Raw genomic sequence first — 72,089 nt, 5'->3', positions numbered from 1 at the left:
TCAATATGTGTTCCTGTGTCTGCAGCATTGTTTTCTCTAATAATCTTATAATTTTTCATCCATGCCTAAATCAATTCTTTTTTTTGATATCTTGCTATACAGACTTACCTAAATTTGGGGCAAGTCAAGTAATTGTTAATCTGACTGAATAAAATTAAAAAAGAAAAAAAATTGAAAACAGAGAAGGTGGTATCTTCAGAATTGTATTCTACTGTGAATTAATTCCTTCTCTGAATTCTCTGACATTTCAGTATTAACCACTTCCACTTATATGACCAAAGTATCAGAAATCACATTTCCAATTCTGGAGTTCCAATGAGTGGCAACCTTAGAGTAACAATATTAGGAGTATTTTACATACCTTAAAAGGTTTTATGCTTGACATACAATATATCGATAATTCTAAAAATAAATTTATAAAACTGTATACTCCCATTTTATACATAAGGAAACTGAAGGTTACATAAATAACCTACTTCCTCATAGTAAAAAAAAAACTGGTAAAGATAGAAGTTGGATTAAAATACTATTGTCTCTGACTTGAACTATATGCTCTAGGAAGAATTTACTGCAAAGTTTGCCTCTTGGCTATCCAAATATTAAAGACTAAATCCCTTATTTCGGGGCTGGGGATGTGGCTCAAGCGGTAGCGCGCTTGCCTGGCATGCGTGCGGCCCGGGTTCGATCCTCAGCACCACATACCAACAAAGATGTTGTGTCCGCCGAGAACTAAAAAATAAATATTAAAAAATTCTCTCTCTCTCTCTCTCTCTCTCTCTCTCTCTCTCTCTCTCTCTCTCCCCCCTCTCTCTCTCTCCCCTCTCTCACTCTCTCTTTAAAAAAAATAAATCCCTTATTTCAAGGAAGTACTGGGAGGATGAGTTTTAATGATGTCTTCTTGTAGTAAGAATACAAACTTATACAGCTTAAAGGTATGCTTTCTCATAGAAGTGACATCTAGGCCACATCATTTAAAATTTTCTAGTAGCCACATTAAAATAATTAAAATGGATAAAATTAATTTACCCAATGTAACAATAATATTATTTGAACATGCAATCAATATGAAATTTGAGATTTCACCTGCATCTAAATTCAGAATAGCCACAAATGCCTAGTGGATATTGTAAGGGACAGTGCAGAAAAGAAACAGTTACCTATACATGAAAAACTTTTGTTTTGGTACTTTGGGTTGAACCCAGGAATACTTATCCACTGAGCCATATCACCAGCAATTGTAAATTTTAATTTTGAGACAGGGCCTCACTAAATTCCTGAGGATGGTCTTAAAGTTGTGAACCTCCTGCCTCAGCCTTCATTCTCTACCACCTTTCCCAGTACTCACTTAGTCATTGTATATAGCAGCACATAATAATCACTAATTTTTGGAGCAAATTTTCTTTTTTATTTCTTTTCTTTAGAGAGAGAGAGAGAGAGAGAGAGAGAGAGAGAGAGAGAGAGAGAGAGAAGAGAGAATTTTAATATTTATTTTTCAGTTTTTGGCAGACACAACATCGTTGTTTGTATGTGGTGCTGAGGATCCAACCCGGGCCGCAGGCATGCCAGGTGATTGCGCTACCGCTTTATCCACATCCCCAGCCCTGGAGCAAATTTTCAAATATAATTTTCTAGCCTACTTTAAATCAAAAGGTTTAGATAAAGAAAACTAAAGTCGTATACAATAGTGAATAAAAGTCACTGGAGAAATGAAATGAAATTAGTATTTAACTGTTAAATAATCTACAAGTACAGAAAACACAAGGTTTTCATTTTAATAAAATTATTAACAAGCAATTATCTATAATACACCAATATCACTATTAACATATTGCACAATCCTAATTTAACTCTTTTTGGAAGAATGTTCTGAAAGTTACAAAATGAACACATTTTCTTTAGAACAGGGTCATCTATTCCACAAAACCATGTTTGTTTTTATGTTGTTTATGTGCTTGAAGTACCATGGGAAAATACCATATGTAATTTATAAGAAATAGTTAGGAAATATATCAAAGATGCCAATTATAGCCTATGTTGAAGAGATCACTAACAAGTCAATGTGAAATATTAGTAAGTAGGTTCACTATTCTTCTCCATTCTGTACTATGTACTTCATTATAAATAATGGCAAGTAAGAATATATGCAATGTGTAAGGACAGGCAGAAGAAAAAAATGAGGGCAGAATAAATTTCTAGGAAAATAAGAATAAAAAACTTGATTTAAAAAATAGCATCGTATCTCTGATTGTATATAAGGTATGCTGACACCAAATTCATGTCTTCATACATGTATTTTGTATAATGATTAGGGAAGAGTTATGAAAAATGGTGTTGTGAATGGATAATTGTAATAGTAATGCATTCAACTATTGTCATGTATGTAAGAAATAAAAACAAAATTAAAAATAAAAATAGCATCACTTGTTTCCTGATGGCAAAAAATGATAGTATTTAAAGACACTTTTACTATCAAATGGCCTGCACTTGTCATAAATCTCTACTCACCTATGGGATTTACACTCAGTATCTTCTCATTTTCTAAATTCATTTTTATACTGTTTTTTCATTTCACTTGCACTGATTAAACAAATTACCAAATAGAAGACTTCCTTTAGTACCTATTTTTTAAAACACAAAATTTTAACATTTTCTAAACTGATAAAATAATGTAAATCCAACATATTTAAGAACATGGTAAAGATTACATAATTCTATTTTGGGGGCTCACTGATGATTGAATTCAGGGGCACTCAACCACTGAACCACATCCTCATCCATGTTTTGTATTTTTTTTTTTAGAGACAGGGCCTCACTGAGTTGCTTAATGCCTTTCTTTGCCTGAGGCTGGTTTTGAGCTTGTGATCCTCCTGCCTCAGCTTCCTGAGCCACTGGGATTACAGGCATACACCACTATGACAAGTTCAGTTCTATTTTTATGAGTTCAATTTATATTCCAAGAAACCACGAATAAATTAATTAACATTTGATTCAAATTTTCTCGACAAGTTTAACTATATGAAATACCACAAGATTTCAGTGTGTGGCAGTGCACCCTTTAAACTTGGAATTAAAACATACATTTTCTGTATGTATATATTTCAAGTTAAAGACATACACATATCCCAAATCTTTTAAGAATACCAAGCCCCAAAATCTGATGTTTTCATACACACACATACATAAATATGGGGAAGCTCTCTACCAATTACTTACAAGAACTACTCATTATTTTAAAGAAAGACTTTACAATTTTGTTTCTTGGGAATATATTTTAAAATATATTGCCAGATGTCAAATCTGAAGTAAGATTTCAAAATTTCTGGATATATTTTTTTAAAAAATAGTTTAAAGTACATAAGTGTTGTATACTGTTTAAGTCATAAATTCTGGATATAAGTTCTTCCAGTAATTTGCAGTGATTACAGTTGCAGTGTGCTTATCTTTCAAAATAAAATGCAACAATTAGTGAAAAACTAACTTCAGAATTTTTTTTCATATACAATGACTTACTGTTAGATGTCATTCTAGGATAAAATTATATATGATGCTTCTAGGAACACAAAGATGAGCTGACTTTTTAATTCCTCAATACTCCTTAAGTCCATAGCTCTTTTCTCAAAATAAGAGTCTATGAAATTGTGAAACCAACACAAATACTGAGTATGCTAAAGTTATAAACATATGGTAAACCTTAGTGTAAGATGCTATCATATTATAGATTCAGAAATTAAGAAAACAGAAATATCATTATCTAAGTCTATTCGGAATAACCTGGCATATGTGATTCTATATAATCACTTTTCATTATAATTCCAAGCAACTCTGGATTTAGGGGAAAACTGAATCTTAAAATATGAATAAGAGGGCTGTGGTCATAGCTCAGAGAGCTTACCTAGCACAGGTGAGGCACTAGGTTCCATAATCAGCAACACAGAAAAATAAATAAAGGTATTGTGTCTGGCAACAACTAAAAATAATTTTTAAATGCATGTACACTGATTCAAACACATATGAACAAAAATAATCTGTAAACCAAAACATTTAGCCCTTTCCATGTCTAAGAATGCCACACACTGTTTAATTTCAGTATATTATAGGAAAGGGATAATGTGTTATATTTGTTATATGGTATATGTTGAGTTTTTTTTAAACTAAAGTTATATTTTAAAGTGTTTCACTCTTGATGCAAATATAATCTATGAGATTTTTTCCTACAGAACCTTAGAAATAGAAATATAAAGCTCATAAAGAGAAATATAGAAATATAAAGCTCATAAAGCCTTTATATTTCAAAATCATTTTACATTCTTCATTTCATGCACCTCACAGGACAATTTTGAGGTAGTTTATTCTGCATTTCACACAATTAAATAGATTGAGAGAAGGTAGGTAATCAGTCCAAGGAGAGACAGCTGCTCAATGGAATAACCAAGGTTAAAATTCAGACCTAATAAATGAAGTAAAAGATTTTATAATATTCTTCATGAAAATTCTCTTTAGAGTTAATAGAGGGAAGCTTATTAAAGCATAGACTTCTATTGTTAAATCAAAATTTTAAGTACTGCTTATTGAATAACAAAATTATTTTAAAATATTATACAGAAGACATTGAGTTAGATAAATAAAATTATCAGGTTTTGACATGAAGAATTTAGAATTTATAAAGTAGTTTTATGTGTTTATGATATGTTTATTAGCCAACTTGACCCTAGTGAGGTCAATTGAGCGCAACTATCTGGCCTGTTTTATAAATGAAGAAACAATCTGTGAGAGATTTAAGAGATTGTCAAGGTCTGTCACAAAGTAAGTGGCAGAACTGAGAACCGAAGTCCAAGACTTCTCACTATATAACTCATTCTAAGAAATTCCATTTTAAAAATGTCATTACAAATCATTTTTTCAAAGTCCTTTTCTCGTGTTCATTCTGGTTAATACAACTAAAGGACCACTCTATGATGTTACGTATCCCTTTCTTTTCGAGCTTAATATGATAAAAACTAAATGAACAAACAATAAGGGAAGTCGCCTCATTGGGAGGTTTGGAATGATGCTGACTACTTATTGTTCATACTGCCACTGTCACATGCAAAATTTTCATATCATAATAATATTGGTTACTATTGTTACAGCTGAGAACTTAAGCTGTTTACCCATGACCTGCTTACCCAGGTTAGTAACTAGTCAAAAATAGAAGCTAGATGATTATGTCTGTAGTTTCTTTTAGTATCTACATCTGTCTGGCCTCACACCATTTTTATTGCCACCCTACCCAGTGGAACCCTTACCCCCCAGATGTCCAATATATATACCCTATGAGAATTCTTTTATCCTAATGTAAGAGCTCCTGGGCTTCTTGTTCCCTCTTTAAAACCTCTCACTTTCCCTTCTAAAATCTTCCCGTTGTGCCCACTCAGTCCATGAGGAACAGACTCTGCTCCATTCTCAATTTCTCTAAATGTTACTGATGTGGTAAAATTCCAGCTCTTAGCTGAGGACTCTGCTTCCCCTGACACTTTCAAGAGGAAGAACATGGATGGAACTGGAGACTGTCATGCTAAATGAAATAAGCCAGTCCCTAAAAGTCAAAGGTCAAATGTTTTCTCTGATAATGCAGAAGGTAATCCAAAATATGGGGGGAAGTAGATAAAAAAGAGAAGAAAGATCAGTGGAGTAGATGAAGGGGAATGATGGGAGGAGAGGAAGGATGGGATAGGGAAAAACAGTGGAATGAATCTGACCTAACTTTCCTATGTACATACAAGAATTTGACCACAGTGAATATCACCATTGTGTACATCCACAAGACACTAATTTAAAAAATACCGTAAATAAGTAGCAGAAAAACCAGTTGAGAGAGGGAAGGGAAGAAGAAGAGGGAAGAAGAGAGGGAAAGGGGAAGTACTGGGGATTGAGTTGGAACAAATTATATTCCATGCTTTTATAATTGTATCAGAATGAATTCTAATGTTATGTGTAACTAAAAAGAGCCAATAAAAATTTATTTCACAATAAAAGCAAGAAAGAGCGGCTGGGGTTGTGGCTCAGTGGTAGAGCACTTGCCTCGAATGTGTGAGGCACTGGGTTCGATTCTCAGCACCATATATAAATAAAACATAAAGGTGCATCAACAACTGAGATAAATAATTTTTTTTCTTTTTTTTTTACTGTTGGTCGTTCAAACATTACATCTTTCTTGATATATCATATTTCACAATTTGATTCAAAAGGGTTATGAACTTCCATTTTTACCCCGTATACAGATTGCTGAATCACATCAGTTACATCAGTTACATTTCCATTGATTTACACATTGCCATTCTAGTGTCTGATGAATTCTGCTCTCTATCCTATCCTCTACTATCCCCCCTCCCCTCCCCTCCCTTCTCCTCTCTCGACCACCTCTACTGTAAAACATTTATTCCACTTGTATTATTCTTCCCTTACCCCTCACTTCCTCTTGTATGTAATTTTGTATAACCCTGAGGATCACCTTCCCTTTCCCTGCAATTTCCCTTCTCTCTCTCCCTTTCCCTCCCACCTCTCATCCCTATTTAATGTTAATCTTCTTCTCCCGCTCTTCGTCCCTACTCTGTCCTTAGTTACTCCCCTTATATCTAAGAAGTCATTTGGCATTTGTTTTTTAAGGATTGGCTAGCTTCACTTAGCATAATCTGCTCTAATGCCATCCATTTCCCTCCAAATTCTATGATTTTGTCGTTTCTTAATGCAGAGTAATACTCCATTGTGTATAAATGCCACATTCTTTTTTATCCATTCATCTATTGAAGGGCATTTAGGTTGGTTCCACAATCTTGCTATCGTGAATTGTGCTGCTATGAACATCGATGTAGCAGTGTCCCTGTAGCATGCTCTTATTAGGTCTTTAGGGAATAGACTGAGAAGGGGAATAGCTGGGTCAAATGGTGGTTCCATTCCCAGCTTTCCAAGAAATCTCCATACTGCTTTCCAAATTGGCTCCACCAATTTGCAGGCCCACCAACAATGAACAAGTGTACCCTTTTCCCCGCATCCTCTCCAGCACTTGTTGTTGGACTTCATGATGGCTGCCAATCTTACTGGAGTGAGATGGTATCTTAGGGTAGTTTTGATTTGCATTTCTCTGACTGATAGCGATGGTGAGCATTTTTTCATGTACTTATTGATTGATTGTATGTCCTCCTCTGAGAAGTGTCTGTTCAGCTCCTTGGCCCATTTGTTGATTGGGTTATTTGTTATCTTATTGTCTAATTTTTTGAGTTCTTTGTATACTCTGGATATTAGGGCTCTATCTGAAGTGTGTGGAGTAAAGATTTGTTCCCAGGATGTAGGCTCCCTGTTTATCTCTCTTATTGTTTCTTTTGCTGAGAAAAAAACTTTTAAGTTTGAGTAAGTCCCATTTGTTGATTCTAGTTGTTAACTCTTGCGCTATGGGTGTCCTATTGAGGAATTTGGAGCCCGACCCCACAGTATGTAGATCATAGCAAACTTTTTCTTCTATCAGACGCCGTGTCTCTGATTTAATATCAAGCTCCTTGATCCATTTTGAGTTAACTTTTGTGCATGGTGAGAGAAAGGGATTCAGTTTCATTTTGATGCAAATGGATTTCCAGTTTTCCCAGCACCATTTGTTGAAGATGCTATCCTTCCTCCATTGCATGCTTTTAGCCCCTTTATCAAATATAAGATAGTTGTAGTTTTGTGAATTGGTTACTGTGTCCTCTATTCTGTACCATTGGTCCACCCGCCTGTTCTGGTACCAGTACCACGCTGTTTTTGTTACTATTGCTCTGTAGTATAATTTGAAGTCTGGTATCGCTATACCGCCTGATTCGCTCTTCCTGCTTTAAAAAAAAAAAAAAGCAAGAAGGAGAGAGAAAGCACATCCTCCTCAATTGTTGGCCTCATTTTCATACTATTTTTCTTTAACCTTCTTTAGGACCTTCAGAGATCTCAGTGACCCTATGATGGGCTGGGGTTGTGGCTCAGTAATACAGTGCATGCCTAGCATGTATTAGGCACTGGGTTAGATTCTCAGCACCACATAAAAATAAATAAAGGTCCAACAACAACTAATAAAATATTTTTTTAAAAAAGGATTTTATTAGGACAGTTTTAGTTTAATTTATAGTTGTTGGGATTAAAGGGGAATATATTATGTGTAAAATCCTTAGCATGCTGCTAATGACATATTAATATATCAGTTAATGTTAGTTTTTATTTGTATTTCTACACTCTAAGTGATGGAGGTCTTTAGGGTACTTAAGGATATAAACTCTTTGGGGTATGATCCAAAACCAAATATAATATCATCCAAAATAACTACATCTCTGAAATCACACCTTCCGACCACTCCTGACTAATGTCTCCTACCTGCTCTATCTAGTCAATTAAAATCTTTGCTCTCTCTCAATTTCTCTTAACTACATACTTCTTTTCTCTTTCCTTTCTAAGCTGGACACAGCTTAGATTCTGTTTTCCTCATGATAGCTATTTTCTTGTAAATTTCTAAACTCCTTTGATTTGTTGTCTTCCATTCACACTTACTAGCATATCCCCAACCCTGACTGAACCTGACTGCTTGTCTTCCCCTGCACCAGGCTGTATAGTGCTGCTGGGGAAAATCATATAAATCAATAGATTTATATCACTATCAGTTTTTTTTTTTATCACAAACTTCTCTGGGGCTCTCAAAATATTCTGTCAATTCCTGCTACTTTTTTTAGGAAACTCCACATTCCCATTTTCCACTGGTTTATTTCAGAACTTTTTCAATTTCTTCAAATCACATGCTTCACATTTACTTTCCTCTCCCACCCCATTCTCAGTTGTAAACATCACAGCCTACTTTACACAAAAATTTAAAAATGAAAATTAAAAACTCCTAATATCTAAAAGCCTATAAACCCATGCTTCCTTACTTCTCTGCTTCAGTGAAACAGGTATTTTTTTATGGTATCATTACAGATGATTTTAATTACCTTCCGTATTTTTCTATATCGCCAACATTTTTATAATGAAATATTGTTTAAAAAGAATGAACAGTAAATAAAAACAGAATCCCAAAATAGATCTGTGGTAACTGTTTCTGCCTTTAGCCATCATGAGAAGAAACACAAAGGGAAACATACAAACAAAAATAATCCATGTTTTCAGTTACTTAGTACCACTATGGTTGAAAGAGATATTCTTTCACCTTTCTGTTGTTATCTTTTTTTTACACACTCTATTGATAATTCCCTCTCATTTTTTTCTTGTCTTAAACTTCTGCCTTAGTACTGCATCTGTCAGCATTTAATAGTACTGGTTTTTCTCATCTTAAAAATAACAACAACAGTCTCAACTCTATTTCTCCTTCCTGTTTCCTTCTCTTTCCTTTTCCCTCCTTTTCTAAATTTCTTGGAAGAGAAGTATATTCTCAGTTTCTGTCCCTTCAACTTCCACTGACTCCTCCACCCAGTAAGTTTAATTTTGGACCCTTCACTCTCCTACAATTACTCCTAACAGGGTCATCAATTCCTTATGTCCAACTTCAATACAAATTTGCAACAGCTGAGCTTCTGTCCATGGGCAGAATTTCTTCTTCAGGGAAGCCTTCGCTCTGTTTTTAAAGCCTTTCAACTGAATGAATCAGGCCCACCCCTTACTTAAAATAAATTTATTATGAAATTTAATCACCTTTGTAGGATACTTTCTCGGCCTAGCCAAGTTGATGTACAAAGAAGACCATCACAAACAGTTCCTAAGCTTTTTTTTCTTGGTACCAGGGAATTAACTCAGGGGTGCGACATTCTCAGCCCTTTTTTGTGTTTTGAGACAGGGTCTTACTAAGTTGCTTAGGCCCTGGCTAAGTTGCTGAGGCCAGCTTTGGACTTATGATCCTCCTGCCTCAGCCTCCTGAGCTACTAGGATTACAGGCATGTGCCACCCCACCCAGCAGTTCCTACACTTTTGAATAAAGTCCATACTTCATAAAAATAGCTGCTTTTAATGCCTCTAAGGGCTGGTGCCTCCATTATTCCACATGAGCTTTGGACCTTAGTGAGATTAAATTCCTTTCATTTCCAGAATGTGACTATTCTCACCTAGAATGCTCTCTTTTTTTCTACTTTACCTAGTTGACTCTTAACTCATCTTTTCTTTCCTCACCTTTCATCTGAGTTAGAGCATGTTGTCAAAAGTACCTTTAATATTTTGTATTTCTTCATCATATCTTACTGCAATTTTTTCTTTACTTTCTGCATTCCCTTCTGGACAGCAAGCTATATCTTATCACTGTACCCCGAAGCACAAATATCATGTGTAATGCATGATTGGGGTCCCCACATATTTGTTGAATCAGGCATGTGCCACCACTCCCCACTTCAATCACTTCTATTTTCATTATCTCACTATCTCATGACCACTCAGTATTTGAGAGTTTAGACAACTGAAAAATGAAAGCTTAAGTTATTTTTCTATGATGACATAGCTGTACAATGGTGGATAAACTAGAATCAAGTCTCTAGATTTTTTTTTAAAGAGAGAGTGAGAGAGGAGAGAGGGAGGGAGGGAGGGAGGGAGAGAGGGAGGGAGAGAGAGAGAGAGAGAGAGAGAGAGAGAGAGAGAGAATTTTTAATATTTATTTTTTAGTTCTCGGTGGACACAACATCTTTGTTGGTATGTGGTGCTGAGGATCGAACCCGGGCCAGGCGAGCGCGCTACCGCTTGAGCCACATCCCCAGCCCAAGTCTCTAGATTTTTAATCTGGTATTCTTTCCAGGATGCCTATTAAAATATTTTCTTATTAAATACTAAATTTAAGAGTTTATGTCCAAGTAAAACTCAAGAATTAATGTTCATTTCTCAGGAAAAATACCAAATATTTACCCCTTAGTACTATTAATTTCTAATGCAGAAAGGTCATTGACAGTACAAGACAGTGAGTGACTCATTGGAGAATGCTTATCACAGGCTCTAGGAAGTTTCCGAGACCTTTACCAGGAAGAACCCGAGTCTGCCCTTTGCAAAAGATGCAAAGTTTGGAGACGGGTTGGGAGAAGGACAAAGGATGACAAAGGCTTTCAATAGATGATCAAAAGCACTGGCTGGTCAGTCTGCGCTCTGGCAGAGTCTGGCTCTAGTCCATAGGCCCTGCAGAGCCACAAAGGGTTCTTGGCCAAACAGTGGCTGTGGAGGTTAAGGAGGTTCTGCCTGGCAGCAGTGCTTAGGAACAGGGGAAGGAGGGCACACATACACATGTGTGTGTTTATTTTGACAAGATTTCTCCAGAAGAGCGATAAAGGAAAGAAATGATACAGTAACTGGTCATCTTGCCACTAAACTTATCTGCCCCAGGGCAGCTGACCTACTTTCAAGACAAGTGCAACATGGTTACTCTTTCACTTATGACCCCTGGGGGGCACCCCAATGCCTCTGGCTGTACTTTACAAATGAAACTATTTGCAGGATTTGGACACAGGACACAGAAGAAGGCACAGCTGTGTGGGAAGGGAACACAAGCGTTCACACTCACTTGACCCGGAGGTAGGATTTTGTGGGGGTTTTGTTTTTTCCTGGAATCCATGTTAAGTTTCTAGCCTGGAGGTCAGGTCCAAGCGCCTCAGGCACATGTGCCTTACAGGGCCCTCACTTCCCTGCCTCTTATCCTGTTACTCCAAACTCCACCACTGTGAAGGGCTTCACTCCCTGACACAGACATGCTACTGGATGTGAACACGCGTTGCTCCTGGAATTCCTCTGGCCCCCTCACCACTATTTCCTTAAAGTATCTACTTGGACATCATCCCCAGGAAGCCCTTCTTGACTGACCTCCCATAATCCTGTCCTGTGTCCACAGTTACTACATTATAGCTAAAGCCTCTTCTTCTGGGTCTGTGTTCCCTTATATGGTATTGCAGGAAAAAGATCCAAGTTGCTTTGTTGCCTTGGTGCCTCACACAGTATCTGGCATATAGTAGGTGTTCAATAAATGGTAGTTGAAGTAACTAATAAATATAGAAAGGAGTCTTCTTCTTCTTTGTAATATTTTCCTAGTTGTAGATGGTCACAATACCTTTATTTATTTATTTATTTATTAATGTGGTGCTGAGGATCGGACCCAGTGCCTCACATGTGCGAGGCAGGTGCTCTACTGCTGAGCCACAACCCCAGCCCAGGAGTCTACTTCTTGAAGTAAGGAATACGTTTTGCAGTTACATATTCATGATAAAATTCCACTAACACAAAAATTTTGCATGTGTTCATTTGTAATGAAAGAAACCAAATTCCATGAGCTTTGCCACAGTTCAGTTGTGGAGAATGCTGTTTTTCTTCTTGGCAGAAAATAAAACCCCCAAGAAGCCATTAATTTATAAAATAGAAAGTAGAACAGGGATTGAGCCAATATGCTTTTAGACCCAAGAAGGTATAAGAATACATTTGATTTAAGCCAGAGGCTTGAATTTTTCCAAGCCAACTGTGCCATTACTCTGTTGACTAAAAATGTAAGCAACACCTATAAAAGGGCCTCTCATTTAGATTCACTTTCATACAATGGTTTCCTGAAGCACCATGCACAGGAATTGATAGCCAAATAACAGGCTGCGTGTCTACAGGAAGGCTAGCTCATAGGGAGGTACTTTCCCCCGGGCCTGTAATATTTTCAATTTTGAAATCTGACCAGAGGGAAAGTTTCAGACCTTTCAGAAAAGAAAAAAAAAAGTGAGACGTTTCTATTAACAAAATGTATTCAACTTTTCTCCATAATTTGTTAGTGCTATTTTTCTAATCATAGATGTAAACTTTAAAGTGAGAAGACTTTGTTAGATATTTGTTCTAAGAATTTTGTTTGGGGATCCAGTTTTGAAAAATAAAGACAAAAACGAATAATAATGAGGTAAATGGATATATTTTTTTTTCTTTTAAAGGTGTAGAAAGCCCTGGTTTAGGTTTCTGTACATTTATCTTTCTAAGGCATTACACAATGTCATATTCTCAGCAGAAATGAGACCACAAAATCTGGTCTCGAGTAGAAGTAGGTGTGAATTCTGGCTCCTACCCTTGGTTTAGGACTCTCAAACCCCTGTCCAGTAAGTGACTAACGGTTAATACCTCAGGTCTATTTTGAGCAAAGATGCCAATGAACTGGTCTGGAGAGGGCTTGAATCCCTTGTGGAGCAGCGCCGAGCCTATGCACTCCGACATTTCTGCCACCTGAAATGAATGAGGAGGAAAAATACATAAATCAGAAAAGAGAATCAGGTCCCCTCTCAAGGAACAAAGCTTACTAGGTGACAGACTCATATCTCAGTCAGAAAGCAGAGCTGAGCAGAAAAGGGGAGGTAGCTCTTTGTTTTAAATTTTTGCAAAATGCAAAAACTGATCATAAGGTTCCTTCTGCAAAGCAAATTATTATCCTTTAAACTGTGACAGGTTCACAGAGGATGAGATGTTAGCTTCTTGTCTATTTCTTTTTTCTATTTTAGTTTTTACAAAGTTGCAGAAGCCATACAGGGACATAGTTTTGTTTTTGATTTTTTGTGCTTATAAAGAACAACAAAGTAGCCAAAACTTGTCCTTTGTTCTAAACAGAAGCAGCAAGTTTTTTGAGACTTAAAAAAAATATAACAGCAAGCTCTTATCCCTGGACTCAGTTGTTCCATTCTTGAGAATTTATTCTTGGTAAATAATTCAATTTTAGAAGGAAGTTTTTAAAAAGCTTTATATACAAAGATATATATTTCAAAATATATATTATTAAAAAAATCTAGGGGGTGGGGAAACCAGTGACTGGATGGCTAAGTAAATGGTGGTAAATCTCTAAGGAAATGCAACGTAGCTAGGTAAATACATGAGAAACCTATCAAACAGGGTAGTTTTAGTAACAGTGATAACCAACATGAGTAAGTACAAACTTGCATATTATTATGACAAAGAAGTAAAACTAGGTAGAGTCACAAAAATTAGCCAGTGCTATATAACCAAGCTTGTCTTCTCCCCATTCCTACCTCCAATTAACTAAATATTTTTTTAAATCTTAATATTTGGCGTTCTTTTCTTTATTCTCAATTGATGAATTCTCAAGAGTACTTTCAAAGCACACCCATGCCCATAGGAAATGTAGCCACACCTGTCCCTGCCAGGAATCCTGTTGGATCTGGCTCATGGTGCCATCCCAGCCCTACCAATGGGAATCAGACCAACACAGCTGGGGTGACAGCAGGGTAGCAATGAACAGGCTTAGCACCTTCTACTCTGTGGCCTCGTCCACAGCTCTTGGTTGCATTTAAGGGCTTGGAACCTGAGAAATGCCTGCAATTGCTGGCAGAGTTTATCCAGACAATATGCATCTATTTTTATTTCTAGAAAGATGGGTCCTTATCTTCTAAAAGATATCAGAGGGATTCTTAAACTTCAAAAGGTCAGATTAACTGAGCTAGTAAAAGGGAAAAAAAAACCAACAAAACGATTTAAATCTACAAATTGGCTTCAGTTAAGTCTTAGATCTTCACCAGTCTCTGGCTGAAATGTTCAAATCAGAGATTAACACCTTGAGAAACCCTGGTGATTTTCAATCTGCCTTGAAAACCCAATCTGCAATGGACATTTCACCTCTCTTCCAGCCAATCCAGTAAGTGTTCACCAATTCTGTGTTATGCGTCCAACACAAACCATGTTTTTCAACCACTTGTGGAAATGAGGGATCTTGGAAACTACAATTTGGATAGGAAACCACCTTCTGGCTTTGGTCAGGCAAAAATAAAAACAGGGAAATCCCTTGGGTCACCTGAGTTACAGCTCCTTGGGCGAGGTGTGGTGAGTCCTTTCATCTTTTTTTCTCTTGAGAGAGACAAATACTCCTCCCGAGGAGCCTTGCGCAGTCCTGCACTTTCCAAGGAGGGAAGTAACCCTGTTTTTGCTTCTGTGCTTTGCGGTTCCAAATGACAACTCCCTTTTTCAGACACACCCTCAGACAGACCAACTACTAAAAACACCTTTTGCACAAAACATAGAGGGAGGAAATTAATTTGTATTCATGAATTGTCACAGTTGACCTAGCCCTGGAGCAGGGACCCGGAGCCCAGGGACTGACTGACTGACAGCCGTTTCCTGGACAGCTGGAGGGAAACAAATGCTCGCAGCTGTGCCTGCCTGTCCTCGGGGTTGGACCAGGGAAAAGCAATGACATCTAGATTTGGTGCAATCATAATAAAAATAAAAAGTAATGGCTTCCTGCTCTGTGACCTGTCGCTCATACTCACAAACTGCTGAACAGTTAAAGCCACCCGTCCGTGGCACCTAGATAGTGACAAGAGTAAAAATACCCAGACCCCAGTTCCTTTGTGTTCATATAGTATGGCAGGTGTCTTCTCTGAACATCTGTGATCTTCCCTACAGCAGTGCTGGGGCTAAATGCCACACTCATAGAGAGATGACCAAGGACAGCTTGGAGGGTCAGTATAATGCCTAGAAGAACCCTACAGAAGTTGGCTGCAGACTTCACTTTTGATCCTGGTTCTGCTACTGATCAGCTGTGACCTTGGGCGAGTCACATCTCTTCCTAGGGCATGATTTCCATGTCTATCAAAGGAGAGGGATATTCCCTATTGGGGTATCTAAATTTACTTGTACCCCTCAAACAGAGAGAAGTAATCCTACTTCCCCAGAGGTCTGGGGAGGAGTCACATGCTTCAGGTAGTTTCTAGAGGTTTTTTTTTTTTTTAAATGATAGTGCATTTCACAAAGCATCTGCACTGGTTTTAAAATGAAGTGCTTTAGACCACCAGTTAAATTACTTAACACGTTTTCCCACTGAATCTTTGTGTCAAGTTTCTCCATGAATGCTCCATGTTTATCCTAAAGCTTGGAGCTAGTCCAGCACATGCACAAATGTCCTAGCCCTGGAAAGCTCATTCTACAGCATGCATGAATAGCTCTTAGTGTGGAACTCACCTGTTTATAGGAAAGCCACTCATAGGGTTGGTCTGGCTTCTGAGAGCCTAAACAAGGGCCATCATCTAAAACAGGAAAAAACAACAATAAAGCAAGATGGCTTACATGTATAAATATTCCTGTGTTTTAATCTGCGTCTTATCTTATTCTATAAAATATAAGGTAGAATCTACTTTAGCCTTCAAATTAGAAACAAGGATTTCTGGTTAGAAATGTTTTCTTCCTGCATTTTTATTTTATTTTATTTTTTTTTTTGTGTGTGCTTGTTTATTTGCTTTGTTTCTTAAATAAGGAAGGAGAGAAATAGAAAAGAAAAGGCAAATATAACTTTTAAAGACAAACTTATGAAATTCTCTTTAAGCACCCTATTGGTTTAGACTAGGAGTCAGTAAACAAGTGGCAAGTAGATCTTGCTATAGGTTTTTCTTTCTTTTTTTTTTTAATATTCATTTTTTAGTTGTAGTTGGACTCAATATTTTTATTTATTTTTATGTGGTGCTGAGGATTGAAGCCAGGGCCTCGCACGTGCTAGGTGAGCGCTCTACCGCTGAGCCACAACCTCAGCTCTTGCTATAGGTTTTCAAGAAGAGATCTTCCTGATATTTTCTAAAAGTTAAACTTTAAACTCCTAACTCGGAATATGAAAAGGAAAATACCATTTTTGATGTGCCCAAATTCTGATGACCAAATGTATCAGCTAAGCTCACATGGAACCCTAATCACATGGGTGAAGTCTTGATTGCTGATGAACATGAATGAAGAAGATGCAACGTGAGGGGTAATAAAGGTGCAACTTGTGAAAACAAAAGTTAAGAAATATCAGGATGTGTTCTGATTCCAACGTAGGTACCAAAGAAGCAGAAAGAGATCACTACACACCTAGCTTCACTGCTTCAGGTTTGAATGTGTGAAGGTGTTTTCATTTGCTTTGGGGACTAGCAAGCACAGGGAAGGAAGGAGCCTGGTCCCAATTACCTGGATGTATACCCTGGAGTTTGAAGTACCAGCCATGAAGATGGGCAGACACAAGCTGGACACTGACTTCTTTGCCACCCCTAAAAGCCATCCTGGTGAAAACAGAAAGAGCTTATTCTCAGACCCTCTTCAATTTACAGAGACGATAACAAAGTCAGGGCAGTACAAGACTAACAAGTTCTATCAGATGCTGTTTTCAGATAGGGGATAAATACACTGACCATATAAAATGACATTATTTTATTCCTCGAGAACCAAGATTGGCAAACTACAGCCAAGAGCCAGGTCAAACTACAGCCACTGCCTGTTTTTGCAAATGCAGTGTCCCTGGCACGCAGCCATACTCATTCATTTACATGTTTTCTGAGGCTCCAGTTGCCCGTCTGCAGTGAGATAGCCCAAAAAGCCTACAATATTTACTGTCTGGCCCTTTACAGGAAAAGCGTGCCAACTCCAGCTCTAGCACAGTGGTGGTTAAGCCGGAGGCTCACCTGCAGAACTTAAAAAATGTTCTATATACTGGGCCTACTTAACAAAATCTTTGATATAAATGAATGAGGATGAGGCCTGGGCCTTACCATTTTCTAGTGTCCCCAAGTGCTACTAAACTGCACCTAGGCATAAGTGTTTTTTGTTTGTTTGTTTGTTTGTTTGTTTGTTTTGTTTTATTTTGTTTTAATGGTACCGGAGATGCTTAACCACTGAGCCATATCCCCAGCCCGTTTTTTATATTTTTATTTTAGAAACAAGGTCTTGCTTAGTTGCTAAAAATCAATGCTAAGTGCCTCACTAATCTGCTGAGGCTGGCATTGAACTCTCCATCCTCCTGCCTCAGCCTCCCGAGTTTCTGGGATTACAGGCATGCACCACCTTGCCCAGCTAGATAAGAGCTTTTGTAAACAGGGAACTTCACCTTTACAAATAGGTTCCTAAGTGCAGTTTTAAAATGCAATTTTTAAAAATGTTAGGCTGGCTTCTCCCATCACCCCATAAACTTCTGATCCCCTTATGCAAATGCTAGATTTTCCTCTTCCTTTATACTTTAATCCTTGAGCAGCTCAAGAAAATTAAAGTGTAGAATATAAAGCTCCTCAGAGGGGCTGGGATTGTGGCTCAGTGGTAGAGCACTCCCCTAGGACGGGCGGGATCTGGGTTCAATTCTCAGCACCACATAAAAATAAAGGCATTGTGTTGTGTCCATCAACACCTAAAAAAATTTTAAAAAGAGTTCTTTTATTTAAAAAAAAAAGCTCCTGGGGGAGGGGGGAGAGTGACTTGCAAAGTAGCTTCCTTTAATCAGTATAGATGAAGAAGATAACTTATTTTCCTTTTTCTCCAAAACACATATAGAAGAACTTTCATTTTCCAAGAACAGCATAGTAATAACAACAACAAAAAGTTACTCAATTTGTCAGAAGTACACTGTGCATCTCCATTCTCCTAAGTGAGTACCATTCATTGCAAACAATGGGAAAAATATATAGATATTTTTACACACACTTTTATGAGGTCTTATGCTTGGCTGCTCTTTTTGTTGTGGATATTTACTATCACAGACAAACTCTGACACTAACTTTCAAAAATCTCATAAATTAAATAATAAGCAGGTAAGTCTGCTTTTCCTTTGAGGTGGAGCTTGGTGAACCTGCTATAGGACTAGGTTCAATGCAATGAGCTGAGCAATCCAACTGTACCCGTACCAAGAAGAAGAAAAAAAAAAAAAACAAGGCACTTCTTGAGTGCATATTGCTTGCAAGGGATTATAGAGGATAGAGAAAGCAATATCCCCCAGTCCCTGACTTTAAGAAGATTATAATCTAGCTAACAAACAAAAGATTTAAATAACAAAGCATGGATCCCAGAAACCATTTCTATACAGGAACCTGGTAAAAGCAGAAAAAAATGAAATGACTAAAACAAAATAGGGCATTCCTTCCTTCATGGAGGAAACACTAATGGAGAGTCCACTGTGTGCAGACATTATAACACATGGGTCACAGAAGAGCTCACTGAGGGCTGCCCTGTTCTCCAGGAGCACAGGATGATGGGGCAGGATGCCAAGTAAACACCTCTGTACCATGAGGTTTTTACTACAGAACCAGCATGAGGTACTGGGAGGGAAAAGGGGAGATGTGCCTTACTTGGGCACAAGGAGTGAAAACAAACCAGGAAGATTTTACAGAACAGGTGAAGTGAAAGTTTTTAAAGACATATAAGAATACTTCATGAGTTAGGCGTGGTGGTGCACATCTATAATCCCAGGAGCTCAGAAGGCTGAGGCAAGAGGATCACAAGTTTGGGGCCAGCCTAGGCAATTTAGTGAGACCCTGTCTCAACATAAATAATGATTATGATTATAGAGCTACGGACATGCCTCAGTGATAAAGCTCCCCTGGATTCAATTGCTAGTATTGCGGGGAGAAAATACCTCATCAACCCTGGATGGGGGTGGAAAGAATAGGCTTTATGATCAGGAAGAAAAAAAATGCAGAGTCTCGAGGGTGGTAGACAACAGAGGTGGTCTTGCTTGAGGGATATATTCAAGGGAGAGAGGTTGGAAAGGAAGCAGGCTTCTTAATATCACAGTTAATAATTAAGGGTAATCTTATGAGCCAATGTGATAATCCCATTCCCAGTGTATCTTTCTACAGAACTCTGCTTCCTTGAGATGTCAGTATTTCTTTCTCAAAAAACAGTCTCGTCCCACAAGCTTGAAAAGTGCTGGATTTGACCTCATCAAACTCTTTACTGCAGGAGACCTCAGAGTCTTTCAGGAGCTCATGCACATGTGATTCTCCATAAAATAGGGGACATATTTGGCTGTGGAGCCTCCTGGACCACAGGGAACACCTGGAGGGTCCAGAGAGCTTTGGGGCTGGTTCTGGACAAGCTATAGGAAGAGACAGAGGGGCTTGAGCAATGCTAAGTAGGTGAGAGATGAGAGAAAATGTTCCTTTTGGAAAAAGAAGGTAACTCTTTCTTTGTGAACAACATTTAAGCATTAGTCACACAAATGCAGTGGAGGCTTACTTGACACCTGAATGCCCCTCTGGAAACCTTCGTATAGCGTCCTGACGTCATCATGGAAGTACACCAAAGGCTCATCACTGTCAAGAAGTGCGGACCTTCGAGTACCATCACTACCCTATTGAAGAAGACAGGCAGAGGAGCATGTTAGAAGTGAAAAATAAAAAGCCTACAACATGAGGTTTTAATGGCTCAATGAAGCTAATTAACATCTATATTCCCTCCCATATTTATCATCTGGGGTGAGGACACTTCAAGTCTGTTCTTCTGGCAATTTCCAAATATATGATACATCATGATTAACTATTGTCACCATATTGTAAAACAGAACTCCTGAACTTATTCCTTCTAGGGTCCACCATGAATAAAAAAAAAAAAAGAAAGAAAGAAATCGTATATAAAGAGAGAGAGAGAGAATGAGAATTATTTTTTAATTTTTTTTTTTTTTTTTTTTTTTAGTTTTCAGCGGACACAACATCTTTGTTTGTATGTGGTGCTGAGGATCGAACCCGGGCCGCATGCATGCCAGGCGAGCGCGCTACCGCTTGAGCCACATCCCCAGCCCCATGAATATATACAATTTCTATCTGTCAATGAAACATAAATAAATAAAATGAAAAGCTCACATGCCCTGCCCCCTTGCCCCGTGGCATCCCCATCATCCATGCTTACGAGTATCTGCTGAATGAATGACAGGCAGGACTTGTGGATGTGCTCATATGAATCAGCCTTTCACTGGGAGGTAAGTTCAGGCTCCAGGGAAGGAAAGCTGAGGCAGGAAACTGAGCAAAAAGCCAAGAGGCTCACAGATCTACAAACATCTGTCCTGCCAGACACAGCTAAAGAGAGCAAGAGGACAAAAAGAAACTGCCACTATCACAGACAGGCACTGTGAAAATCCTCAAAGCGCTGCCATCAACAGGACGGAGGAGAATCCTACTCTGCTGGTGAAAACGACACACCACTCAGTGTTACCTCTGTAATATCATCTGCGTTCTTTTCAAGATCATTCCTATTGTTCTATCTGCTCACTGCAATACAATCCATTAGGAAGTCTGGTTTCTTGTAGAGCCTCTGATAGGTAAAATTTTCATCTACAAAATATATAGAGGTGCAGACACAAGTCCGGACTGGTTTTATTGACGACATAAATAGGCGTGGAGATTTGATATTGCTGAGCACCCTTCTCTAATTTGTCTTCATCTGCTGGCTCATAAGTGTATTCACCATGTACACCAGCTCCTAATTCAGGATAAGACAACCATTCCTAGCCTCATGTGGTAGCAGGAGCAGCTGTTGAGCCTCTGGGTCATTACTGCTAGGGGTATCCACAAGAATCCCCAAAGCATTCTTTATAGACTGATAAACAAAAGGTCAACTACAACTGATAATGGAGACTTTTTTTTTATTTCAGAAAAGGGCCTCACGTGTGCAATGGCCAGGAAACTCGTGAGGGAAATTATACCGAGATACGATAACTTCTGGTACCACAAGAAAGCACTGTCCACAAGTGGAAAAGATCATTTCCAGTTTAAGGTCTGATGAAAGAAAATATAAAAAACTCATGAAGCAGGGGTCAAAGAGCAAGATCTCAAAGAACAGATAGTCTGGACAGGCAGCTGGAACCAAACATTCCGGGGAGGCACCAATGTGGTGATGAAGTCTGTATTCATCGATTCTTTCTTTCTTTCTTTTTTTTTTTTTTAAGTGCAGGGGATCAAACCCAGGGACCTATGCATGCTAGGCAAGTGCTCTACCACCGATTCATATCCCAGATATGGTTCTTCTTAAAAATTACAACTTTTCACTCCTCTTCCTATAAACTCTTTTGCTTTTTTGTCCTCCCCTTAATTGACAATTTAGATGCTGTTTTTAAAACTATTTGAATGATTCAGAAGTATGTCAAGGAAAAAAATATTACTAACTACCACTAATAATTTGATATAGTTCTCCAAACCTTTTCTTATGTTTATACATTTATATTCATTCTTTCAATAGCTACTATATACTAGACATGGGTGTTAATTTTGGGTAGGGGGAGCACCAGGGATTGAATTCAGGGCACTTGACCACGGAGCCACATCCCCAGCCCTATTTTGTATTTATTTAGAGACAGGGTCTCACTGAGATGTTAGTGCCTCGCTTTTGCTGAGGCTGGCTTTGAACTCATGATCCTCCTGCCTCAGCCTCCCAAGTGCTGGGATTATAGGTGTGTGCCACCATGCCCAGCCTTTTTTTTAATGTTAGGGCTTGAGCTCAGAGACCCAGGACCTTGTACATGCTAGTCAAGTGCTCTACCACTGAGCTATATCCCCTTCCCTCATGTTTAACTCTTGATTTATAATATTTTTATGGAATAAATATGACTCAATAATGTATGCTAATCATAATACTGACTTCTCTATCTTGGAAGAAACTTTCTAATAATTACAACCATGACTTTAAATATACTTATCAACTATAACATGTTACTTTATAAAGCAAAGCAGTTATTCTTCATGCATCCAAAATAAGAAAAAGATCTTCACTTTATAGTATCATGCATTAATATTAATCTCTGAGATTCTATGTCTACTTCCAGGATTATTTTTAGTTAAATAAGAATGTTCCTATAAAATATGAATGTATAGGGGAAAAGGTTCACTCATACATTGCCGATGGGACTCCAAACTGGTACAACCACTCTGGAGAGCAGTATGGAGTGCAATGGAGCCACTATTTGACCCAATCATCCCACTCCTCAGCTTATACCCAAAGGAGTTAAAATCAGCATACTGTAGTGACACAGACACATCAATGTTTGTAGGAGCTCAATTCACAATAGCCAAGCTATGGAACCAACCTAGGTGTCCTTCAATAAATGAATAGATAAAGAAAACATCACACACACAATTGAATATTACTCAGCTATAAAGAAAAATGAAATTATGGCATTTGCTGGTAAATGGATGGATGGAACTGGAGAATATCATGCTAAGTGGAATAAGCCAGTCCCAAAAAATCAGTTCTCTCTGATATGTGGATGCTAACCCATAACAAGGGAGGGTAGGGAGGGGAAGTATAGAAGTTCGATGGATTAGACAAAGAGGAATGAAGGAAAGGGAATAGGAAAGACAGTAGAATGAATTGGACATAACTTTCTATACTCATATATAAATACATGACCAGTGTAACTCCACATCACATGCAACACAAGAATGGGATCAAATTGTAATGGGTTACACCCCATGTATGTTTACTATGTCAAAATATACCCCACTATCATGTATATCTAAAAACAACAAATAAAAAAATTAAAAATATCTGAATGTGTAGAATATTAATCATATAACCAACCACATGCACTAATTACAGTACAAATCCTCCATAAACTATATATTTACCTTAACAAATAGACTAAAATCAAAAGGAATTTGTGGTTTTATACTAAGCATCAGAAGCGTCTTCAACTTATGAAGCCACCAAAAAGAACCAGGGAAGGGGACAGAATGACAGAGAAGAGGGAAAATAAGGAAGAGTGAAAAAGAAGTAAGTGTTACAGGGTGCAGAAGATCCAACTGCCACCAATAACTCATGCCTCCTGGCCACTGACCCAACTCACTAGACTGTTGAGACTCAGCTAGAAGTACAGGTAGCCTGGCCAGTCCACAGTGAGGTCCTCCGGCACTCTGCTTAGGATGGAACACTCTGTATCTCCCATCAGGACATTAACTCATTCATGGAATTTCTCAATGGTATCTTTGGAAAAGCACAACTGTTTCCTATATTCTGCAGAGTGGTTCTCATGGCTGTAAATGGGGCAGATGCGATTCAAGGGAACAAGACATAAGCTTGTTCTGAAGGAGCCTAAGTCTTGCCCTTGAGTGACCAAAGAGACTCCAAGGATCCTTGGCTGAGAAGAGTCTGGAAGATGTCAAAATGGACAGGCAGGAGGAAGCCTGGAACCTGAGGAGCACAGGCTCATCCTACAGTCAAAGTCCTCAGTCTGGCGAGCACCTGGCACTTATCAGAAAAGGGAATTACCAGGGCTGAATCAGAAACTCTGGGGGTGCAGTCCAGTAACTGATGTCTCAACAAGTTTGTCAGAGGATTCTGGTCCAGGTTAAAAGTTTGAGAAGCATCATCCTGGAGCCATTCTCCAACAGAGAAGTGGTGAAGGTCAAGGCAATGCTTTAGAAAGAGCAGGGAGTTCAAGCAGTATGTAGAGCAGGATGCAGGGAGAGACTAGATAGAAACCCATGTACTAGACCAGGTTGGTAGGCAAAAAGAGAGAAGCCCCTCAGCACCGATGCACAGCGCCTGACAGGCACCAGTATGTGGTAGAAAAGGAGGAAGGGGATCCAAGGGCTGAGAAGAGAGCAGTTCCATGCATACAAATGGAAGGCCTGGGGCCAGAGGGTAGGTTTGAAGAAAGAGACTGGGTTTAGCTTGGACATGGAGATGGTATCCCTTCAAGACAGGCCAGCTTTCTTGGTCACCACCCCAATTCTCATTTTGAAAATCACTGCTCTAGAGGATCATTTTATAACAAACTTTTAGTTAAATAATCCTTTAGTTAGGTTTAAATTTTGAGTGGTATATAATCTTTAGGATTTTGAGAAACATGAAGATAAAACTGCCAAATCAAAGCTAAAGAAGTTAATTATATCCCCTTATAACCTGAGGACAAGATATTTATTACTCTAATTAGCAATTAAACTAATTAGCAAAAGCTTGAAAGGGAAGCAGTGAATGAGATGTATGCCCAAAAGAGGCGCTAGCTTTAAGACACAGGTAAAACAGGCAAAAAAGTTACAATGCCACTAAATAGTAAGGCATGTACTGGAATTTTCAAAGAAGGATAAGTGAGATGGGTGCAAGCACACAGACAAGATTTTGTGCTTTGAAATTTGTTACTTTTTGAAATAATCACATATTATGTTAAAGAATCATCATATTTTATATTAAAGAAGTTTTGAGCTTTGAAGCTATCCATTAACTACCTGAAAAGACACCTCTAAAAAAGTATAAAAATAAAGGCCCCTCTAGGGGCAGCAGACACTTCTGAAGGCTGCTTCTAACTTGCAAAAAAAATCATCATATTTGATGCATAAGTATTCCCATTCTTGAATAAAAATGTTGTACAATACTGAGTATTTGCAACCTCAGTTACACCTACAAGCAGCAAGGACAGCACTTTGCCTACCGGGAAGCATGGCTAGAACCGTTGGAGCCGCCAGTGTCTTCACATGTTATGAAATAGTCACTTCAAAAGCAGGCATTTAATTACTAGGTTATCCAAGTCCACCTGGCTATTTCTAGGAACGTCTATGGAAATGGAAAATAATTTAAGTGTGGGGCCTTCTGTCATAACCTGCTGATTGGAGGTTGGGGGAGGAGGCAATCAGTTGTGCTCAAGAAGCTAAAGAGAGCTAAGGAGACAGCTCTGACCAGTCATGAAGACTGTGAGTCAAGGAGATTATAGGGTTTTTATGCCTTCTGTTATAGGCCCCTTTCATGTGGTTACATAGTTCTTCCAGTTTTAAAACAAAACAGTGTTCATTGAACACGCTACAGCCAAGTCAGTGGTCACCATTATATTCTCCAACATATATATGAGCTAAGGTGCCTTGGAGGTCAGTCTCCCTGCAGGCTGAATTAGGAAATAAAGGCTCAGGCTAAATTAGAATAATAAAAGTTCAAGTTCTCCTTCAAGGCAGGAAGGGAGAAAGCTAGGAGTAGAAAAACGATGAACATCTAAGGATCCGCTGCTCCCAAGACTAAGGCTCTTGCCAATACTTGATAAATAGGAACACTTGCTGACGAGTTATTCTGTGCATTTTCATATTTAAATGCAAAAGCAAATTACATCCCTGAGATTTCTCAGAGGCACAAAGGCCCAGGCTTTATAAATAGTGGTCTCACTCATACCAATCTACCTAATGCGTGTCTACAGGCCTTATTAGTATCAGGTAAATGCCTTATTGGGCTACTGTTGTTCATGCTCAAGGGAGGGTTGGAAGGGGGAGCAGGAAAAAAAAAAGAAAGACAAGGCAGCGAGGGAGGAAGGGAAAATGAGAGGAGGAAAAGAAAGAAAAGGAGCAGTAAGAAGTGACTTCTAAAGAGTTTGCTGACCACTTAATTTTAACACTACATCCATCTTTAGGGGAAAAAGCAGCATGTGGAACCCCAGTCTGAGAGGTAAAAAGTGACTCCGCGCTTTTTCTGCATAAAGTATATCCTTCCTAGCATTTACGTTTTATAGATCTCTTCCTCTGGCCAGGCTAGCAACCTTCGTTTCTTTTTATAAAAAAGAACAAAACTGCTTTTCTCTCCAGTGGCCCCTCAGAGGGGGTCTCTGGCCATCAATTTCCACAGAGGCTCAAGCAACTCTAGATTCTGATGTAGAAGACCAGTTTTGTTTTGTTTTGCTTTGCAGTACTGGGGATCAAACCCAGGGACTTGCTTGTGCTACTGAGCTACACCCCCCCTGTGGACGAGGTGTTTTAAAGGTTAGCCTATGAGCAAACCCCTCCACATCCCCCACAACAATTTCTGATAATGAGGAGGACATTTGGATGACACCTGGACTGTATGCTTCACTACAGAAAGTCACAGGGTAACAGTGAACCCTCGGGCTTGCTATCCACTACATTACTGGCTAACTTCCCAAGATCCTTTACTCAAGTGCAAACAAAGCTTCCCTGTAACAGTCAATGCTGGGTTTCCAGTCACACCTGCTTGAAGGTGAGTATTTACTGAGTACTCATTAAAAGCCAGTCACTTTCCAGATAAAGAAACAGTCTGGGGGGGGGGACACTTTCCCTTTCTAGTCCCAGGTCTATGAAATAATAGAGCAGAGCTTCAAAGCTAGCTCAAGGGGACACCTGGTCAGGTAAAAGTTTTGCTTTGTGGTTGCAAGCAGGTTCCAGACTCGCCCATGGGTCACTCACCTGCATCCGTGAGGAGACAGAGTCCAGAGCACCATTGCTTAGCTGGGCATTTTGATTCTTCAACACTTTCCTCTAATTCTCAGAACTTTCTGTTCTTTCCACTCCTGGTTCATTCTCCAATTTCTAACTTCCTGAGCTCCCAAGATCCTAATCAGAGGATTTGATTGAGGGAGAAGGTGGGGTGGGTGGGGGGTTATGACCGAGCTTAGCAAAATAGCTAGCTCCTCACCAGAAAAAGTCTTGCCACTCACAGGAGGAACAATATCATCCTCCCACCTCAATGAAAGAGGAGAAAGTTTCAAGTCACAAAATCCAAGTGGCCACAAACACACAATGTTGGGAGGACTACCTACAGAATTCTTACCTGGCAGCCATTTAGAACACACACAGCACTTTGCTTTACCTCTGCCTCATCTACAGGGACCATATCTCCTACCCTTTGTTGCCAGCCTTTTGGATTGTCGGTGTGCAACAGGGATTTTGTCAAGTGGCACACAGGAGGCAATGTTTGTCATTTTTTATTTGGCCCCGATTGGCCCCATTTGGGGGAGACTGTTTAAAACTCAAATATTAACAGCATGCATTTCTGGGATTTATGTGTACATGTGTTCCTTGTTTAAGGAGTCCTGTGAGAAGTGGCATCATTTCAAAATCACACAGTGTTTTCAGACCTCCTTTATCGTATTTCTGTACAGTGAACATTAGCTTTTTCTTCCTACTAAAGGGAACCCAGAAACAAAGACTTCTTTAAAAATAACAATCAACCTCTTTCTTTCCTCAAATTCCTAAGACAGCTACTTAACTCCCCAGTAGCCTGGTCTTGGCATGAAGATCAAAAACTCTGCCTCTGGCTCTCTCTAATTCCCGCCCCTCACCTGCAGGGCACTCACCCAGCTGCCACGGCTCCTGCTGATACTTCCTCCACCTAATCAAACCCCTAGTCACTTGCTAGAGTGTTTCTAAATCCGCACAAAAATATTATAAACACCTTACCTCAGTTTCCTATGAGTGTAGTTAAAGAAAAAGTATTTTAGAATATATATATATATTTTAGAATATATATATATATAGTTTGTTATTAAGAAGCCTGCTAAGTTTTAGAAAAGGTGCTAAAGTTATCTAAAGGTATGAAACGCTGAAGTTTGCACACTACCAGAATAATACTTCTGAGCAGAAACAGCACTCGAAGAACACTCTCCATCCACCCTCACCATCCCAACTGCTAGGATTGCTTGCTGAAAATGCCCTTATATGTTTGAACACTTTTCAGGAAAACATGGCCAAGAACTCTTGGAATTGCCCAGGGTAGAATTAGGTAGTTAAATCTTTGCTCACATCTTTATTTGATCACTTAAATATTATACCATGATCAAGACAAGGGAGACATAAGCCATGGGGAATATGTGGTTACAAATGCTAAGTAAATGCTACGATATAGATAAGATTGACACTAGGAAGACTCCAAGTAAGAAGCCAAAGCACTAGACAAGAAAACCCTCTGCAGTCTCATTTGCACCTCTGATCAAAAATATATCTAAAAACTACTCGGACCTAAGGCCACCCAAAGGTGAGAATGAGGTTTCTATTTACAAATGACTACAGAAATATAGATGGTGTCACATTTACAAACAGCAACAGAAATAACCAATGCAACAACTGTTCCTAACCTCCGTTGGTACTCACATGCTACCTTCCACCTGGATCAAACTCATTAGTCTAATGCCCCATCCTATGGCTGGCTTTGACACTCCTGTAGACTTCCAGGATGGCATCAGAGACAGTCAGTGATACCACCATCCAAATCCATCTGCCCTTCTCCGACAGCTCCCTCTCAGGCTTGACCCTAAATGTCTGCCTCACGGTAGTATTTGATCCTGCCCAATTCAACAAGAGCTCTCCAGCTCAGAGCTGGTCCCTGACGCTCCAGTCCAGGAAGGCATCACCTTTTTAGTTTATATCATCATTACCTCTACAAGCCTCTGGTGTGAGTTTTCATGAACACTTATGAATCAATGACCTGTTTTCTTCTCTTGAAGAAATGACTTATGCCAGTTTACAAGTGACTCTTTACATATACACCTGGGTATAAATTGATTATATGGAAAAAAATGATTCTATCAGCCACAGGGAAAAAAATCCTACTCCATAATATGCTCCATACATATCTGCTCAATGTGGACTAAGAATTCTTTTTTTTTTTTTTTTTTTTTTTTTTTTTTATTTTTTAGTTTTTGGCGGACACAACATCTTTGTTGGTATGTGGTGCTGAGGATCGAACCCGGGCCGCACGCATGCCAGGCGAGCGCGCTACCGCTGAGCCACATCTCCAGCCCTGGACTAAGAATTCTAACTCATGTTGCGGTGTGCATCCGAGTCAAGAGGTTTGTGGTTGGCATGTGCAGGCCTTGGCACTGAGAAAATCTCCAGTGAGCTGTAACCTTTGGATTTTGAAACCAATACACACAGGGTAATACTATATTTAGTTTACTTCTTTCAAGTTCTTACCCGAGAATGACCAGTTTTAAGAAATGAAAACAGGTTATTCTCATTACTTAGCTCAAGGATGGCTCTCACTCTCTGCATGGATAGGAGTCCCAAGCAGTTCTTCGCACTGACCTATACATTTTCACAAGAGAGAGGCCTGTTACATGGCTCCAGCCAATTGCATCTTCAGATTCACCTGGACTGAACTAAACTTTTCTTATTCTCGGATCTTCCCTTGCCTGAGCCCTAGTTATTTATATTACACAACTTTCAAACTGCTACAGTGAAGGCAATCCAAAAGAGTCCCAGATCTTCCACTGATTCTATGGCATAACTTCATCTCTCTGGGTTCAGTTTTCTCATGTAGAAAATGTGAGTGTGAAATGAGAAGACTTTTAGGGAAGAAGAAAGCTAATATTTCCTGAATACTTATTGTGGGCCAGGCAGACACTGTGTAGCTGAAGGAGGGCAGAAGCCATCACTTCTGTTTTCTAGATGAGGGATGTGAAGGCCACGAGAGTCAGGGGAACATGCCCAGGGCTGTCTGGTCTAGCAGAGGAGACGGCCCACCCCTGCCATGGCTCTCTGGCTCCCCAGTCCTTTCTGGCTCCAACATGCTCTTGTCCTTCCCTCAAGTGAAGCCACTAGGTCTGAGCCCTAACCATGCCAAAAGGTTTCCAGGTGTGCCAGGGAAGAGCATCTTCACTAGAGGGTCATGGCTCTTAATATGACCAAGCAAACTAGACCGAAATAAACAGAAAACCTTGCACATTGAGTATAAAAGTGTTTTTAAAACAAATAAACTCCACAAAGACTGCTTCCATCCTCTGCTCAAAGTTACAGAGCAGCAGTAAACACAAAACTTCAGAGGATGGTGCTCCTCACTGGCCAGCAGGGACAGTCTGGCTTCAGGTCACTGCTACGGGTTGGTGAGCTGCCACAGAATACACAGGCATGGGACTCTTGGGACAGGGTATGCTCAAAAAAATCAGACGATGCTCAAAAATTTAAGAAAGGCTTCTGGACTCTTGGTCCTAAGCCGAGCTGCCTTGTGTAGGCTACAGTGTGGGGCTTCACTGCCTTTCCCGTATGGATCCACAGCATGAGAGTGCTGACGTCCTCTTTACGGCCCTGAGCATTCATCCAGAGGAAATTTAAAAGGTGTAGTTTACACAGATTCTCTGTGCTACTGCTTTAAAAAAGTGGAGCTGGGAAACAGCCAGTGTGGGCTGTGAGGAGAAGCGGCCAAACCAAAAGTGCAGATTTCTCTTGTTTTCATATGCATGCAAAGCTGATGGGAAGAGGAGAGTGATAAAAACCCGGTGAGACGGGAATGGGCTAATGGTGCTCCTGGTTCTCAAAGCAGGAACAAAGCAACAGCATTTCTTTCTGATCCTCAGTCCCTGAAATAGTTCCAGATTAACAGGATTTTCACCACTATCTTATGAATGAATGAAGCTCTTCTTTCCCTGCCACAGAAATCCATATGACATATATCAAAGCATCTATAACTGGTAAACACCACACACACACACACACACACACACACACACACACACATATTTTTGAAAGGCAAAGCAAGTTCAGTATCTATTCCTAAGACCTATGAATTCTGAAAAATCAGCGCTCTATTTCTATAGCCATAGAGAAAAAAACAGGAAGTCTGTATACCGGATAGTAAAATAATAGATTTTATTTATCTTTCTGCTTATCTGGAGTTTTGAATTGTTCTACAGAGAACTTGTATAATTATTTTAATAAGGCACAACGACTTTATGCTAAGCTAGAACTTAAAAACCACATTGTAAATGCCCTTACAACTTCTTACATAATAAGAATTAGGCATTTCTTACACTTCTTGCTAAATTAGAAATGTCTACCCTGTGTCTTTGCCAATACCCTTGCCAAAGCGATGGCAGTGCCACCGAGGAATGCTTAAAACCTCTTGCCAACCTCTTAGGGAAAGTTAAATTCTACTCCTTATCCATATGTAATTAGCAGAGGTAAAATATTAAGCTACCTTCACCTTCTCAATAGGAATAAAATATAAAGCCAACTTTTCTCTACAGTAGTTCATTCATTCTATGTTTCTATAGATCTGGCATAACTTGGGTTGGTAGATGAAAATTTCATATGGATGAATCTAAGAATTTGTCTAAAACTAAAAACTAATACTCACTAATAACAAAATGTTAGTAAGCCAGCCAGGGCTCTCTGCAGAAGGATTCATATGCTCCTCCTTGGCATTCAGCTGAGAAAAAATGGGAAAGGCCTCTTATTCTACCTCTACACCTAAAAGCAGTAAGTGAGGGGATCCTGTGTTTCACAACATCCTTCTGCCTATGTGTTGAAAGTTATAAACACTGAAAATTGACCTAGGGAGAGGAAAGCCAGCAGCCACAAAGCAAAGAGTAGGTAAGGGGTCAGAGTGCCACTGAGAACTTGGCTGCTTCTTCCTTTCAACCTTTCACGTTTTTTTGTTTTTTAATGAACCCTACAAAGAGATGAAGAAGGCAACGAAGGCAGAGCAGGAGCACTAAGAAAGAATCTTCCTGAAAGGGTCTTGAGGTTTCCCTATACCTTCCCACCCATTAGCCCCTAAATGCATATGTTCTGATTTAATTTTCACAACTGGGAGGGCGTGACCTTCACTTTGACCTGCTCATATACAACTGTGGCACTCAATGATTCAAGCTTGGGTGTCTCTCGAATGCTCTCGTTTCTTCTTGTCCCATCCTAAATGCAGCAGCTGTTACTCTGACAAGTTCCCATGCTAGCCCTATGCTATGTGACATCCCAGTGTCCCTTTCTACAGTGTGAGGATGAGTTCCCAGTAGCAGATGTTACACAAGTGAAATTCTCCTTCCTGGAACATTGGAATGTTCTCCTGCTGGAATGTAATACCCCTGGGGACAGAGGCTATCTTTTTACTCTTATAGAATTCTCCGTGCCTACACAGAGCCCAAGCCAGGCTGGAAGCACAGTGTGACCTCTGGAATGCTCTTCTGTGACTGTGGAGAGATGACCGACTAACAACAAACACCTCTTCTGTCCCTGGGCCCTGAATTTTGGCTTCTCTTTTTACTATTACCAAGAACCCCTGTTTGTTGAACACATTTCTGTTTTACGCAGTGTCCTCACAAACACATATTGGAATGTGACTGTGATTTTGATATATCACCTTCAAAGGGCTTAACCAGTGGGGGCAATGCAGAGAAAACCCAGGAGGCAGGCTGGGTCCCTGACTTACCGGCACTTCCACTGACTGCATGGAGAGGTCACATGGTGGCTTCAGGGCTTTGGGCCTCGTGGCGTACCAGAAAGTTGTGATGGCTGCAAACGCTCCAAAGCCCATAAGTGTGTTGGTCGGAAGGGTGCGCACGTACTGCCGGATGTCAACCAGCTCTGGCATTCGAAAATACCAGAACAATTCGTGGGCTTGCATGGTCCTGTGCTGGTGGTGCCCTAGGTCAAATTCTGTCAGAACAGAAAATGTCACATTCATTACAGAGAGAAAGGATGCCTCACCAGAATCCCCAGAGGCTGTGGCATTCAGCTCGCAGTCTAATAGCCCATGATCCGGGTCGTTCCCTGGCTGTCAAATTTCATTTTTATAAAAAGAATTTAGGAATTCATTTCTGTTCCCTTTCTCCATTATCTTGTGTTTAAAAAAAGGAAAGAAAGAAAACAAATACATTACCTTGCTTTTATTAACCACACTAAAAAGATTTTACTCATAAAGAATTCTTACCACAAGATGCTCAAATAAGTGGCACCACAAGTTTCTACCTTCTTCTGGGATATTACATCTCTGCTTTCCTCCACCTAATCAAATACACTCCACTCCCTTTAGCAAGGCTAATGGGGACACAAAGGCAAAGATCAGACAAGCCCCAAACCACCTACAGTCTCAGAACAAGTTCCTCAACTGGTAAAACAGACCAATCCAAATTTCAAAAATGTCTCTGACCTTGCTGGTACTCTTCCCACCACAAAAGTGGAATATAAATGCTGGAAACCCACAGATGGCTATTCTGACTAGATCATTTTCTTTTATATTCCCCAGGACATCATATCTAAAATAAATAAATAAATTGGTGTCCATAAACTTTAAACCAAACACTGGAAACCTAGAAAGAGGTTATCATATAGTATTTGAGAGAAAGTATAGATTAATATTTAGGATCCAAGATTCTGGAATTAAATCTGGCCTCTCCAGCTTGTTAGCTATATGATTTGGGACAAAATACATTAGCTCTCTGTACCTTAGTTTTTTTTTTAATCTATAAATGAAGGTGAAAATAATACCTATCTCATTGGACTTTCATAACTACTAAATGTTTCAAATAAACAGTTTAGGATAATGCCATACCCCAGAAAACGCACAATAAATGGTAGATATTGCTATTATTTCCTCTACCAACAGTCTGTGATTAGTCCGGAAGACACAACAGTAAGTTACTCAGATGATAAAAAACGATGCTTGCCTACAGTTTGCAAACTTAAGAAGTCAAAACACACAGAAGAAAAACAGATGAATAGCTTGATAGATGTCAAAGCCTCAAACTTAATGTTACAGACAATTTATACATAGTCTAAAAACTAAATGTGCAGTACCGATAAATAAATGAGAATAATTCTAGTAAGAAAAATGTTGATGAAGAACTATTCTGAAGATTGGCAGCAAAGGGAAGGAAATAATAGTAAATGAGCTGGAAGCTTTTTCTTTGGTAATTCCGATAAGTGTGCACATTGGCACTCTAAGTTCAGATGGTACTTGTGAGCTACTTACTATATATTTCCTTAAATAGCTAGGTTACAAGACTGAAAAGATTTTTCTTCTGTTCAATATAGACATTTTCTATGTAAACTCAAATCTATACTATTATATATATTTTTTCAAAGAGTAGCAAAATATTAAGCTGCTTTTACTAAACAATAACGTCACAGGAACCAATATAATGCTTGGGCTACTATGGCTCTGGATAAGATGTGCATGCATGTAAGTGCATGCACACACACACACACACACAAACACAACATACACACAAACACACAACATACACACAGAGGGAATGTCAAGGTTTAACATGACGAGAGAAAGAACAGATAAGCCAATGTCTTCAGGTCAAAACTCTGGAGAGAAAGCTCCAGCACTCACAAAACCACTCACCATCTGTGTCACCAACAGCTGACTTCTAGGTGACATACCACTGCAGAAACAGAAAAGGGAAGCAGGCTGGGGGTGGAGCGGGGGCTGGAGGCACTCGGCTGGCACTTGCCTGGCCTGCCAAGGTCTTTCAGGGCACTCGTCACATGCCGAGGCATACACTGCTGCCCAGTGGGCTAAAGGTAACTAGCAGACAAAATCCATACTTGACTTCTCAGGAGAACAGGGGGTGGGGGATGGGCCAATGAGGAGCTGGGAGCAGAGTCACCCCATTGCTCCACCCATGGGCAGGGACCGGCATCAGTGAGTGCTGCTGCCAGTACCAATTCTGCAAACAGACACTGTTTTCTTTCTGCTCAGCTTCCCATCAAGAAGAGACAATGGGCGCGTGCGCATTCATTCATATATATATATATATATATATATATATATATATTTTTTTTTAAACACTGGAATGAAATAGGAAGTTGGGTGCTTGGTCTAACCAACATGAGACATACCCAGAAAGAAACAGATTGCTAAGAGCTCACTCAGCACAGACTTATTCTAGATGAATTCATAGGAATTGTGCTAGTCCCATCACTGTGCACATCTGAGCACCTAGGTTGTAGGGGCACTGTGCTAGGAGTACTGAGGTGAATGTGTCAGTGGCTGGGTGTGGCCTTCAATGGGCTATCTAGTAGGGGAGACACAAAATTAAACAAGCAAGGTCCACCTGGCATCAGGGAGGGTCTTTCCAGGCAAACTGTCCAAACAGTATTGCAACTCTACAAAGACAACAACTTTACAAGTCTAATGTGCAAACTTGCGCTGCCCTCAAATCATTCCACCTTCCAGTTGTCTTCATCACCCTGCAGCACTTCAATCTGAAAAGGAATTATTCACCCCTTATACCCCCCAACCCCAGGTCCTTCTCTCTTCTTCCCCCAAAGTTTCTTCAGTAATTCCCCACAAATTCTAGATTATGTGAATTCACAGGTGCTATTCAATAGAATCCCATCCCTGAGTGAGAAGAGCAAACAATTCCCTTCCACACAAAGACAGTCATACACAGGAGATTAATTTGTCCATTTTAAGCATCAGCAGTCAAGCTACAGTCTGCACTACACCAACAGGAAAGTTTAATAAGTCTGGGAAGAAAAAGTTTTTAAAAAATCTTCAGAAAACTGCAGACTGAATGGCTCACATGGAAGAGTATTTTATTAGATGCTAATCTGTAAGGCTAAGCATTTAAATTCAGCCAAATTCCTACATTTAGTGGGTGATCACGATAAGCTATTGGAGGTTTTAAGCCATTCCGCTCAGCTGGCGGCCAGGTAACAAGCTGCAAACCAACTTCAATGAACAAATTGGTTAATACTGTACATGGGAAAACTATGTATAAAAACCAAGACAATACCCCATTTTGATCCTTGTGAAAAACAACTCTCATGGATGAAATGGACAACATAATCTTTCCCCTTCAATTCATCTGCTATTAAGAAAAAGAAAACGAGGGGCAATAAATAGCCCTGATGTGCTATATGTGATCATAAACACCATGCCTTATGACTGAGGTTTAACAAGTCTCTAAGAAATATTCACGTACTTGCTAATAAATGGTTAAAACTAACAGATGGATTGTGTTCTCATTTCAATGGTGTTCTAGTTGGAGGTTTTTTTTTTTATTCTTTCAAAAGCAAATTTCCATATCGTCATGTAAAGAAGTTTATAGCCCAGGCATATAAATCATGTTGCTGCTATTTGCTAAGAATATGATTCAACTGGCTTAAAGGCTTAGGAAGCTGGTATTTCTAAGTTGTGAACACACAAGTCTACGGACAGCTAGCTTCTCCTGCTACAGCTACTCTTGGGCATCTTTCTCCCCTCACTTACAAAAAGTGGATTTGCTCAGCTGGGTCTTTTGAATTGCCTATGAAAAAATTCAAAACGAAAGTCTAAAACTACAGAAATGACATGGGATGTAACAATCATCAGGGAAATCTGTCACAAGCCCAGTGTAAAGAACCAGAGCAGAGGACGCCTTTAAACAGACATGAGTAGAAAGAGAGGGAGCATCTTACTGGAACATCACAATAGCACAAGATGGTGAGGAAACCAAGGCCAGAGACCAATCTACACAAGTGATACCTAACTTCTGCTGGGCCACTGACCCTATCCACCATGAACACCCACATGATCATCTCACAAGCAGGGCTTGCAAGCCCCCTTCAGCCAGCCCCAGTTAAGAAACCGTGAGAACAGGTTCTCTACAGAAGGCTGAAAGCACCCCCTTTGTTTGACCCTAGCTTGGCAGAGCTCAGGCCTCTGAGAGGAACAAGAGAGCAACAGCCAGGCCATTTTCTGTTCTTTCAATTTGCCACTCCAGAACTGTTGGATTCTTGCTCCTTCACCCTGGCTGGCAAATCACCTAAAGCTAGATTTGTTAAGCCACCACCTCCCGAACCAAAAGAGCAGTCGGGCTGTCCCTAGAGAGAGGGAGGCCCAGACACTCCAGAGAGACGCCAGGTCTCCCAGTTAGAGAGGGAGGCAGAGGTTGCTGTCCAAACCCTCCCCATGCCGTGGCACTGCTGCCCTTGGCAGAAGAAGGACTAAGACCATTTGGATAACTTTGGGATCCCATGCACAAATAAGCTTGTAGACATAATCCTGTAGTTCCACAGAAAATTAATTATTCCCATCCACGGCCTTGAGGCTTTTCTTCTCAACTAAGTACAATAAACTTTAAACCAGTGGGTTTTTAATTTTCATTAAAGGGATTCAATGGTTTATCAATTCAGTTTCCATGAAGATTAAAAATGGAGGAACAAAGCAAACAAAGGTGGCCCTGTTTTTACAAACTTGATTTCATGAACTCTTCAAGTCAAGCTGAATCTAAATACTCCAACACTTACACCACTTTCCGCCCATCCCTCCTAAAACCATCAGAGAAAGAATGGGACATAACACTTTCAAAAGCAAGCATAATGCAATACTATTTTTTTCTTTTTAATATTTCATTAGTTATACATGGATGCAATATCTTTATTTTGTTTGTTTATTTTTATCTGGTGCTGAGGATCGAACCCAGTGCCTCACATGTGCTAGGTGAGCGCTCTACCACTGAACCACAACCCCAGCCCCTGCAATATTACTTTTTAACCAATAAGATCAGAGCCATACCTTGCCCATTCAGGTTGGCCACAGGTAACAACTATTATGTGTGCCACTGCCAAAATAAAAAATACCAAATGTGACATGTCCAACTCGAAGAGAAAAATTTTGAGATGTAGATGAAATTGACAAATATTTCCTTATTTCCACATTCATTCAACTCCATATATATTTAAGTCATCTGAAAAATTACTTTGAAAATACCGTTTTTTAAAAGATTCACATTCCATTAATATTTTACTCAAATTCTTTAAACATGCACATTCAAACAAGGTCTTAGTTATCTTTAAAGCCATTTTCTGAGGCATCTAATCGTTTTCTGTGTGATGCCATCATATATTTCCCTTGCATTAAATTAAGCTGAAGCATTTTCCAAAATCATGCATGTACCTACTACTGAAAAAAATTCTCTCAGATCACAAGAACCTATTTAAATAGAACAGTAAAGAATTTTGTCCTATAGATCCACATTTCTATAACTAAATCTCATGCTTCATTGTTTCAACTGATTTTTTTTTTAAAAAGGGTTTTATAACAATATCTAACTCTGGCCTTTGTAAGTTCAAATACCAAGAACTAGTTGCCCAACTAGTTTTAAATTTCTTTGTCTTAAGAAGGGTCAAATTCAGTGATTTTTTTTTAACCTTTACAAGGACCCAAGACTAGGATTGGCCAATATGGTTTCAGGACAAGCAGCTTTCTCTGTCTGAGGCCATTTGGAAAGTGGCTGACAGCATGCCCTTATAATGTGAGAGCTTTGTTAAGACTTTAATATTAAGACTCATAAAGTATTTGGGGGAACCCTTCTCTTATATTGGAGTCTAAAAATTATTTCATATCTAGATGGGAGTACAAACTGAGGAAAATTGGCAGACCCATTCCTGAAGCTCAAAATTAAAACATTTAACACAGAGACATACACAAAGGGATTTTTGAGTAAAAAAAATAAAAACAAAAACAAAAAGCAACAAGGGAGCAGTAAATGCAAAAGAAACCCAAGGCACATTCACTTTCCATCACAGCTGCATGGAGGGGTACAAGACTAGCTGGCCCTCAAAGGATGGGTATAGTCTTAGAAAATGGAAAGGGTAGACCGGTTTGTGAGCTACCAGTCCGACTTTTAGAGACCTTCCTCAGGTGCAAGAAGTAAGGGTCTGTAATATTGCACTCCTCCAGGTAGGTGGGTTCCCAGACAACATACCTACAGGGGCCAGTACCAATGCCCATGCACCTCTGCTCTACCTCTGCTCCCCTGTCCCTGGTGCCCCCAGGATCCTTCCTCAAGAAGGTCTACCCCCCAAACCTGGCTGTTCTGCATTTCCCTCTCCCCCATGCCCCCTTCACCTACAATCCTCCTTCCCTGATTCTTTTTGTAATGTCTGAATCCAAGCCAAATAGGGCAGAGGCCACGTTTTTTAACAAATTCTTATAAACTTCCCTGAGGGAGAAGTAATTAATCCTTCTTCTGAATTCTAGCAACACTTTATTTGCATCCCTTGTACGGTACTTAGCACCTCCTGTTTTGTGCTTATGGTGGGTGATGCTTAGTAACTCTAGCTGCTTCTCTTTCTCCTCTGGCCATTGGCCTTAACATAGTGCCTAGCCCCAAACAGATATTTGAGGAATATTTACTGAGTCGTGAATGGCCCTCTGTGATTCTGATCACTTCTCTACCCTAAGCCCCTGGAGGATGTTATTTAAATGAAGAGTGATTCTCCAAAGAGGAAGGGGGCCTTTAAAACATTCCCAAACTATAGTATTCTCCTTCCTCTACCCCCTCCCACCCCCCAGAGTTGCTGGGAGTCCATGTACTAGAAGGGATTGAATAGCATTTCCTGAGTAATGGGTGGGGGCAGGGGCAGCTAGCAAGACAAAGATTAAAAGTCTGCATAAAAATATTCTCTTGTCCCTGTACTGTGATGTTTTATGTTTCACTTACATTGTAATACCATTCCAAGAACTCTGTCAATACTAAGGGGCAAGGTCCTCTCTTCCCCTTGGAAGACATTCAGACACACATTTAGACACATGACCGCTGATCAGCTTAAAAGGAATCAAGGCTTTCCACAGGGAGAGGAAGAGCTCCCACCAGCACCTTTCTTAGGTAGAAAAGCAAATGCCAGAAGAACTCAAGCCCAGAGAGCCACACCAGGGGTGGCCAAGTCTGAGTGAGTTTTGCTCTAAGCCAGTGAGCAAGGCCAGGTTTCTTCTAGCACAGGAGCTGGAGGGCCTTGTGAGGGCTCTGGAGAGGAGGCTGCTTCCAAAACACTGAGAATGCTGGGTGGGTGGCTCTTCCAGATGTAAGGAATGCTGACAAGACTTGCCCAACATGCTCCAGAGCAATAAATAACTACATAAACCATATAGCTCTCCTCCCTCCTCTCAACACATAGATACAAAGAAGACTATCATGGATGTCCACCTAGGAAAATGATAATTATCGTTTGGACATGCCTGATGAAGATATTCAAGTCATGTGAAAAAGACTGTGCAGGACCACAAGGTTAAATTTCAATGAGATTCACTTATAAGGGAAAGCTTCCATTCAAAAAATTCCTAAGAGAAGGAAGTTTCTTCCATTTGTCTTCAAATACTGTTTTAACACTGATTTCTGCCTAAATATCATGGCAAGTCAGGGAAGTTCACTGACCAGCTGGAAAAGGAAGGGGCCTGTATTTCCCACCTGCTCCACAAAGGATTTAGGGTGGTAACCTGTCCTTGTTAAAGAATAACAGATGGGATATAAACCCCTCCCAGAAAACACATATCTAAGCTCTCACCTTCTGTTCTGTGTTGAGTCCTGGCTCAGCCACTGACCAGGTAAAAGATCTCACTCCAAATACACAAACAACCCTCTGAAAATTGTAGGGGATTAGAGAACTCTCATTAGTCCCTTGCACACAGAAGGCCATCGCCATGAAGATAAAGCATTACCAGTGTTTTCTCTACCTTCGGCAAGTTTAGGATACCAATGAAGACAAACACACCCGCAAGAGCAAACCCACCCGAATAAGATGGGGGTGATAACCTCAGAAGTAAATGCTGGGGGCTGGGGTGCTCCCTGGAGAAGAGAGAAGGCACTGTGTATGGGCTGGAGGTCAGGGGGAGGGCTCAGAGCTAAGGATGAAACCAGGCCAAATCTAAATAGGCAGAGATAGGTGAGGGTGGGGAGACACCCTCAAAGGCTAGACCATGCTGGGAGCCTGGAGGTGGGCAGGGGAAGCCAGCTTCCTTAGGCAGAGGCCAAGTCAACATGTTTGTCAATAGAGGGGTGTACAGCTTATGTATCCCTCCAGGTCCTTGCTGGAGCCCAGGCCAGTGTGGGAGATGGAAAACACACCCAGTCCTTGTCCTCAAGGAACCCACATGGCCTAGCAGCTCCCAGACGTTGAAGCTATCAAATACCATGACCTGGATAAGGAGGCTGAACAGGACACAAGGTTGTGTAGAGTTACTGAAGCCTCTTAAAATAGATCAAGGTTTCAGAGTGACCGATGAACTAGAGAAATGGCTTAGCAGAACAGGCGTGAGAAGCAGACAGACACAAAGACCTATTTCTACTCAGAAAAAAAAAAACAGCTACTCTCAAAGTTGGAGAAGTCACTTTTCAGTGTTTACAGATTTCAGCAGGTAACTGCGGTTCCTTTAACCCATTTTGTCCCATTGTCCCAGATATGGAACACCTATAAAAACTTAAATATAGCATATACCATGTAATATAATTGTATGCTCTATAATATAATTCAATTATTATAATAAGAATATAATTATATTATGACATGATAATTATCACAATATTAATATTATATATATATATATATATATGCCTTAGATTATGATTTCCAACTTACTTTAATGCACCTGTGTCAGTTTTGTTGAAATATTCACAGAATTGAAAACTCAGGACTTTACAGGTAAAACGCAGAAGCAAATGAAATCTACAAAATGTTGGTATGTGGTGAATTTCTTCAGGACTCAAGAGGGCATTTAAAGAACATGGGACAACAGGTGCAACAGAAAAGTTGAGCAAGATTTTGCTCATTGTATGTGGAGGGACAAGAGAGGTATTGTCTGATACCACAGGACATGAGTTAAAATTACACTGAGCTTTCAGGTAACTATCAGAAGCAGTGACTGGCCCTGGGAAAGCTATAAACAAAACAAATCTAAAAAGTTGTCTAAGATTATAGTATAATGACACTCAGAGAGCAGACAGAGGAGAGAAGAGGAAAGGAGATTCTCCTGTTTGGTCATGACCTGCTTTGAGTAGGTGACATTAGCTTCAGGTCTCTATATTCCTTTTATGCTTTGTTTCAATTTTTATTCTGAAAAGTTCCAAGTCTTATTCAATAGTAGACAAAGTGTAATAAAACTACCATATCTCCATTACCTGAGCTTCTCATTAAAACATAATCAACATTTTGCTAATACTGTTTCATTTTATCCATGTTTAAAAAAAATTTTTTTAAGTAGTCTCCAACATCCTGTCATCCAGATGAAACTTCTGAGGTTTCAATAGTTCTATGATTTTACAGTTCAGGAAATCATTTGTGCAACAGTATGACTGGCACATATACTGTATCCTCTCAACTGCCCAAAAGTTTAAACAAAGGAGACCAACTTAAACACTGACTGGAAACAGTCAATTCAAATTGATACTTAATTGTCAAGCATGAAAAAGGTCCATATATTCCATGTGGACATATTCACTGAGTACCCACTATATGTCAAGCACAGCTCCAGCCTTGGGAGATGAGAGAGAGAGAGAGAGAGAGAGGGGGGGGGGAGGGAGGGAGGGAGGGGGAGAGAGAGAGAGGGAGGGGGAGAGAGGGGGGAGAGAGAGAGAACCAATCTTATTGAGGCTTCTGCATTGTTAAGTTCTTCTGAAGTCAGAGACCCATTCTAACATGCATCACAACCTAGTTTTAGAGAGGAGTTTCAGTTTCTATTCCCCTTCAACTGGCACATTGAGTCATCTTCTTTTTAGAACTGGCATTCAGAAGTCTCTTGCCATGCCAGTGGTAGAGTTACCTCTCTGTTTCTCTAAGCTTGTAATAACTGCTGTTAATAGTTATAATCCAATGACTACTGTTAATGTTATAATCCAATTAGTAATAAATATGTCCCTAATTTAAATGATTTTCATAATCTATACACATGTATAGTCCATAAATATTTTCTGAACATTGTAAAACAAATAAGAATTTAAATAAAGGCAAAAAAATAAATATCCATGAAAGTTCTAATATTTCCATCCTGTACCCTAATAGATGGTCTAGCTGTCCCCATAGGGTGAACATTTCCCCATTCTGAGAACTGACAGTGTGCTGTGCACTCCTTGTGGCCTCTGTTGGTCACCTGCCTGGCTGGAGTCACTGTCCATTTCCTCCTATGAGTGACAATATACAAAACAGCTAACTTCAGAGCTTGCAACATTTGAGAGGCAGAACCACAGAGTCTGTCAAAAGAAACTCATATGCAGGGGGAAGACAAATATTCAACATCATCCAGTGACCAAGAGAGACATGCTGGAGAGGGCAAGCACTGCTGGTGACTGTCACAGGTCATATTTAAGAAGCCAAATGGACTGGGCTGGCTGTTGTGGTAGAAGGAGAATCTAAGCCATGGGAGCCACACTGGACTCAGAGTCTAGCCTCATCTGAGGAGGTCTGTCCTGGATACCCCACAGCTTCAGACCCTACCCCAAAGGCCAAGGATCCTCACCTTTCCTGAGTTCTAGAGAAGTCTTGCCATCACCAGCAAGAGAAAAAGGAGAGGAAAACAGACCGGTGCAACATTACAGGCAACCTATAAGGCGGGGCTGCTCAGCCACACGCTCTGGACTCCTGTTCCATGCTTCGTGAGGTGCGGGGCTGGACTGCTGAGTAGACTATGTCCCCGCCCACTGCACATGCTGGAACACCTAGGCACAATGTGCATGACTGCCCTACAGAAAGAACAAAGATCTATTTGACCATTTCATTAGTGGCACAGAAATGTGGTACAGTTTTAAAATAGAAATACCAGGTAAATGAAGACTATAGTACAGTTATGTAAGATTATCTAAAATTTGACATTAATCTCTCCTCCCACATCCTGCAAAACCCACAGCCACCTGCTTCTAACATAAGTGAAACAAAACAGAAAGAAATCCCTCAGAGGTACTCCTAAGCTCAAAGTTTACACCCATGAAGACACAGGTTTTGGTCTTGAGATTTTTCAATTACTTGATCTTAACTATAAGATCTAATCTATGCATAAAATAGAATAGACAAACCTGCAACATTAGATGACAAGAACATATATTCTTGTCAGGAGCCATTTCTATGGGGCTCTCTGAATGTTTCCTAGTCCGAATCAAACATCAGATAATATTACATACTTAAGAGCACTAAGGTGCTATGTTAAAAGTTCCTGAAAACACAGAAATGACAATGACTAGGTCTCCTGCATGCTCAAGTCTTAAGAGTGTGGCTGGGGTGCCTATGTGAAGAAGCAAGAAACACACACAGGAAAAGGCACATGAAGGATAGAGACAGGGATGCTATTCAAAATATTTAATAACCAATATGGCCAGACATTAACCAATCAGAAAAGACTCAGGCCACTGCTCAGACCAGAAGCTCTGTTAGGCAGTGGATGAGTCCTTTGGTTTCTGAATTAGGGGTGGAGCTCCCTGGGGCAGCAGCAGTTTTCTAACTAGCATGGGAATAATGCAACATCTCCACCTGCAAGGCTGCTGATGCCTTCCGGCTGAATGAATGTCATTGAGCCTCAGGTTACAGTGAGTGATGGAGTATGAGAAAGGGCAGAGTTACTCCAGGAGTGACTCTAAAGAGCAGGGTTCTGAGGAATAGGGTTAGGACGAGGAATGGCATTCCAGATGGGCCAAGGTAGACACACAGGGGGTCTGTTCTGGATACTCTACAACTTCAGTCCCTACCAGGACACAGGACGGCCACTGGGGCATTGAGACAGTTCACATACAGTCTTAGGGCACAGCCCTGTGCCACCAGCTTATTTTCTATAAATCACAGTACACAATGGATTGGTAAAGGTAGGGCAAATAGCAGGTTGAAGCCAAGCTGTAGAAAGTCCCAGGAAATAAAGACGTGGGGCCTTACAGAGAAGGGCCATAACCGTTTCTGCTCCAGAGGGATACAACCAGACCTCTGCTCCAGAAAAAGTAGTCACTGTTCCTCCTGCCGTGTTTAACTAAAGGCTTTCACTGTCTAACCCAGAGGTGACAGGCTCCAGACTAGATGGGCAGTCTTCAGAGTGACCTGGCAATAGTGTGTAGGTATTGGGCAATATTGTACAGAGAATGGGCTAGAATAAGCAGAACCTGCTGACTTGATGGGATTTCAGAACATAAGTCAAGGACAGTAGTGAGGGCCAGCCATTCCCCAAACAGGCAAAGGGCCCAGGAACAAAACTCCTGTGTGTGTCATGGCCAGAGGCAAAGACAGGTTGTGTAACCTTGGCTGAGTCACCTCTTCTCCCTGCACCACAGTTACTGCATCGAAAAGATGAGTGAGTTGGGCTGCTTCAGAGTTGGGGTTGCTCTGCAGAGCCTCCAAGGCAGCAAGGGAAAACAGATGATACAACCATATCTATGTGATCTGCGATCCCGCCCATACTCAGCCTCCCCATTTTAACCACAGCAGATCTGTTCTTATTTATTTCACATCTTGAAGTCCCACCTAAAATTTCACTGGGAAAAACAGACTCATAATCACTAGTGATGCTACTGTGCCCTTTGAGCCCTCAAAATTCACAATTCTCTTGTCTATGACAAGTTTTCGATATGATCTAGAACATGTGGAGAAGTCTGTTTCCAGTAAAAGGGCCCAAAGAAAAGCAGCAGAAAGCAAACCTATGTTTTCATGGAGAGGCCAACCTCCTACAGTGGCATTATTCCACCATCTGTGGTAAGCCTGGGTTCCCGTGCGCACTTGGAATGTGCTCTTTTCCTCCGGTACACCTGATGCATTAATCATGTGTCCTGACTGTTCTCCAGGCTTTCAAGACCAAGTTCAAGGGCAGACAAAGCCATTTACACTTTAATTCTCTAAAAAGCAAATGATATCATCAAGCACTGAACCAAGCTGAATGAATCAAAATTTGTTGTCTCTTTCAGCACTGTGGTGGCACAAAGGGAAAATTCATGGAAGATTATAAACAAGATGGAGAAAAAAATAAGGAGCAATGATATAGAAAAAGGAGACTCAGCACAGTCCTGCTTTGCCACCAGCTGAATAACTTGGAACTTTCCAGCCTCTGCCGCACTGAGAATCCTTCTAGCTCTCAAGGGTCAGCAAAGCCAAGCAACCAGGGCACAGGCCCTGAAGTCAGACTGTCTAGGTTCAAATCCTGGAATAGTCAACTTAACCTCTGCACCTGTTTCTTTAACTTTTGTAAAGTATGGATAAGAAAGAGTAGGACCTACCTCACAAGGTCATTGGGGGACTAATGAGTTAACATACCTGAAGCACGAAGAACAGTGCCTTGATCTGTCTGTCACCCCTGTGATCCCTGAGCCTTGGCCCTGTTCTGGCTGCGGCCACCACTCTTGTGGCTGCCAGAGCCCTGTTTCACAGTTGACAGTTGTGCCTTGAGAGTGAAACCAGTCCCTGCTGCAACTTTCTCTTAATGACATATAGGGTTTTCTGACTTAGTGGATATGGGTATTTCTTCCACAACAAACCTCAGGGGAAAGTGCCAATTTCTACAGTAGACAAAAATGTGCAAACAGACAGATAACACATTCAGCATACGTCCCACTCAGAATGAGGAAATGGTCTAAAAGGTAACCCACATCTCCTACTCTGTTGCCCCAACTCCTTTCAATTTATCTTTCCAAACCATGAAAACCTTATTTCAACAGTTTTTCATTAGAACCCAAAAGTCCATTGAAACCCATACATTAATAAAACAATTTTCAAATCATTGTCAATTTCAAGAGATTTAAAGCAGAACCTGATTTAATTTTTTTTTTAAAAAAACTAACAAATATTGGTAAACTGCCTTGTAAAAAATAGCTGTTCCTCAATATCCAGCAAGGAGAAGTAAATAAATTAAAGCATATTCCATAAAGTATACAATGCTGTCATCTTTGAAACTCATTTTTTAAAAATAGTACATAACAACATGAGGGAAGTGTTCACAATGTAACTTTGGTAATTAAAATTAAATTGCCAAAATTTTTATCTTTGATTAACAATGTATGCTTTAAGTTTTTTAAAAAATTGTTAAGGAAAAAAAAACAAGAGAAAATACACTAAATGTTATAATAGTACTTCACCTCTAGAAGACCTTTTTATTTTTTTTTACTTCCCCAAATTTCTATCATAAGCATCCATTACTTTTATAATAATAAAAAATAAATAAGTACAACTGGGGAAGGCAAAATGGCCTTAGATAAATTTCAAAGTGTTTATTTAAAACTTGAAGACCAGCAAATAATTCTTGAAGAAATTACCCAGGCCACCAGTTTTGAAATCATAGATTTAGGAATCAGCAAATACATTTGGAGGCAGATGTCACAGGGGCACAGAGCCCTTTCCTACCTCCAGGTGAGTTTCTGTCCAAGGGTGACATCCTTTTAGCCAGCCACACATCAAGGAAGAAGCCATCAGATTTCATCCCCCACTTCTTGATTCCTCTAAGGTTACAACTGACTGAATACTGTTAAGAACTTGCACATGACAGGATATCAAGAGCTGGGGAAAATTAACATAACTCACTCTGCCATGACTATCTCTTCTGCCATTACATATCACCCTAGGATTAAACAAACTAAAATTTCCTAGGAGTTGACATTCAGCATCTTATAGACACAACAGTCTCAGAGCTGCTGTTACAAACACTGGTAAAACTGCCTCTTCCTTCTAGTTCACCCCACATTCAGTTGCTACTTCAGGGCTTTAAAGTTCTCAGAAGCCCCTGGAAGAACTAACATGTACCCAACCATGGGCAGCTTCAGATCAGCTTTGTTCACCGAAAATTACTCTTCAGGCAAAATTACTCATCATCCAAACAAGACTGTCCATAAAACATTACTAATGGATTCTAACATAACAGAGTTTGGTTATAAGAGACAGTGAATGCAAAGGAATAATGGAGATCTGTTTTAAAATGCAAAGTTGCTCAATAACTTCAACTGATCTTGGAAACTAATGCTCCTTTGAAGTTACAAATATAAACTTAGAAATTATTAGTATTCCTACAGACTTGCCCTTTCCAGAGAGGAAATTTAGGAGAGAGGAGAAATCTCCAGCTATAAATGAACCCGATCTTTTCCCAGGCTCCTCCCCTAGACACACAGCCATATTCCACAACACTGTCACATCAAAACTAAAGATGCTGGAAGACTTAGACGCAAAGTAAAACACTGTGGCATGCTGATACATTTTGAGTTACCCCGAACTTGACTCAGAAGCAAACAGGTAGCTATGAAAACTGTACCATTATGGTATAAATAGATGGCCTTTCCCTACCTGCATTTGTCACATATCACTTCTTAAATGTCAAAAATTAAAAATCCCAGAGATTTCTTTTGAGTCAGGCTGCCTACAATAATAATAAAAATCCTGCCAAAATATGAATAACAGAGACAGGAAGGAAACATGTCAAAATGCTCATAATTATGAGGGAAGGGTGATTTTTTTTAAATCTTCTATATTTACAGTAAATTTAGAAAACAGAAGTTTTTAATATGCATAACTTATTTTGAGAGGAGAGGTATAAGTTATACTACTTTGAAAGATTTTCCCTTTTCCAGTCATAGAATTTTAGCTCTTTCATGAAATTTTAGTCTAATGCAGTCTTTTCATAAATGAGGAGTTGGTTTCAGGGTAGGAAAGGATTTTCCCAATTGAGCCAAAACAAGAAGGAATGTCTCCCAAGACCTGGTCCTGTGTTTTCCACTGTATCATCCTGCCCTTTCATGCTCCAAAATGATGGGTTCCTTTTAGTTCGACCTTCTCAAGCCCATGGCATTGCAGATCATTAACTCAAAGTTAAGTTCTGGGCAACGTCCACCTGAAAGAAGTTTTTGGTAGATTTTTTTGCTTGTTTGTGTTAAGTCAACACTTGGTTTCTTTGGAATAATCACAGGTTAAGTTGTGAAAGGTGTGTCAGAAACTGCAATTTAACCAGTTTCTCTCAAATTAATCAAAGGTCAATAACTAAATGGTACTGATTGATAGTTGGAGTATTTTGGATATTAATGCATCAAGATACAGCTTAAAAGTCTTAACCAGGGCACTTGAAGGGCACTTTTATAATGGCTATTCTTAATTAGGCTCCATAACCTTGAGCTTGGGTGGAGTGCGGATAGGGTTTGCAAGCCCTGACATTCAATGCTGATTAGTTGGAGTCTGTCTCTAGATTCTAATCCACGCCTTCATTCAAGTCATCTACCAAAGCTGACCCTCTACGCTATAAAGTGATAGAGATCATCTTTTGTTGCCTAATTAAAAAAAAAAAAGGCCAGAGTGCCTTAAATCAATGATTCTATCACGGCTATGTACACTCCTCTGGAGACACCGCGAGAATTTCTACATATGGCAACCTGCTTTTGGTGCTGCCTCTGACCCTTCAGAGAGCGTTCCGCGCAGGGGCCCTCATCACACTCAGGCACCGGTCCAGTCTAGCTCCCAGCGTGGTCCTAGCACGCCCTACAGATCCTGCCCCTGGGGCACAAGGGATGCCTGCGGCCGAGAGAACACGGTCCCGGATCAGGTAGGACCACCTCCACGCACCTGGGCTGGGCCTCCTACTGTGGGCCGGGCCGGTCCCCGCCGCCACGCCAACCAGGGGCCGGTCTCGCGGCACACGTCCCTCGGATACGCGGTGCACCAGCCCCGCGCCCGCGCCACCAGCGCCACCAGCGGGAAGCGGCGAGCAGGCAACTCGGGCTCCAGCACAGGAAGCGGCGGTGAGAGGGGCGGCCTGGGAGCTCGGGCTGCCCTGGGAAGCGAGGCCGCAGAGCAGAGACCGGAAAGAGGAACGTCTCCGGGAGCAGCGAGCTGTTCTCGCGTCCCCACTGCGCACCGCCTCTGAGGATCGGCCCCGCGGTGCAACCTCAGCCCCGCGCCTCCATCGAGAACCCGCACCGCAGCGGGAGCAGCTGAGGCTCCGCGCAGCGGGCGCACTCACCTCCTCCGCTACCCGGGCCGCTCCGCCGACGGCTGTCACTGCAGTCCACTCCCAGCCCAGCGCAAAGTCCTGGTGCTATTTAAAGAGTCTCTGCCGCCACTGCCCACTGGCTGAGCCCCGCCCCCGCGGCCGAACTAGGCGGCTGTAAGTGCGCGAGCCGGGCCCGCTCCACCCTGCCTTGCAAGCCCTGCCCCATCCTCCAGGCCCCGCCCCCCCGCTGGGCGCGTGCGTTGCTAGCGGGTGGCGGGCAAAAGCGGCTGAAGTCACCCGAACAGCAGTCCGGTTTCACAACGAAATCTGAGGAAGGGCAAAGGGTAAATCGTAGTGCCCCAGCCCCAAAGGCCCGGAGACTGCGAGTCTGCGATGCCTTGAGGTGGGAGACGTCTTTTTGCACCTTGCACGCTCAGCCACCTGCCCCACTGACTTCTTGTAGTCCCCGGGGTTCTGCTCTGTGGATGTCTGGTGGTCCAAGAGTTTCCCTTTCCGTTTTTCTTTGGCACAGACTTATGCGACCCCTTTTAGCAGGATTTCACCACCGTCCCCACCCTGAGTTTCGCCACAGTCCCTGGCAGGGAAGACCTGTGTGGACTTCCACAATGTCCTAGACATGAAGCAACCCTGGACAATTCAGGCCCCAGGATAGTGAGAGCAAAAGAGATTAGGCATTGCTGAAGCATCACATTCACCTGCTGAGTTCTTGCCATGCAGTTTTGAGGGATTCTATGGGATGAACTTTGAGGGATTTTCAGACACCAACGCAATTGTTTTCAGGCTCACATCTCAACTGTTACTTTTCCTCTTAGTTCCTGAGGCCTGCCAGTATCTTTAAGCTCTAATAGTTGTCCAGTTACAGTGGTGTTTGCACCAAGCATTGGGCAGAGGTCTAGTACTGCTTTGAATTTGAGGGATGAGAAGAATTATTGTTAAAATAAAGGCCTCTGGTGATAATGTTGTAGGGACAAACGAGGCCAGGCACCGAAGATAGCAGGAAACAGTTTTATTTGGCTGCAGCCAGGTTCAGAGGGTACAGCCTTTGCTGTAATCAATCAATCCCCTGAACCCGGAGTTCAGGGAGTTTCAGAATTTTATATCCAGAATGTAAGGGGAGGGGCTCAGAATTTCACAGTCTGCAGAAGTTCACATAAAAGCAGCTTTTTCTTTCACTGTCCTGGGCAAGTTAACTCTTCAAGGACAACACCTGAGAAGGGGAGAGCTTCATCTCCCCTTTCTATCCTCCCGCTGCCAGTTGTTACCACGGGCTCATTTGTAACTTATCTTAAAAATGCAGACATCTCTGTGAAGCCCAGCTCAAGGCCAGAGGCCTTGTTTGCACATTTCTTCAAAGTACTATACTGGATAGGTTTATGAAAAACTAGTAAGGGGGTGTCCAACACCTGGAGTGCTGGTATCTTCTCTGCCAGTGGCCAAGTAAACAGGGTGACATGAAAATAGGAAGTTTATATACATTGGACTCTTTTTCTGACAGTCCTAAAATCAGCCATGGTGAAGAGGGCTTTTCTGTGGAGAAAGGGGGTGCCACTTCAGTAACATACCCCTTATTGGAGGCTTAATATCAGACACTGCACATGCATGACCCTATCTTTATCATAACCCTATGAGATGGTGCTATCATCATTCCCCTTTTACAGAAGAGGAAATGGAGGCACAGAGGTTATATGTCAGTTGAGGGCAAGACTACACCTGGAACTCAAAATGGTCTGCCTCCAGAGCATGCACATAACAATGGTGGGATTATACTGAGGTTTACACTGGTTAAAAACAGATGTGTTCCTTCTAGGCTCAAGCATATTCAAGTTGATTCCAGAAAATAATGGAAGGAGTAGAGGCACTGGGGATTGAACCCTGGGGTGCTTTATCAATGAGCCATATCCCTGGCTTTTTAAAATTTTTATACAGGGTCTCACTAAGTTGCTGACATTGGCCTTGAACTTGCAATCCTCCTGCTTCAGCCTCCCTAATCACTGAGATTATAGGCATGCACCACTGCACTAGGCAGCAAATAATATCTTAAAACACTTTTCCTGAGTGTCTCTAGAGCTTTTCCAGAACACCCGAAAGTAGCAATTTTATTTGTTTCCTCTCACACTGAGCTGGGCTCTGTGGCATGGTAGTGGTGAGAGCAACCCACACACCAACAACTTCTGTAACAGCTGGCTGCTTCTAGCTCCCCTTCAAGATCTGTATCTTTCAGATGGACATGCACCCATTTAAATGAGAGGAAAAAAAATAGACTCCACATTTATTTTTATTAGAAAAAATAGATTGCACATTCCTTTATTGGATAATCTTTGGTTTCTTTGCCCATGTCTCTTTCTCCACACCCATGATTTCATCATTCTATCCTCTCCTTTACCTTCTTACTTTTTTGACCAGTCTGTGAGGCCCAGGGCATCCTTAGCCACTTTCCCAGTTCTGTAGTATATTCCTTTCCCAGGGCTGTGTAACAAAGTATCATAAATTAGGTGGCTTCAGTAATAGAAATTCATTGACTCACAGCTCTGGAGACTAGATGTATGAAATCAAGGAGTTGACAAGGTTGGTTCTTTCACAGAACTGAAAGGAAGAATCTGTTGCAGGTCTTTCTGCATTGCAAATGGTTGTCTTCTCCCTGTGGCTCTTCACATCACCTTGGCTCTACAAAGTATGTCTAAATTTCCCTTTTCATAAGGATATTGCTTTAGGGCTCAACCTGATGACCTTGTATTAACTTGATTGTCTCTGTTAAAGATCCTATTTCCAAAATAAAATCACATTCTCAGGCCCTTGAACATATGAATGGGGGCGGTGGGGGTACATTTCTTTCCATAACATTCAGGCAGTTGTCTCAGTATCTCTTCCCATTCCAAGACACTGAACTCAAACTGGATGCCTCTTCCCGGGCTCTTAATACAGGTGATTTATAACTTTAGAGTGGAGAATGCACACAATCTGGAATCAGATCTGAGTTCCTACTCTCTCTGGCAGAAGCTATTATATGACATTGAACAGCGACTTCATTCCCCATCGCCTCAGACTTTCCCTCTAGAAATAAAGATAAAACAAACTAAATAATCTCAATCTCTCAGGTCTATTCTAGCACTAACACTGAAGAAAAACAAAACGAAACTAAAACCTTTCTTCCTGACATTTCAAAATGTTTCACAGTTTGGAGGATTGTCCTGTAGCCATCAGATAGACTTTGATGGGAGGTTGTATTGCACAGTGGTTAAGAATACAAGCTTTAGGGTTGGGCAAATCTGCATTAATCCCTATTTTATCCTCTGTAAACAGGAATAATACCTACTATAGAACAGTGTCCTAGGGACTGACAGCCCAGGCCCTGAGCTTTCTCATTCAATGAAGGTTCCAGGCTCTATAATTAAACATTCCATTTTGTGACTTACAGAGAGGGGTACTAAGGATCAAACCCAGTGCCTCACATGTGCTAGGCAAGTGCTTTATCAGTGAGCCACAACCCCAGCCCAGCTGTGATTATTTTTGATCTTCTACATCTATTGCTTTCAATCATCATCTGAAGTCAAGTTACATCATTCAACGCTAGTCAATGTGCTTTGAATGCCAGGTCTTGGCCATTGATGAAAGAGTTGTCATCAGTAAATGATGCTCAACCAGTCTTGAGACACCATGTACAATAGGCATATAATTAATTACCCTCATGAAACGCTTAGTGCCTGGAGGGCAGGCACTGTGTCCCATGAATCCTCATGAATCATCCTACCCCTTCTCACTCCACTGCTAGTCCTAGGATGGTATTTACGTAATGGTACTCAGTGTTTAACTGGACATCTTTCTAACTATACACATGTAATCAGGACTAACCAAGGGTGGATTCAGGGTATGTGGAACCTAAAGTTTATACAATTTGGGGGAGCTCTTAAAGAAAATTACAAATACGAAACTGAATACAACAATCAATGTTTCTTTTGAATGAGAACAGAAATCCCAGTAAAATATAAATTTTAAAATTTAAGTCTCTCTTGGGCCTACAGCAGTGGGAAGGAAAAGAATATTGCCCATTATAATTGCACCAAAAATTTCATGAAGTTCAACAAAATAACCTAAAAATTTTTAAAAATTATTCTCTCCTACCAAAATAAGTTTTCCCACTGTTTTGGGCTGTGTACTCATTAGTTGTGTTTGGTATGAGATTTTTAATAAACTTTATTTTTTAGAACAGTTTTCAACTTATGGAAAAATTTCAGCACTCTCACCAACTTCTCATCCACCTTCCAACATGATTCACGTCTTACATTAGCAGGGTACCTAGGATACAATCAGTAAGCCAGTGCTGATATATTAACTATGACTAAAATCCATTCATTATTCAGATTTCCTTCATTTTTACCTCTTTCTGTTTCAGGACCCCACCCAAGATACCACACCACATTTACTTGGTATGTCTCTTATAAGTCTCCTGAGGCTCTTCTTGGCTGGGGGAGTTTCTTAGATTAACCTTGTTTTTCAGGACCTTGACAGTTTTGAGGAACATTGGTCAGGTATTTTACAAAACATCCTTCTTTTGGCAGCTGTCAAATGTTTTTCTCTTGATTAGAATGAGATTATGTATTGGGAGCAGGAAAGCCACATAAGATTTTTTTTTTAATTTGGTGGTACTTGGGATTGAACCCAGGGTCTGTTGATGCTAAGCAAGGCCCTATCACTGAGCTACAACATTGCTGGCCTCATATAACATTTTTTGGGAGAGGGGTACTGGGATTGAACTCAGGGACAATCAACTACTGAGCCATATCCCCAGCCCTATTTTGTATTTTATTTAGAGACAAAGTTTCACTGAGTTGCTTAGTGCCTCACTTTTACTGAGGCTGACTTTGAACTCACGATCCTCCTGCCTTAGCCTCCTGAGCTGCTGGGATTATAGGTGTGCACTACCACGCCTGGCCCCACATGACATTTTTAATAACACAATTTGTTATATAAAGAATAGAAAGAAAATCTAGTCTTTCGATCTTTCCCCTAACAAGACTGATGGAATTCCTCAAGATTTTTTTTTTTTTAAATGGTACCAGGGATTGAACCCAGAGGAACTTCACAACTGAGCTAAATCCCCACCCCTTTTATGGTTTATTTTGAAACAGGGTCTCACTAAGTTGCTGAGGGCCTCTATTTATGCAAACTCACTAAGTTGCTGAGACTGGCTTTTGAATTTGTGATCCTTCTACCTCAGCTTCCCTAGTTGCTGGGACTACAGGTATATGCCACCAGGCCTGGACTTCTTAGAATTTTGAGTAGATATTGAAGAGAATGAGATCCATTGCTTTTTTTTTTTTAGAGAGAGTTTTAATATTTATTTTTTTAGTTTTCGGCAGACACAACATCTTTGTATGTGGTGCTGAGGATCGAACAGGGCTGCACACATGCCAGGCGAACACTTGAGCCACATCCCCAGCCCATTGCTTTTTAATTTTAAATGCATGCCAATTAGAAGAATTTTCTGTGGTATACCTTCTGACTATTCACATTTCAATCTGCATTCCTCTTCCCTGATCACATAAATTTCCAGGTGCCTTAGGACAGGTTGATTTGGAGATATGAATCTCTGACTTTGAACCTCCTACCAGTAGGCTAGGTAAGTTGGCCCAGCAGGTGAGGTCCTCCTGACAGCAGGTGAGGTCCTCCTGACAGCAGGTGAGGTCCTCCTGATGCAAATTCCATGAATGTAGTTCCCAAACCCAAAGGAACACATACAACCAACACCAGTTCCCCTTAGCTGGGTTCCAAAAATGACCTTGGCACTACTGAGCAAGAGGGTAGTGACGGAAGAGACGAAATAGAGTGATGGCTGAACCAACTGGTAGAAGCTAAATCATCTTTTGCAAAGACTAGAGGAACATTTAACTATGAGAGCATGTTGCTAGGGTCCCTCCCTGAATTTCATGGGGTGGCTGTAAGTGATTGGCTCTGAAAATTAAACCATTAGCCTAAAAGTCAACCTAGTCCAGTTGGAAATCTTTTGGTACTGTCACTATGACCCTGTTTGGATTTGCAAGTTCAACTGTCTTGGGCATCCAGCAGTGGGGAAGAAGGGTGTTTCTGCCAAACCAACACTGTTCTGTAACTACTGATAACTACCACATGGTCTTCAATGGCCCTAATTAAGCCATAGTCCTCTCCTTACCCACACTCCTTGTAATTTTTAAATATAATTGAGCCACTGGCTTCATTCACTTTATGAGGAAGAGCTAGTCTGCAGAGACCCAGGCAGTAACTGTCCTGGGTATTTCTCTCCTCCTTCTGGGTCACAGTCCACCAGCTGCTCAGCCCCGCTGTTCAGGCCCTTTCCTGCCATTGAAGTTCTGCCCAACCTAGAGCCATCAAAGAGGCCAGTGCTTCCAGACCCCACCCTCCACCCCACACTATTTCCTTTCTGTTTCTTGATATGAGCATTTTAATTGGTCAACATCAAGAGTTTATTTATTCCTCCATCTTCCTAACTCAATTGGCTTCTGATTCTCAAATGGTAGAATTCAAACTCTTTTCAACGTCTCCTAAGTTGACCTACAGAACTTGTACCTGCTTTCCTCATCAACCAGTTTGTCTGTTACCTTCTCCAGCTAGATGGAACTATCTGAAGGTTAAGGGCCAAAAGTATGGCGTCAGATTGCTTGGATTCAAGTTCCATTACTTACTAATTAAAGACTTAAGGCAAGTAACTCTCAGATCCCTAGCTTTTTTAACTGCCAAATATGAAAGTGCATTGCATCAGATCTGAAACCTAAATCAATTATAAGATTCACTATTATTTTATGAATCCCTAAGGAAAAAAATGCTGCTCATTTTAATTGCAAGACACCATCATTTGATGGTGTCTGTATCATCAGTTAGCTTTTACTGTATAAAATAACAAGTCACACCAAAACTGAGCAGCTTAAAACAACATACATTTATGAGCTCCTTATCTTGGTGGTTAGCTCTGGGGCTGGGTGCAGCTCCATGATTCCTCTGCTGGTATCTCTTGGGCTCTCTCCTGCAGATACTATCAAATGGTGGATCATCTAGGATTAGATATCCTGGGATGGTCTCTCTCACAGGTGTGATGGTTGGTTATTAAGGTTCCTCAGTTGTCTGCATGACCACTCACTCCATCAAACTAATCCACGCGTGTTCAAATGTGATCTCAGGTTCCAAACACATCACAGGGGATAAGCCTCAATGTACAACTGCCTTTCAAACCTCTACTTCTTGTTTGCTCTATTTTCATTGACCAAAATAAGTAACGTGTCGTGTCAAAAATCAGTATGAGAAAGCACTATCCAAGCACATGGATACAAGGAAGGGGAATTGTGGTGGCCACTTTGCAAACAATCCACCACACATCCTGATTCCATAGATATTAAAGTCCAAAAAAAAGTGTGTACCTAAGAACACATAAAATGTGGTAACAGTGCCTACTCAGAGGCTTGCCCTGTGAGATAATGTCTGTATGGCATTTAGAACAATGCTTAGTCCCTGGTGAATGCTCTATAAATACTATTACTATTATTCTTGCTTCTCTTTGGGTAGCCTTTAAGTCTATGCATCTTTCTGCCTGAAACCTGGTAAATTCATATGCATTCTTCCAAACCTAACTTAGATATTCCTTCCCCCAGAATATGTACGCACAGTTTGTTATTCCCAGAGCTATGTCAGCCTTTGCTTTGGCAGGTTGTAATTTCCATTCTTGTAACATCATGGGCCTGGCAGAAATTCTGAGTCTAGACCTCTTCTGCCCCCAAGCCAATCCAGTGCCTGAAGTTTGCTATATGTTTATTTAATTGAACTGCCGAGTCACCTCAAATAGAACTGCTGCTTCTCATTCCCTTAGGTATAATCTCTCTCCCTTCTGGCAGTACACCTGCAGCTCTTTATCATGTGTCTGGTGTAGTACTTGTAACACTGACTTGTGATTACAGGTTTGTGTAATATGCCTTGTGTAATAGAATATACCTTACTCCACTCTGTTACACAGAGCTCCCTGCCACCCTGCCTACTATAGCAGTGTATACTGTTCAAACACCTGTTAAATGAATAAAAACAGAGTTTCCAATCTCTATGTTACTTCCAAGAAGGCTGTATACAAAAGTTCAGAGTAGAATTAGATTTACTACTTAATCCATCTATGGATGTTTTCCTACTCCGTTCCTAGGGTTTGAGCTCCACTGGTTTTTCTCTTATTCAGATCACAACACAACATCGGCTTCATGTCCAGGTGTGTGAGGTCTGATTCTGGTCCCTATGGGCATTCTAACATCCCTGCCCAACACACACACACACACACACACACACACACACACACACACATACACACACACACACACACACACACACACAAGTGTTGTAAGTTTCTCCAAGTAGAACACTGAAAATGGTTGGGACTTGTGTCAGGTCGTTTGTCACTCCTTGCAGGGAGGACACCAGTACCTCCTGGAGTCAGTATATCAGCTTGGAGGGATGTTGAATCTGAGTGATTCGAGCAACCACCACCTTCTTCCACCTCAACTCTTACCTTCTTCTCCAGTGTAACGGGCAAATGCCAGTCCACATCTGCCTGCAACCAGAATCTCACATCTTAGCCTTGTGAAGGTCTTGAACAACCTTGGGAATCTGATGAAAGGTACAGATCTCCAACCCATAAACATTTCCCATTGTGCATTATGTGGGTTTCTTAGAGTCCCTAGTTACGATTCCCGAGTAAAATGGAAAGAGTACTAGATTTGTAATTTAAAAGATCTAAGTTCAAAGCCTGTTGCTACCTCTTCCTAGTTCTGTGACTGATCTCATTGAACCTCACTTTTCACATCTGAAAAGTCAGATGTAATAGCTAGCACTTCAGGTTGTAAGGGGTCTGCCACATCATAGCTTCCTTTATTCTAACTTCCCCATCCTTGCCTCCCAGATGTGTTGTATAGAGCTGGCAGTATGGCACGTGTAGTCAGTGATGGGGTGGAGTTTCATTCTAAGTTTAGGTCTTCATGTATTTGCTTAAAAATATTTATTGAGCATTTACTATGTGCTAGCCACAATGGTAGGTGCTGGGGTGTGCAGGTTTCTGTGTGTGTGTGTGTGTGTGTGTGTGTGTGCACGCACACATGCACGCGTGCATGCATGTGTATGTGTGTAGTGGGCCCTGATCATGAAAGGTGTGCAAAGTTGAATAAATATGGGACCTCAAAAACTCCTAGTCTGATGACCTAGTGCCAGTCTATTCCTACAATGCAATATCTTCTAAAGTTTTTAGCACAAAACATTTTATCTAATTAATCTACTAAAGAGTTATTGTATTTTTGATTCCTTCAATACCTTGGTCTTTCTGATCAAAGTCTGACCCTTGTGTGGAACCTATATATCTCTGTGCATACACATTCTCTTCCTTGACTGTTAAATTTCAATCCAAGAATCCTCATCAAGAGTATTCTTGGGTAGTGAAAATTGAGTGAGGTGTTTTAGGCCTGAATATATTGAATACATGGTTTTGGAATGAGTTCAGTGAGGTAAATATCATCAATGTTCTCACTGACTGCGTAAAATTGATGATAATGTTGTACTCTGCAAAGCTAAAGTTTATTAAAATGTATTTTATGGGCACTGATTTTTATGTCTGACAGAAAATACATATTTTTTTAATACTCACCAGGCTATTCTTTAATATAGCTCTCCATTCTAAATGCAGGCAGCTTATGGTGTTCTGGACATTTGGACTCACTATTGAAAATGTCTGGATGTCTCTGCTTTCAGGGTATCTTCTTCAAGTCAATCAATCTAGCAGCCTGGCAGTATACTGCAGGTATATGAGGCTTGCACTTTGCCCCAAAACCTGGCTTTCTGGTAATAATCTGGAGAGACTAGATTTAGATAATTGTAATTTTCTGAAATCTCTGTCTCACTGGTGTTGTTCCTACTGAAGTACCACATGCCAAAGTTCCCATAATTTGCATATTAAGTAGAAATAATGCAGTGACCTAGTCTAAACCTTAGGTTAATTTTTCTGCTTTAAATTTGCCTCCTTTTCAAGTATGTTCATCTGTACTATTAGCCAAGCACCTACTATTTTGCACAGTGCTGTTGAGTGTAAAATAGCTGGCTTCTTGATTATAAGCAACAGAAATCAGCTATGACTGTTTTGAGTAGATCCAGAATTCATTGGAAGGAAACTGGAGAATTTTAGAGTGTGAAATATCTGATCTGGCTCAGGAGCCAAGAAGCAGGAAAAAACCACAGCTATCTTTTAAGAATAGTTTAATCAGGATGTTGCCATTGAAACTGTAATAACTGCCACCGGGCTGGATACAGCTGGATGCTGTTGTTACAAGCGGATTCCAGCCCTCCCAACTTCTCCGTTACGGTCATTCAGGTAAGAGCTTCCGGTTTTCTGTCTTTGGTCCTGTGCCTGTGCCCTCACTGCTGTGGGTAGAGATAGAGAAAGGGAATCTGTTGTCACCTGCCATTGCAAATGGGACAATGCAACACCGCCCCAGGCAGGAAGGGGTTAAATCCTTGACAGTAATAACTGACAGTGGTCACCACATTCTGGACCAATAAGACAAGTGCTAGAATTGGAATTGCTTGGGGGAGAGGAATTATTTGCTTCTTGGGGACTTGGGGTGGGGGAATAATAGCAAACTCTTCTGGTCCATTAAACTTTTGCTTGAGTTGTTTGCTTGCCTAAGTTCACCGTTGATCTCCTCTCTCATATCTAAGTCTTCCTTGGCCCTTAAGGCATGGCTCAACTACCAGATCCTTCAGAAAATTTTTGATAACCCAGACTGGAAGCAATCCCTGCTACTCTACATCACTTATCCATTCACTTACCCATCTATCTAGTTAGCCATCCTTCTATCCTTGCATCACATTCAGCAATTTTCCCCCTCTGATGGGTAGCAGGTCTGTCTTAGGCCCTGTTTGGCAGCAGTGGACAGAACACTACCCTACTTTTGAGTAAGTCAGTAGGGAATTTAGCCAAGATTAATCAACCAATGAAATATTGAAAAGTATTGCAATCAATCATTTTTTTTTTAATCGGGTGTTTGCTATTTGCTTAATGCTATATGAAGCACAGTAGATAAGGGCAAAAAATGAAATATCAAATCCTGACTTTAGGACTAGGGGCATCACTCAGTGGTAGAGTGTGTGCTTAGCATGTACTAGGCCCTGGGTTTGATGCCCAGGGCCACCAAAAACAAACAAACACACACCCTGACTTTCAGCATGGCACCCGCTTTACAAATAGTTTATGAACAATTTTTTAGTGTAAAGAATAGATTTTAAATTATATTAAAGATTTAATATAAAACTTGAATATAGAAACTCAGTTGAGCAATTTGACATGACAACAGTAAAGTAATAGTCTGATTTTCCTCTATACGACTGTCACATAAGAAAATAAATCCCTCAAATAGTAAATTCCTATATAGATGAATTAATCAGAAATATTGCAAGGCTATCTATCTAATAATTAGACTCTGTGGGAGAACCCTCCTCAAGCTGTGTTTATATCTATATCTAATTGTGGGGATAAGATTCACACAAATAAAAAGATAACTGCATTAAAAAATAAGACTGGAGGATAGGAATTGGATAATTGGTGTGGAGAGGGTAAATGATGTGAATTCAAAGAAGCATCAAAAAGGGAGGCTCTGAATTGACATTTTTGAGATGAACAAAATTCAAATAAAGACAAGTGGAGAAGGAGTTGCATGCTGTGGAAATCATGGACTAGAGGTCTGTCTGGGAGCTGGTAAAGTATTCAAAATCATACAGCAGAGTGGAGATCATTCACACTTCTGGAGTTACCAGTCTGTTTTGTTCATCCCAGCACAGAGCATATGGCCTAATGTTAGTATTGGACAAATGCACTTTTTGTTTTTGGTACCAATGATTGAATCCAGTGGTGCTTACAAACTGAGCCACATCCTGAGCCCTTTTTATGTTTCATTTTGAGACAAGGGTTTTGCTAAGTTGCTAAGGGCTTTGCTAAGTTTCTGAGCCTGGCTTTGAACTCCCTATTCTCATACCTCAGCCTCCTGAGCTGCTAGGATTATAGATGTGCACCACTATGCCCAGTGGACAAGTACATTTTTAAAAAAGAATGAGGGCTCAGTCGTAGAGTGCTTACTTAGCAAGCGTGAGGCCCTGGGTTTGATCCCCAGTATCACAAAATAAATCAAACACATAAATAAAATATGAATGAATAAGCTACAGAGAGCTGCTGCCCAGGCTTATTGGGGAGTATGACTTAAAGAAAATTGTGCTTTGGAAGATTGACCTGGTAGCAGTGAGCATGATGGGTAGACTCAACAGGAAGAGAGTGAAGAAAGGACCTGTCCTGGGAAACCTGTGATCGTGTGGAAGTACGGAGTTATGGGTCAGCTCCAGATGGTGCTCCCAGGACTAGAAACCTTTGAAGGAATGCACAAGAGCTGGTGGTGGATAAGAGTGACCAGATACGGGAGGGGTCCAAGATGACACCAAGGAGTAGAAGGGCAGGGATGAGTTTGCAGGTTCCCACTGAGTTGCAGGGGAGGAGATTGTTTAAGGACATGTTAGGAGAAGGGAAAATTTAGGGGCAGGAAGAGGGAAGAGCATGAAGATGTTGGGCCCCAAGTCCGATTGCAGAGATGAGCTTCAGAGGTCCCTGATCTCCTGTCATGGAAGGGAGAGTGCATAAGTTCCACGTGTAAGATTCAGGTTCTGAGTGTCCCCTTTCTGGTAAGCTAAGTCCATTTTCCCTGCAGTTCTATAGCAACAGGAGTCCATTAAATAACTGAATCAGCAAAACATACCTGTGACTTAGTTCCATAATACTTGACTTCCTTGTTTCTCTGTGATCTCGCAAATGAAGACTGTTTTTCACATTTTGTGTCATCCAATTAAGGGTGAGTGTTATGTTTCACTTGCATCTGAGCTGGGGAACACCCATAGTGAAGTCCCCAAAAGCTGGCAGAAAGGGTTCTGGGGTGAAGAGTGATGCCTACCCCTGGGGAAGAATAGGGTCCAAGCTCAGCCTCCCTGTCTCTGGGCCCTCCATCCATGGAGAACTCTATAAATGGAGCAGATTTATAAATGAAAACTTGCCCCAGGGCAGGTGTATACTTAGATGAATGCCCCTAGCTGTTTCCATCTTGCAGTTTATATACTCTATATTAAAGTACATTTGTTCAATAAAGATAAAAATCATCTTATCATCTCTCAGTAAAATGCATTAGGCTTTTTTTTTTAGTCTTTATCAGAAGGGTCATAATGGCTCAAAGAAATTCTGAAGACGATGTCAGTAATACCTGGATAGTTACGACAGTTGCACAGGTACAAGATGTAGGTGGTTTATACTAAGGCTGGCTGTAGTAGTGATAGTGGAGAAAATGCACACATCTAGATAATATTTTTCCATAGAATCAATAAAACTTTCTTGATTGGGTCAGGGTTGGGCGATGGCACTAATGGCAGGAAAAGAGTAGGGAAACAGAGGATTCAAGATTGACATCTAGGATTTTACTCCTTTCAAGTAGATCAGGTGCCATTTATTAAGAGAAGAAAGATTTGGGCAGAAACTACTTTGGGTGAAAAATAAAGAATTCTCTGGAAATGTTAATTTGGATGTCTGTTCCTCACCTAAGTGGAATTTGCATGCAGACAGTGAGATATGCCCTCGGGGAGGTCAGGGCTTGAGATTCTAATTTGGGAGATAGATTTTGCAAATCTCTTCTCAGACATTAGGTGAAGATAAGGAAGGTGTAGAACTGATGCTCAAGAGAAATTCATAACTAATGTCCATTTATTCATTCATATTTTCATTCATTCCTGAAAAGGGATAGGCACTGTGCTGAATTCTATGAACTGGATCAACAAAAACAGACAGTCCCTGCGCTCACTGAGTTTTACATCTAGACATCTGTGCAGTAGAAAGTGAGTCTCATGTGTAAGTTGAAATTTTCTAGTAGCCACATTTTTTAAAAAAGTGTGGTTTAATTTGAATTGTTTACTTATCTAATCCAATATATCCAAAATCAGTATATTTTATCAACATAAAAGCTATTCCTGAGATAGTTTGTGTTCTTTTTTGTCATGTTCTCTCAAAATCCATTGTGTACCTTACACATCCAGCCTTTCTTGGTTTAGATTAGTCACCTTCTAAGTGCTCAGCGGCCTCATGTAGCTCTTGGACAGCACAGATTTAGAGGATATTGTAATTTTGCTCATTGATGTCTAAATTCCCCTCCTTCTCCAGACATTGGGGGAATGTTTGGTGCCCCCAGATCTGTAAATCAGTTCATACTGCCTGAGGGCCAGCAATGGTGTTTGAGGATATGGACGCCATTATTACACATATCTGTATCCGACAGTCCCTAGTCACACTGGACTAGCCAGTGACCCATGGGAAGACTAATGCTGTGTGTTTTAAAAGTGGGAGCATTGTTGTTGTACTAAGTATTTGTTTGCAGTGTAAAAAATTATATACATACATACATACATATATATACTTAGTAAAAGCTGTGTCAATCCTGCAGTCTCCCCTGTTTCCCTGATACTTGGTGGTGACTCTGTAATGCTGCATTTCTTCTCTGCATCCCACCATCCAGGCACAACAGAGCTCGGCAAGTGGTGGATGAACAAACATAGGAATGGCAGGCCTGCTCCATGATTCAGGGGTGAAGAGTGTGTGGGATTATGTCTTTGACATTATTCCATATAATCTAATGCTTTCTCTGACATTTCCCTGTCAGGAGGAATCAACATGGATGTTTCTTTCATTAACAAGTATCATGGTGAGTTGTCTCTTCCTGAGTTTGACATCTAGATTTTTTTGAAGGTCAAAAAAATCAGGTCTCAAGGACAAACCTAAGAGGGTGCAGAAAGTCCAACAGGAATACCTTGTCTTCCACAGTGAGATGGGCTTTAAGAGGGGTACCACTGCTTAGGAACAACCACTTCTTCATGGCCATTTCATGGTGGCTGCCCATGTATACATATAGTCCCCTGGCAGAATCAGTTTCCCTGCCTAAATTGCTCCTTGGCCAAGGATAGATTCAGGCCAGGATTGGCATGCATGCTGAGGTTTGCCCAATTTTTCTATCTTTTTATTTCTTGGTTTATTTGCTCCTTTTCTAGAGTCTGAGTACTCCCTTTTGGCTCCTGAAGCTGCAGATATCCCCTGCAGGAACATCAGCTCTCCAGGATTGGATGGCTGTGGTAGTCTATTCTTCTAGGAAGCAGCAGCCCAGATCCTGAGTGAAGGAGAGGAAGGTGGATGGAATGGAGGCTTCTTCAGCTCTTGTGCAGTCTAAGACAAGTTCAGCAAGGTGGATGGTGAGTCCTGAGACAAAGTCAGTCCCATGTCTCTCAGGGGTAGGTGGGAGCTCTTGAGGGTGCCTTCTCATATCTGTTGCTCAGGCATGTGTCCAAGTTGTCTCATGGGCAAACTGTGTGGGTCCTGCTTGGTGCAAACATAAAGCAAGTACCGAATGTCATGGTAGAATGTGCCCTGGAGGGCTGGAGATGTGGCTCAGCGGTAGCGCGCTCGTCTGGCATGCGTGCGGCCCGGGTTCGATCCTCAGCACCACATACCAACAAAGATGTTGTGTCCGCCGAGAACTAAAAAATAAATATTAAAAAAAAATTCTCTCTCTCTCTCTCTCTCTCCTGTCTCACTCTCTCTTTAAAAAAAAAAAAAAAAAAAAAAAAAAGAATGTGCCCTGGAATTGGCATGGAGATTCTGGGCTCCACCCCTCATCTGTCACTTAGTTTGTGATCTTAAGTGAGTCACTAAAGTCTTAGTCTATTTTCTGTTGTTATAACTGAATGTCACAGACTAAGTAAGTTACGCTTACGGTTGGAGGCTGGGAATTCAGGGGCCTGCATCTGGCAAAGCCTTCCAGCTGGTGGGGACTCTGCAGAGTCTAGAGGTGGCACAGGGAATCACATGGTGGGAGGGGTGTGTACAACAGACAAAGTCCAACTGGCTATTAGGACAGAGAGAGAGAGAGAGCTCATTAAATCATTAATCCAATAATCCATGAATGGATTAATCTCTTCATAAGAGAAGAGCCCTCATGACATAATCACCTCTTTTTGTTGTTGTTGTTTTATTGCCAAACATTTTTATTGTTGAAAAATTGTGAAACATTTCAATCTACAAAAAAATGCAGAAGTTAATATAAATACTATTGTACCCACTAACAAGCCTTAATGTTTCAACATTTGCCATATTTGTATCAGTTCTCTATTCCTATGAAAAAATCAAATATTACAGATATAATTGAAGCCACATGCGTATTCCCCTTCACAGTCTCATTTTTCTTTCTTCCCTAAATTTGGTGTTTTTCACTCATGCATTTTTTTGTGTTTTTACTGCATAACTATATGAACAACATGTAGTGTTGTCTTTCATGTTTTTAACCTATTCAAGTTCTTTTTCAATTTGCTTTTTGTCATCTTTATTAATACACAGTTCATTGTAACTGCTTTATCATATTTAATAATTTGAATATACCCCAACTTTCTTATCCATTCTCTTGATGAACATTTAATTTATTTTGCTAGTACAAGCAACACTTTATTAAACATCTCTATTTCTGTTTCCTTCATACATGTGGGAGTTTCTCCTGGCTTTGTGACTATAAGACAGACTTCTAGAAATTGGAATATTCACTTTTTCAACCTTGTTAGAAATTGCCAAATTATTCTTTATCCTGGTTTTATCAATGACATAATTACCTCTTAAAGGTCCTATCTGGATCCAGCTCTAACTACTTCACAGTGGGGATTAAATTTTAACATGAGTTTTGGTGGGGACATTAAACCAAAGCATGAAAACTCTCAGAAACTTGCTTTCTTTTTTCTTCCTTTTTTGATACAGGGGATTGAACCAGGGTTGCCTTACCATTGAGCTACATACCTAGACCTTTTTGTTTTTATTATTTTGAGACAGGATCTTGCTGTGTTGCTGAGGCTGGCCTACAACTCTCTATCCTCCTGCCTCATGAGTCTATGGGATTACAGGCATATGCCACTGTGTCCAGCTCAGATCCTTGCTTTCTTGGTCCTAAAGTAGTATCTATCTTATAGTGTTGTGTAGAATGAAATGAAATTTTGTGATAGAGTGTGTTATACAACGTTAACAGAAGTGCTCATGTAACAAACTCAACAAAGCACAATTAATTATTAAAGATGAATTACAGGAATTCTGGTTTGTTTTTCTTTTTTTTCTTTTTTCTTTGCTGTAAAGAGGGTCTGTAGCAATGATAGAGATTTATCCATCTTGTGGTTATATGTTTGTATTATCCTGCAGGCTATTCTAGTTTTAAAGGGTCTCAGACATTTAGGATATCAGTGGTCTGAGCAGATATTTATAAAAATTAAAAATGCATAAGGATCAGAGAAAGAGTGTTTCAGAATAGCCACTGCAGATCATTAATACTACACAGGTGGTGGCCATGTGTGGTAAGTCAGCGAAGGGGCTGTCTCCACTTGCCCCTGCTCCTTTGCTTTTTTGCTTCTAAGATGAGGAAGACACTGATGTTATTTTAGTTCAAGAACATTTCTCTGACTTAATTCTAGGTAAGTATGGAGATGTGCAAGGCCGCGGAACAGCCTCTTTAGGGGGTATGGGGTGAGGTCTCAGGCATCAGCAGTGCCTTGAGACCTCATCCAGAGGTAGCTCTCAGGGCAGATTCATTCATCTTGTGAAGGATTCCAGAAGATGTAGGGAGCAAAATTGGAAAGATGCCATGGGTTTAATCTTGAAAAATTCAGAACTGGGTTGATTCTATGCTGAAAAAGAAAAAAAAAGATATATTAAGCAGATTATCTTGAGTTAGAATCTCAGCACAGCCTTGAGTAATTACAAATTAGATGTTGGACCGATAGGAACCGGGTAGCCAAGGGTGGAGGCTGCATAGACACAAGTGATTCACAATGGTAATAATCTACTCGACTGTGAGGAAACACATCACCCCATCTGAAGACACCTCCAGACAGCAGACTGTCCAACCAGGCTACTGGCCTCCCTGCTGATCCTGGTGAAGTGTTTCATTGGTTTTCGCCACCACCCAAGGATGTAAAGAGGCAGGGATTTCTCCTTCAAATAGCCCCAGAGTTGTGGCTCCCATGGCTTTTCTTTCCTTCTGGCTATGCCACTTGTCAACTTGATGGTAGTGCAGCAACCATGGGCACTTCAAAGGGCACGTGACAACAGCACAAGGAAAAAAAAATGAACAGCGACAGAGGGGTCTGGCCTCTCCAGGGCTCCTGAAAGTGTGGTCCACAGAGTACTGCATTAGAGTCGCTTCAAGAGCTCATTAAGAAGGACACATCTTGGGCTGGGGATGTATTTAGCTCAGTGGTAGAGTGCTTGCCTGCCATGCTCAAAGCCCTGGGCATGATCCCCAGCATTATCCCCACCAAAACAAAAAAACTGAGGAGGTGTCTTCTTGTGCATTATTGCACAGAAGCACAGTAGGGTGACTACAAATAACAACATATTTTATATTGAAAAATAGCTAGAAAAAAGGACTTTTAATGTTTTCACCACAAAGAAACCATTAATGTTTAGGGGTAGATGTGGTTATCCTGATTTGAATAATGTACAATGTCTCCATGTATTGAAACATCACATGGTACCCTATAAATACATAAGTTAATTTAAAAATCTTTTATATATTTTTAAAAAGAAGACTTCATCAGCCCCACTCAGACCTGCTTATACAAAACACCCAGGGTGGAATCCAGAAATCAGTGGTCACTCCTGTCCAATTTTCCTTCCAGTGAATCGTTTTCTTAAAATTTTTTGTAGTTATAGATGGACATAATACCTTCATTTATTTTTATGTGGTGCTAAAAATCAAACCTAGTGCCTCACACATGCTAGGCAAGTGCTCTACTAGTGACCTACATCCCCAGCCCCTTCGGGTGATTCTTTTGTACATAAAAATGTGAGAACCAATCAGATGATTCCTAACCTCTCTGGTTAGAAGGTCCTGTGACTTCAAGATCCCAGTTTAAGAAAACCTATCTTACTTCTGTTATTTATAGTTTTAAAGATTTAAGCTCCCTTTTTATCCCTGAGTGTTCTCTGCGGACCTTGTCTTTTATTAGTCAGACTACTAGTTTTTAAGCCTCAACAAATTATTTGTAAAACAATGTATGGAGCTTATTTCTTGCAAGGTTCTATGTTTTGCATGGGAGGAGAGGTCACTTAGGAAAACATAAGAGGTGCGCTGCTCTGAAGGGACTTCTGGGCCAGTAGGGGAGTTGGGAATGTGTGGAACAAACTTTGCTGAAAAGCAGAGGGAACTCACAGAATGGATCATTCGGGAGACTTCCTTTCTGAAGGGTCAGTACTTGGTGTTCCCAGATAAATACATTGTGTATCAATCCTGATAATAAGCACCATAAGTGATAGAAACAAAGCTCTCCAAGATTTCAGAGGAGAAAGACATCAAAACCAGTTGGAGCAAGTAAGGGAACTTCATAGAGGAAGCGGCATTTGAGGAAGTCCTTAAGATTTCAAGGGGAAGAAGGCATTTTGGTGGAAGAAATGGCTTGAGAAAAGGCATAAGGATGGACAATTGCAAAGTGTCCATGCAATGACAGAATGGGGAGAAGATCAGTTTGGAGTGAGAAGAGAGAGGTTTAATGGAATGATGGATGGTGTATCAGTTAGCCATTACTGTGTAACAAACTACTCCAAATTCTAAAGCTTAGAACAACAATCATTTATTTTGCTTATGAATCTACAGCTTGTCATTGTTGCCTTCTGTACCAGCTTAAATACCAGCTTAAATGGGACTAGAGAACCACATTCAAGATGGCTTCCTCATGTGGCTGGAAGTTGGAGGTGGTTCTTTGTTCTTCCTTATGTGAGCTTCTTTATAGCTCAGACTTTCTCACAGCAGTGGGTTTCAAGATAAAGTGTCCCAATAGAGCCAGGTAAAAGACTTTTTGCTATTTATAACCTAGCTTTGGAAGTTATATCACTTTTGCTCTGGTCACAAACCTACCGAAATTTAAATAAGAGGGAGCAGAAACACTATGTTAAGCATGTCAAAATAATAATTATAATTGTATATTGTATACAATTGTATAATTGTAATGACAGAAATACTTGTGAAATGCAATAAATAATAATATTAAATGTTTTTTTTTAAATATGCAGGATGGGGCTGGGATTGTGGCCCAGTGGTAGAGCACTTGCCTAGCATGTGTGAGGCACTAGGTTCGATTCTCAGCATCACATAAAAATAAATAAATAAAATAAATGTCTATCAACAACTAAAAAAAATACATTGAAAATATGCAGGATGTCATGATATAGCACAACACCTTTAAAATTGACAAAACAAATAACTTGATTTTGAAAATAAGGAAACCAAACTCAAGAGGCATGAAGAAGAATGGATTTGCAATGAATTTAATAAACCTTTAGTTTCAGAGTCTCTCAATAGCACTGATACCTTATTCCAGGACACTAGAAGGAATTTAGAGTTGTGGTCATAGTCACATGTTTTGTAAATTTTCATAGGTAAGATACATTAACTATAATTGGTATCTTTTTACTTCACCCTCCCTTCTATTGCATTTATCTTTTATCAGATGTCATAGGAGTTGTTATGGTCATTTTGGAGATCCAGTTAAGGAAAAATTAAGTTATGGATACACTTAGTTTTGGTGGTATGGAAAAAAACTGATGTGATTTTTCAGTAACTTCAACATGCAGTGATTATTGGGGATTCCAGTAATAATTTCCAGGAATACACCTATGCTTATGGGCTGACTCATTGGCATTATGTTACTAAAGTTGAGGATCTGGAGTCATACTGTTATACTCTGTGTCCTATAGTATACAGAACTAGAATGAAGATATATGAATACTGAAGGAAAAATAAGGTTTAAAATGTACATAGTCAGAAATTAGTTTATGAAGAATTCTTTCAATCAGTAGACATGTAAAATTATAAGAATGATACTATTTTGCATAATTTTGGTTTTAAAAGTTTTTTTAATGTTTCACATATTCAAAGAACAAACTTAAAATGAATGAGGTTCAGCAAAATTGTAGAATATAAGACCAATATACAAAAAAATCAATTTCATGTAGTAATGATTAAACCAAAAATGAAATTAAATTTTTTTTCACTTATAGCAAACAAGTAAAATACTTATAAATAAATTTAAAAGAAGTGCAAAATTTATACCCTAAAAACATTGTTGAAAGAAATAAAAGAACCAAATAAATAGAAAGGTATCTTAAGTTCATGGATTGGAGAAAATTAATGCTGTTAAAATGTCAATATTTCCCCAGATGATTCTACAGAGTCAGCTCAATTTTGTAAAAATCCCAGCTAAGATTAACGCCTGATCCTAAAATTTATATGGAAATTCAAGGAACCTAAGATGACCAAAATTATCTCGATAAAGCAGAAAAAAGTTGTGGTACTCCCATTTCCTAGATTCAAAATCTAAGTATGTAGTTACAGATGTCAAGACAATGTGGTCTAAAGATAGCCAAAAGATCAATGGAAGAGAATCAAAAATCTAGAAATAAACACTCACATAAACAGTAAATTTTATTTTTACAAGAATACCCAAACCATTCAGTAGGTAAAGGAATGGTGCTGTAACAGCTGAATATCTGTATGTAGAAATTAATTTTGACCCCTACTTCACTCTTTATTCAAAAATTAACTAAAAATGAACTAAAGACTTACGTAAGAGCTAAATATATAAAACTCTTAGAAGAAAAGATGGGTTTGAATAATCACGACCTTGGTTTCTTAGATGGGACACGAAAGGCACAGCGACAAATGGAAAAATAGATAAATTGGACATGACCACAGTTAATTTTTTTCTGCTTCAAAGAGCACCTTTAAGAAAATCAAGACAACAAATGAAACAGTAAAACATTTTTGTAAAGCATATATCTGATAAGGGATTTGTATCTAGAATAAATAAGGAATTGTTACAACCCCACAATAAAAATGGACAAAGGATCTGAATAGATAATTCTTCAAAGAAGATGTATAAATGGCCAACTAGCACACAAAAAGGTGCTCTAACCATTAGCCACGAGGGAAATGTAAATCAAAGTCACAATGAGATATTACTAGCTATATATTAAAAGAACAAATAATAATAGAGTCTGTGAGAATGTGGAGAAATTGGAGCTTCCAGACACTGCTGGTAAAAATGTAAAATGGTGAAAGATTTTTAGAAAAGGGTAACTGTTCTTTCAAATGGTTAAACATCTC

General features: G+C 40.3%; 1 protein-coding gene across 1 annotated transcript; it reads right to left on the bottom strand.

Moving 5' to 3' along the window:
• Positions 1 to 12,913: 12,913 nt before the first annotated feature.
• LOC144252134 (long-chain-fatty-acid--CoA ligase 1-like) lies at positions 12,914 to 49,899 on the bottom strand. Its single transcript, XM_077794666.1, has 5 exons — positions 49,834 to 49,899; positions 32,599 to 32,825; positions 19,936 to 20,050; positions 15,931 to 15,995; positions 12,914 to 13,191 (listed from the first exon to the last, which is right to left on the bottom strand). The coding sequence occupies exons 2-5, from the start codon at positions 32,791 to 32,793 to the stop codon at positions 13,033 to 13,035; spliced, it is 534 nt and encodes a 177-aa protein (XP_077650792.1). The 5' UTR covers positions 32,794 to 32,825; positions 49,834 to 49,899; the 3' UTR covers positions 12,914 to 13,032.
• Positions 49,900 to 72,089: the final 22,190 nt, after the last annotated feature.

This window comes from Urocitellus parryii, unplaced genomic scaffold (assembly GCF_045843805.1).
Source record: "Urocitellus parryii isolate mUroPar1 unplaced genomic scaffold, mUroPar1.hap1 Scaffold_37, whole genome shotgun sequence".
In the NCBI taxonomy this organism is placed as follows: Eukaryota; Metazoa; Chordata; class Mammalia; order Rodentia; family Sciuridae; genus Urocitellus; species Urocitellus parryii.
This window is presented reverse-complemented; position numbering and strand designations above follow the sequence as displayed.

Coding starts and splice junctions, on each gene's coding strand:
- LOC144252134 (XM_077794666.1), bottom strand. CDS start 32,793: ATGCAAGCCCACGAATTGTTCTGGTATTTTCGAATGCCAGAGCTGGTT. Junction 20,051..32,598: donor TGCAGTCAGTGGAAGTGCCG/GTAAGTCAGGGA, acceptor CTTCTTCAATAG/GGTAGTGATGGTACTCGAAG. Junction 13,192..15,930: donor AGTGGCTTTCCTATAAACAG/GTGAGTTCCACA, acceptor CATTCATTTCAG/GTGGCAGAAATGTCGGAGTG.